Source organism: Phoenix dactylifera, chromosome 5 (genome assembly GCF_051530095.1).
Source record: "Phoenix dactylifera cultivar Ajwa chromosome 5, Ajwa_hap1_PhDact_Kaust_v1.1, whole genome shotgun sequence".
Taxonomy (NCBI): domain Eukaryota; kingdom Viridiplantae; phylum Streptophyta; class Magnoliopsida; order Arecales; family Arecaceae; genus Phoenix; species Phoenix dactylifera.
This window is the reverse complement of record NC_143194.1, coordinates 5,389,317-5,460,947: the sequence shown is the minus strand read 5'-3', so window position 1 is coordinate 5,460,947 and position 71,631 is coordinate 5,389,317. Positions and strand designations below refer to the sequence as shown.

The window sequence follows — 71,631 nt, the reverse complement described above, 5'->3', positions numbered from 1 at the left end:
TATACTAAAGTTAAGCATAAAAAATACATCAATTCAAAATCAAATCGATACGCTATTCAGTCACATCAAATTTCAAATTTTGTTTTATAAATCAATTATCTTTCAAATCATCGAATTCATCTCGACGGCCATGAACTACAACCATATCTATACCCTATGGCTGGGCCAGAAATATGAGCGCATCAAAGTGCCAACATATAACCCCCACTAGCAGGGTATCAATATGCCAACGTATAACCCCCACTGACAAGATGTCAATATGCCAACGTATAACTGCCATTGAGAGAGTGTCGATATGCCAACAATAACTTCTACTGGTGAGTGAATCCAAAATGTCAGTCCAATCAATTTCAAAAGTCCTAATATTCTAGTATTTAAAAATTATCAGAATTTATCATGATCATTACAAAAATAAAAATTCTAATTTTAATACCCTCGTAGAGTTGACTAAGCGGGAGTGCCCAACACTCCGGTTGGTCTAATTAAGGCAAAACTCATCTCAACATATTCAAACTAGGATACAAATGGTTCGGAGGTAACCAAATCTAATAGTGTCTAGGTAGGGTCAAGATGCGGTTGGCGTGTTGCTTGTCAAACATAGATCATGGCCCCGAATCACAAAGAGATCTTACTAGGTCTATCATCTCTAAAGAGAATAGAGAGAGAAAGTCCAGTATAGAGAGAATCAAGAAAGAGAAAAGATGGAGAAGAGAGAAGAAAGAGAGAGGAAAGAGAAATAACAAGCTTCTCTCTCTAACCAAGAAAGAGGAAGGAAAAGAGGTGGCTGCAAGTGGAGCCTGGGTCAGGGCCCAAGGCCAGTCATCAAGTGGTCGACGGTGCCTAAACCATCAGAAATAGGGGTTTCAACTCCTTAAATCATGGAATCGAAGTGTCTCAACGGCCAGAAATCCAGCCAAGGCTACAGGCCACTACGGAGGAATGGAGGAAAGCCTCAATGATAAGAATTGGGGGTGGAACCTACCGAAATTGGAAGAAAAAAGGGCTTGCTTTTTAAAAATGGGGACACTAGGGCTTTGCCCCTTCTCCACCGAATTCCAGCGACCACCGGCCGGAATTGGACTTTCAAGGGTCATAGAAAAGGAAGAAAAAGGTCGATCTAAAGATGTTGAGTACTTACTTAGCTTCCAGCGACGGTGGCCCACGGCTGCGGCGCTGACACGGTCGATGATTGTTAAAGATTCAAAGAGAAATCTTGTGACTAAGCTCCGATTGAGGCTGGCTTTCTGGTGGGGAAAGGATTAGGAAGATGGGGAGGAGCTTATATGAAACGAAGACTAAGGTTTTCTAGTCAGAGTCCGAGCCATGCTCAACCAAGACTCTGCCCTGGTTTTGGTTCGGACAGCCCTTCGGGCTATGTTTGGATGCTAGGTTAGGCCAACAGGCCGGCCCAATGAGGCTAGGCGTCACACATCAAATGGAAAAATTAAAAGACATTCCAATTGGCTGCTGATCAAGAGAAAAATTTAAACAAAAAGTATTGCACTCGATAATATATGTCTATAAGTGTTCTGCATCAAATAGAAAAGCTAAAAAGTTCGATGATCATGGGGATATGTTCCATAAGTGCAAAGTGGCAAAATTCTGTATTGGTCAAGCGTGGAAAAATGTGCGCCCTCTGATTGGTGTTAAAGGGACAAGTTTGAAGGGAACCCTGATTGTGCCTCGACATCAAAAGAAAGGGAGTTGGGGTGCTTTGGATGTGGGGTGAGGGAGACTTCTCTGAAAGTTAGAGACAATGCAACCAATGGCCACCATTGTATCTTCACAAGAATATATGATGCCAGATTCTGATAAAATTTTGGCCATCCAAACAGCAGTCCTGCATGGTTAGTGTACCATCATATAGAACAATATTCTAGGATCAAGACACCATTACTTCAAGAACAGGAACTTAAGGGGGAAAATAAAAGAAGTAATTGAAGCAAAATGAGTATCAATATAAATGCCATCCAAGCCTTTTTGTTTATTTGTTCCAAATCCTAAGAAAAAATGATTTGCCTCCCACCTAGTACATCTTTTGTTCCACAAATCAATCTGGTTGATTTTGCAACCGTTCGATGAGAAAATGGGTCAGATTCTACAGGATCAAATGTGAACTCACAACCATTCATGCATTGGAGAAATGGAGCATCTTTCTAGAGGCATTCAGGCTAAAATTTTCCTTTCCAAGTGCGCTCTGAAATCTGAATCCAGCTTATCCATCAGTTTAATAAAATTGAGAACCAACGTTTTGCCTTCAGATGTAATGATGCTTTCAGGATGGAACTGAACTCCCTGCAGCTCGAAAAGTAAATAAAAATTAACAAAGATCACAACAGTCATTTGTAGGAAACACCAAGGAAAAAAAGCATGGAAAGATACAGGAACAGATAATGCCGCATGACTAGCAACTGTTTGTAAGGGCAAACTGATCAAAACAAGGACGGAACAATGAGAATATCAGGTCAGGTTTCACTAGTCTGGAAAACTGAATGGCACCCACACTGTAAGAACAAAAGAAATCTTGATTGAATGGTGTGTATATACAGCTTTAGCATACCTAAATAATGCGAGACTTGACTACATTTGTTTCTGTTAACTAGTCACAAACTGGCAGTGCACTGGCCATGATAACTTTCCCAGCACAAATCACCTACGCCATGATTACAAAATGAATTTTTTTCTTTTTAAAACAAAAAAATATGGAAGATGCACTCCATAGTCCCTGATCCTAACTCACACAGGTGCAGTATTAGATATATCCTCAAGATTAAAGCACCATAGGTAATGGTTCATTCAGTCAAGCTACACTGAAAACTTGACACTCCTCACTGAGACATAAATAAAGATGCTATTGGCCCAATGCAAAAGAATGTGTGTTCTTAGAAATGACCCTCAAACCACCAGAACAGAAAGCAGAAGGGAGATAAACATCAAGAAAACAAAAGGGGGTACAAAATAAGGCTTCCAGTGCATTATTTGGGCTTTTTTGGAAGCCAGAAGACCTTATCCATGCGACAATGTACAGTCAGCCAGAGTTTACATTAAAAAGAGGTGTTTCAAAGGAGTGAGAGAGAATTCAGGCAGAACTTGGATTCAAGATCCCCATTTTTTTGGGGGACAATGCTCATCACCTTGGAGGAGGAATTCCTAGTCCTGGAAAAATCGGTACAAAAGGGAACAAATGAGTGGGATGCATATCTCTGACTCCTAATTTCTTTATCTTCTTTGAACTGCAGCCCTCCCTCATCCAAATAGGGCCACCAATGCAAAGACGGAATGAAATTCAATCATGTCTGTCTGCACTTAAATAGACACATGGATACTTACGCCAATGCAATTTTTGGCTTATTTTTGGGTCTCATATTCTTGTTTATTTTGCTTAAAAACAAGAATACAACTAACTGGGGAAAATATAATTTAACTTTATTACCATTTTCACATAAAGTATTAGAGAGCTTTTTGCCTTAGTTTTGAATTTGAAATCCTTACTTGTGTAGCTTAAGTATATAAATGTCCAATTTTAGATATTGGTTGGCATATGAAAAGTACAATTTCAAGTGAGTTTAAGTTTAAAGATTTTAGGTGCCTTTATAAACAGGGACCCTCAATTTCTGATTGTGTGACAGCTTTATACATTGGTTACCATGTGGATCATAGTTTTCTGAGTTCTTTCCTTTTTTTATATTTGTGATTTACTTTTCTCTAATAGTGAAAACATATTTTATTTAACAGAAAGCACTAGTAGGCCATGTTTTAAGCCACGAAAGGTCCTTCGACTCCTAAGAAGAAGCAGGTTTCTTTTTTTCATTTTGATGTCTTCATACTCATAAAGCAACAGAAACACCAAAGGGTCAAAAAAAGGGTACTGATCAACAATAACTTGAATTGTTATTTTTTTTAAGGCAATAAAGCAAGAGCTGATAAAGCATACTTTCGTAAATATACCTCCTATACAAAAGACTGATAATGCATACGTTTGTAAATGCTGAAACCTTAATGTTATACTATGTACATTGTAGTATTTTTTGCTTCTTTCAGTCTTTAACTACATTCTTTTATACTGCATAGCTGATACCTTGCATCTTCTACATTCGAGTACAGGTTAAATCTGAAAAATGTCATTTCACACAATCAACTTTTCTCAAAACTATGAAAAAAAAGCCTACCATACTGCATATCAAATGCATTCTTCTCAACCATTGGTGAACATATAGTCATTAAAAAATCGATATTCAGTACTATATCCAAACAAAACAAGCCGATTTGTTTTAGGGGAGTTGGAAGCTAATGATAATAATGGGGTTGCAAGATTAAATATGGAAAGAATAATTTAGAAAGAAATGGAGAAGGATTACCATATGAATGATAATGAATGGTTGCCAGATGGTCTAGCTGAATCAAAATGGTTACCACACAATCCATAAGAAGAAAGGTAGCCAAATAAAAATAATTAAGACTATGATTTACAACCAATGTCAAGGAACCAGAATGAACAATGGTCAAAAGTGCTGGGATAGTGCTGCAACAATGTTAGTTACAAAGAAGATTTAGAGGGCTGCAACTGACAATGAATGAATGCAATGATAATAAAATCAATTAATGTGTATGACTAAATAGAACACCACAAATAGAAAACATTAAAAGGAGAAGAAGCCTCACGTTGAGAAATGTTTGTCTCATATTTTCAAATGCTTCTTTACCTTCCTCTTTATTCACCAATCATACAAAAGATATTATTTAACAAGCAATCAGACTCAAATAGCCCAGAAGCACGTGAAGCATGCACATTGGCAGCAAAACTCATAATGTATGCTTCTCGACAAATCTGGTCCTGCCTATTTTCAAGTGGTCCATATCTCAGTCAAAGTGAAGAAGTGAAAGTCAAGTTAAATAGTACTTATTAGGTATTTGGCAGTCGATGGTTGATCTTTATAAAACATGTTTTCCTACAATCTGAAATCAGATTATGAGATGTGTTCTTGGCAACACTTTAGTTAGTAGTGTGGTATTGGGACTAATGATGGCCACCCATGTAAGTAGCATATGACTACAGTTCTTGACAATAAGACGAAAAATAAACATGAAATTCATGTTTATGTTAAAGTTTGACAAGTGGTGGATTACACTCAAACTCACCTCCTTCACTTTCTCCTATTCTCCTTCATATTCCATCTATTATAGCCTTCATCATCTTCCTCTTGTGGTGGCACTCTTAAAGTCTAATGGTGGATGTGGATTTAAGATACAAAGTTATACTTAATTGTGATTATATGGAATTAGAGGAGGAAGAAAGAGATTGGGAGAGGGAAACAGATGAGCAGTCCTTTTCTTTGCAATCTGTTCTCTCATTTGCAATATTTTTTCCATGTTCTCCCACTTAACAAATACAAATCATGAGTGTAAAAGAAATGGAAAGTAAATCCTAGCACCTTTTTTTGGCAATTATTTTCATATATTCACTTCACTTACAACCAGAGACAAAGGGGAAAAAAGAAGAAGATAAAAACAATAGTTTCCTAAGTTGATTACTATTCAATGAAACAACACTGAAGATTCCATTCCTACTTATTTTTGCAGTAGAACATGAAAATAGAACACCCCCAAAAAAACAAAACTAGAACTAGCCAACGCACCTGGATATGTCTATACTTTTTGTGTCGAGCCGCCATTATCAGTCCATCTTTTGTCCATGCTGTAATCTCAAGTGCATCGCTAGGGAAACTATCATTATCAATCACAAGGCTATGGTATCTACCAGCAGTGAAAGGGCTGCATTGCAATGGTAAGAAAGTCAAATATATGAATGATATCATCTAAATTGTTGATACAACTAACATGAAGTACAAATGGATTTGCATGAGATAATAGGCTCTAAGATCTTGCGGCCTTTATCATCAACGCTTCTAACATGTTATAGGTAATGACAGATGTTTTATCACTTTAACAGGCAGGGAAGAACGATGGTCCCTTGCTAGGACAACACCCACTTAATACCCATGAAACATGTTCTGTAATCTGTAATGTTGTTGAAGACCCAAGACTCACAATTCAACTTTGCCTCTCCCTCCTCCAGAAAAAGAACACATGAACTAAGCACACATAAAACCATGTGCTTCACTCAACATGGAGACAATAGTAAAAGTCGTCAAGATAGCAATGCCAGGAATACTGGACTCAAATTTGCCTTAGATCAGACTCTGATTCCTAAAAGTGTTCAGCAAAAAAATTCAAAGAGGACAATCAATTTTGAAATAACTCACTAAATTCAAGAGAAAAGAAGAGTAGAATCCAGCAAATATAAAAGATTATGACAAGTTCTCAAACTGAGGAAATAAAATTCAACAGTAATGCTCCCACATATCATTTGTTGTTAGAAATTTGTCCAGAAAAAGTGTTAAACTACCACTTAGAAGGAAAAAAAGGGAGGCCCTTGTGAAAGTAATTTTTTTTAAAAAAAATCCTACTTTTCAATAACTAATAATATATATAAGCTATTACTTTACAAAAGATTTGAAGGCCCTTCCTGATAAGTTACTCTTCTAATCTTGCATTTAAGGCTTTCAGCTTCCTAAAGCATCAAAGGCTCCATGCCCCATTAAACATGCTGATGGTCGGTCCAAATTGAAGAAACACAGACACTAGAAAAGTAAGAGTATCTAACAGAGTTCGATTTAGATAGTAAAATTGATTGTTTCAAATTTTAAAATCTAAATCTTGACAGATAATTATATTCCAGAACAAAGCTACCAACAATTTGCAATATAGATCAACAGTTCAATCAAAAAAGTGTTCGGGATTGCTCGATGAAGTGCAGTGTGGAACCCTAATAAAATAAGATGGAAAAAATTCTTGAGGTAAAGAGAGCAAAAGATATTGTTCTTAAAAACAGATAATTGAAATTTTTGACCCGCCCTATAAATCCCACATGGATTGATTCCAATAGAAAAGTTCTACTACAGCATGAAGCAACCATATGTTTTAGAATATATATATATATAACCGGTTTGATATGGAAGGATTTTGGAATTGGCAACCGTAGAAGTGTTCCATCTCTGCAAGGTATAACCGAAACCAGTAAATAAGCTTGTGTGTATGTTCAGAGACTGGAAGCTTGAAGAATATAATAATCTCTGGGATATGTTATTGATGTCTCATTGCCTAATTCAACTTACATATTCAGATAACTAGACATTTGAGCAATAAGCAAGGTACAAGCAACCAAGTGTTCCGGAAGATGTTTATTGAGTATGTGCCTTACCATAATCAACTTATTACTGCAACTTAAATGGTACTATGACAAGCTTCACAGTAAACATCAACAAACCTTAATTATTAACTTTGCTGGATCATGTTTGTAAGCTGTTTAAGCAAAAGAGTTGATTGATTTTTGTGCACCTCAAAGCTATAAATCATGGACTTGCTAAATTCACTGATTTTCTATTATCATGTGTTTCAACAATTAAGTAATCAGGTTGTGTGCTTCCATGCAGGAATGACAAGTGCATGTACATATGCACCCACAAGTGTGTAGGAGTATAATAGTTTCAATTTATGTTATTTGATTGATAATCAGAAAGAAGCTAACTTTTGTGAGCTTCTATGCCAGAACCGACCCAGTCATAGACCGGACCGGTTCGGTATAGGCTGAACCGGCTGGTACCAGCCGGTTCAGCATTCCTTGGTCTTATCCTTGTTTATTCTAAGATTCTACATAAAAGGATAAATAAACTTAGATTGTATATAAGCATCTGGAATAACCAAACATAACATTTGTTTCATTAGAAATATTATATATGGGCCATATTGGTGAAAACTATACTTGTTGTATGGATACATTTTATTTTATATTCATCCACTTTATAGTTGACTCATGTTCAATTTTCATATTTCTTTTATGTTTAGAAATTTCTGAAAGAAATTGGAAAACAATCTTATGTTCTAGGATCCAATTCACGATCCGATCTGATCTAGCCCCCTCTACAATTTACGACTCGCTCCCAATCTTAACAACATTGGTTGTGAACCTGTTGGTCCTTACTATTTCAATCTAAAACTGTTGGGAAAGTGGCAGAAGAATGAAAATTCTTTTGATTTGTGCTGAACATAGTGGGCATCAGAGGGGGTTGCTCAGTTAGTAGCCAGAAGATGGTTGCACATGTCGTGTACCTCAGGATGGACACAAACATGGTTGGTATGGGATGCTACTAACATGATTTCTCATGCCAATGACCTAAAAATCAATTGAAAAGAATTCCAGCCAATATGGACAGAACACCATGATGACAAGTCAACATCAGTGGCATCCTTAGGGGTTGTATGCTATAAACCAAGCATGCAAGGGACTGAGAAAACTGACGTACAGAATATTCAAATGTCAAACATGTGACATGCCATTTAAGTGCAGAAACATCAGCGCGCTATAAGAACATACAGTGGGAGAAGAAGGATCAGACGAGTATTTTAAAGCTTCCACAAAACAATATAGGAGTGAAATGACAGAGAGACGGAAAAGGACACTTAAGAATTATCTGCAATTAAACTTAATGTTGCTTTGAAACTTCAAAACATAATGCTTAGAAGTTCAAAACAACCTGGAAAAATGCAAAGCTCAACAAAAAAATAGTTTTTGAGAGCAAGGATTTTAGTTCTAATCATGGATAGTCAAGGTAGAAATAAAATCCTAAATTAATATAATGTCCACTAAATATTAACTACAATAAGGTGTCAATTGTAAGGATACTTGTAGATTTGTCTTAAAAAGCTTCACACCACAATCTTTATTTATCCTAGCTGATTGCATGTCTTATTTATATGTAGGATCCTATTAGAAATTTTGCTTTTAGTCCTCTGCTTTTCTATAATTTCCAATGTCAAGGTTTGAAATATCGGTACCAAGACTTGTAACAGTATTTTATTAGGTCCCAATACTGTCCCGACTCTTTAAATATGAAAACTTTGAAATAGAAAAGAAAGAAAGAAACATTATTTATAAACATGTAAGCTACACTAAAACTCAGCAAATAGCATAAAAAAGAAAGCAGAACTTATGTCCGGAAGAAAAAAAAAACAATACAAGTCTTACTTTGGCAAACCATAAAATAAATTATCTTCTTGTTTTTCATCGTAATACACAAGAGAACTCTTCCCATGCCTTACACCAGAAGGAGATCGCACAATTTTTCCTGAAATAAATAGGAAGGAATTAAACTCGGCAATATATGTTACAGATTAAATATTTCTGCTGGCATGCAATTATAATGATCCAAACCTCCAAACGCCTCTCCTATGCACTGTAAGCCCATACAAACTCCAAATAAAGGTATTGAAGGCCCAAGTTCTAAAACAGTTTGCAATGATATCCCTGAATCTTGAGGGGACCCTATACATGGAAGACACAGAATGTTTACTCTTCAATTGACAACATGATGACAACTTTTAGCAAAAAATACTTACCAGGCCCTGGAGAAATAAGTACCCCCTTTGGATTTTTCCTAAAAGAAAAAAATTAGATTTGAATTATCAGCAAAACATAGAAACTTCAGTTCAGTGCTACTCAGGCCTCTAGAACATGTAATTTCAATATATAAACAAAAATAACCAACTGAATTAAATGTTATGATCTCAGAAATAAACAGTACCTTTTTAGATCATCCACAGTGAGCTCGTCATTACGATAGACCTCAAAATTAGCTCCCAGCTCTCCCATATACTTCAGCACAAAATGGATAAGTCATATTTTTCTCTTTTTTCTTTTTTCAAATGAACCACAATATTGACTATATTTATATCTCAACAAAAACAAAGACGTGATTTCCATAGTTTCCATCATGCTTGTCATGCTCTAAAATGTTGAAGACAACCCTTCTTTTTTTTTCCCATTTAGAACAATCATAAGCTCTCTTCTATTTCTTCCAGAGATTTCCAAATAGATGTGGCAAAGCATTTAGTTTATGTTATATATTTCCTTTTCTAATTATGGCTGCAAACAATTTTGATATTTTCTTGGTGACATTACTTCTCCACTCACCATTCAAGACTTAAGTGCATCTCCTTATAGAAAACTACATTTCTTATGGTTTTAGAGCAAAGGCAATGCATCAGTCTTATCAATATTATGTTGCCTGGAAGCAGAATTGGTACATCCGGAAGCATAAAATCTTCAAACTTGTGAATTTGATTCAATGAACTAGAAATACATGCATGAAATTGAAAGTAAAGAATGAAATGAAGAATGAAAAACCTTTCCCAGAAACATGTACAGTACAACAATGCAGAAGTGAAACTCATGGATATAAGTTGCAGCAAAATCAAATAAAAGATGCACGTAAATCTCAAAGTAACCCTGAAATTATCTAAGATACTTCTTTTAATATAACAGAAGTTACTGTAGACACTACAATCTATGCTCTAATTAGCACAGTCTAATTTTTGCATATAATAAAAATCACATCAATGATCCTAACAAGTATGTCCTTTCATCAATGGTCACATGTATTTAAATCTATCTTAATCTGTCAAGCCTCTTACAATGACATCTTAGCCACCTCTTATGTAGACATTCTTAGACCAGATACCATTCTCATGCTTCTCCTACAAAGTCAGCATATCTGCTGTGTTCTGTATCGTAAGTATGGTGATTAAAACAATATATTGCTCTATGTAAGGATCACATAACACAGGTCTAATGTGTTGTCTATAACTATTTCATTTGCTTTTTAAGAGTACACAAGGACTTCATACTATAAAACTTATAATGATTTTATCCCTTAGTATTGGTCTTGCTCATAGATTAAGCCCATTGCACTCGTATGCATATGGCTTCTTACATTGGATATAAAATAGTAGATATTCCATTTCATGATCCATTTGGTTACTGGAAGGGCAAATTATGATATTCTGCTAGTTTTGCTGTTCACTGAAACATTATTAGAAGAAAGACTAGCAAAAGAATTATTGTATAACATTCAAATTATAACTCACCTACTTTCAGAAAACTTTAGGTTTGCTCCTTTCCTTTTCCATTAATGTGATATCATCATCAAATGGCAAAAAGTTCCTTCTTTTACAAGCTTAAGAATTAAAAATGCATGCTTTAGCACTCAGCTTTAACTATATTTTTATTAAAACCTGCAGTCCCAATTGCAACAGAAAGTCCCCTTTTCAAATTAAATTAAGAAACAGAGTACAGAGAGACTGTCACTATATCTAGACCCCATATTGGGAGCAAAACAAATTCCTTCCTCTTCTCCCGTTTGTTCCAAATAACTCATATCATCCTCCATTCTCCAACACATTAAAAATTTCTACGGCACATTCACCCATTCAATTAACAAAAACAGTATGAGTTTCACATACGGCACCCGATTACAATAAAAAACGATGATTAAAAATTGAATCTTGGTAAGAAAAAAAGACAAGAATAAGCAAGCAATCCTCGTTGAACAAATACCTGGCATATATTGTAAGTAAAGCTGTCGTAGTTATCAATAACAATGATCGGCTTCTCTTCTCTCCTATTCACAGCCAAAACCCTATCATTCTCAATTCCAGACACAGCCGTGGCTCCTGGAACAATCGATGGGCACCTCCCGAGAGCCAGACCACCACGGCCGACTGCTGAAACACCAGAGACGAGATCAACAAACCAGAAAAGAGGAACCAAGTCAAGTAGTTCCACCGAATGTGAGAGAGAGAGAGAGAGAGAGAGATCATACTCGGTGGACGGAAGAGAGGAGTGGCAGCAGTCGGGATTAGAGGAAGGGGGCGAGGCCTGGCTAGGGTTTGTGGGGCGAGAAAGTGTTTTGGAGAAAGGGAGAGCAGAGCGGGCGACGCCATGAGAGGAGGTGGGTGAGGAGGAGAGAGGATGGATGGAATGAGAGGGAGGTGAGGGGGAGATAATGTATACAAACGACGGCTTCAGGGGGGCTTTCCGCATTCATTGCTTTCTTCTTCCTCCCAACCGTCTCGCCCGCTAGAATCTAGACTGGATACGGTGCTTGTTTTGGAGGGTTCGGCTTGTACCTTTCGCGCGAAACGGGACATAACCGTTGGATCGCCCCTCGCACAGCTCTCAAAGCACTCCGAACCATCTCATTCATCTGCTGCACAGATCTCATGGCGGCTATTTCGCTATCCAACGGTGCAAATCGTGAAAAAAAAGTGAATCATTCTTTCGCGCGAAAGACACAACCCGACCCTTTTTTTGGAAAACAAGGTCAGGTGCCTCGCCCCGTCGAATTGGCAATCTCCGAGTAATTTTTTTCCCAAAGTGGGCGGGGAGTGTATGTAACCGGGGGCTATCTCTATGTTTGCATGGTAAATCCTGATGGGAGTATAACAAAGGCAGCTAGAATACTGGCCAATGCTGTGTAGCAAATGCATGTATTCAAAGAAGCTAATGGAGCTACAAATTGGGTAGCTTCTTATATGGCCTGTCACTTCGAGGACACCTTACGGATTATCTTTTGATTTTGTTGGATGTATCCATACTCAAACTATACGAAACATCCATTTTTAGCCAAAAAAGAAAAAGCTATATAGCAAATTAGCAGTGTATCGGTATGTTAATGCAAAGCATAGCCTATCAACTCATATGCTTTTGACTGGATAACAATGCAATTAATCTTACTATTATTATAGATTTGCCACTATTAGTAAACACTATATAGAAGTAACCTTGCCTCATAATTTCATAGCAAACGTGACCCCTCATAATCAGCCCACACACTCAAGCATGTGTCTCACTCATGATGCCTTTTGCTTCCTCATGGATGATGCATCTGAGGAGCATCCTATTAAAGATCCTTTTATATAAATGTCAACAGGATGCAAGGTAGGTTGTTGCTATTATATGGATGGCATGACGACCATTGATATTGTTTCAGGTGGATATATTTGATCTTCTAAGTATCTCTTTTCATACCAAGAAGTTTCAACTCTAGGCAGAGGAAGGATTTGAGGTTCTATATTGCAGCATTGAACTAGCTCATCCTAATCGGCAGTATATAGTTCAACTATAATTCTTTCTAGAATTTTTACCTATGTGATCAATGTGGCTAAAGCATTTACATGCTGATTCCTCTTTCCGTGCATTTAGTAGAACTTGACTTCTTAAATTTCTTAAAATCAATCTATGCAACTGTTCTTGATAAAGAACAAACTTTTTATCTTCAATCTTCCATTGCATATTAGTTTGTGAAACCACAATTACCTAGTCCTCGTACATATTGACCTTTTCTTTTTTTGATTAGGCAGACAAATCATACACGTATGGTATGAATATATTCAAAAAAATCAGAAAATAAAATATCAGAAAGAGCAACCGGAACAATTGACAATCGGTCCACCGTACTTTTTCAAAGTGCTCCGCCATATAAGAGGCAACTAAATCTACAGCTTTATTCATCTTCTAATAGACATGCCTAGCATGCAAGAATACACACTCTCTCAAAATCCTTCGAACATCATGCAGGATGGGATGTGCATCAGCCGTCCCTGCCAACCCTAAATCCATCCGACCACAGTAGCTGAATCACCCTCAATGACTGTGAGGTCGACCTTCAAGACATGCCTCGCATAGGTAATGCCTGTCGAGGCCATCCTCTGAAATCTGACTCTCGCCAACAACCACAAACCTGAAATCGAAAATCTGGGTCTCGGATCATAAACCTTGCTTTGTCTCTACTGTCGTCACCCGTCACACTATCATCGAAGTTGGCCTTGAAAAAGCTCGAGAGTGGGGGCTCCGAGGTAATGAAAACCAACTGAATCGTTGTAAAAGTAGAAGAGAAATCCCAAGTATCCTGAGCTATCATAGTCTCTCCAGTAGAATATAGGTGAGTGATCTTAACAGCCTAAATCGGAGCCCTCTCCAGAATGAACCTTGCCAACTGACTGCTCTCCTCAAAAATGTAACCATTCCTAGCTAGTCAGATGTGATAGGTAATGTAAGCAGCCTTGATGCCCAAAGTCTAGAAGACTCACTATCAATACTCTCTCGCAGGGACTCAAGGAAGGTCTGAACTGGCGTCACCGACTGAAGAATCGCCCGGGAGAAACTGGTGAGCCGTCACACCTACACATTGACCTTAGTGATGTCAAAATCTAAAGCTATTTTTCAAACCCAAGATGCATGCTTCATATTCAGCTATATTATGTTAGCATTCAAAGTTTAATTTGACTATAAATATTCTGGCACTATCAAAATAGATCTTCCACCTCCAATCTGGTTCTGAAGAGGAACAAGCTTTTTTTAACATAGCAAATAAAATATTTTCATTTGATCCTATTCCCAGAAGCTCATAATTAGGAAGCAAGTGGTCTACCCAATAATCTATAATTGCCTATCCCTTAATAGACTTCCATGTTATATGTATGGTGTCAATTTTGATTTTATATAAGCTTTTGCTATCCTTCCGATTAGATTAATTATCTCTATTAAGTATTACAATGGGTTAACCTAGAAATTAGTAAGATAGGATGGGCTAGTTAAGGATGTTGGAGCTGCTGAGTTGTCTAAACTAATATTAAACAAGTAAACTCAATTTTAGTATACCCAGCCCTATAGTTGCTTATATTCTTGTTCACATAATAGATGGCTCTTTCTTTGCTACCAATCTTACCATTCTATCCCAAAATTGCACCTAAGAAGATGTCTATTGTTATAGGAGGGATGAGATCGAATGGGTGAATTGTGCAGGTAGGTTTTAAGCTTATTAAAGGCTTCTTACACACTCAATGGTCGAAAATGAACCCAAGTAGCTTCTAAACTCATGCCAAACACATATTTAGCTAGTTTGAGGTGCAATTTGTATTTGCCAAGCTACTTAAAGAGCATATCAAGGTGCATCAGCTATTCTTTAGCCATCTTGGCCTCGGAGATTATATCATCTACATGGACCTCAATTTTCTTGTATCGTATCATGGAAGAGTATGGTCATTGCCCTCTAGTAAATGGCTCCAACATTTTTCAATTCGAAAGGCATGGATCTATGATAAAAGATGCCCCAAAGTGTGGAGAATGAGGTTTTCTTCATATCTTCTTTCACCAGTCTGATGTGATTACAGATAGAAAATTCATCCATGAAAGACTATGATGTGACTAGTCATATTATCAACAAGAATGTTTATTATATGAAGGGGAAGTCGTCTTTGGGCTAAGCACATTCTAACTTATTCATTCTTTTGAGGCATAAGGGCGATAGCTAGCCATTCTGGATAATCAGTGACTTTCAAGAATCCAACGTTGTATTGTTTAATCACCTCCTCTTTTATCCACAAGGCAATCTCTAGTCTCATCCTCTTTAATTTCTGCTTTATTGGCCTAGCTCGTAGTTTGATGGCCAATCCATAAACTACAATATTCAGATCCAATCTTTGCATGATGCATAATACCAAGCAAAGATATCAATGTTGGCTTGCAGGAATTTAACCAGGTCTTATCATAATACCATCCTCAGTCGAGATCCTCCTTCTCCGGTGGCCGATGTGACACCCGACTGAGCACCACCGCTTGAAGTCTCTTCCTTTCTCTGATTTTTTGGTTGTTCTGTTTCACTGTTGTGAGCTTCATCACCCTTCTTGCGCCCGAATCCATCACCGTTGGCCAAGGTCCGCCGGCAAACTGGTACCGGTAGGCGTACTGGGGGCCTATTGGACCGGTTCGGTACCAGTTTGTACCAATGCCGAACCGGTCTGGGACGTGAGCACGCACCTGCGCATTTCCCAGTACGCACGGGTGCTCTGCCCAACGTAGGGAACCGTGAACGTGCATGTGTACTCGTGTGAACCAATCTAGTTCACTCCAGTACAAGGCAGTAACAAGTTTGCATCGAATGGTTCACACTGATATGCCTCCGTACTGAACGGTTCCGGTCCTACAAGGGTTGGAACCATTTTTCACCCCCGAACCATACCGGTTAGGGGCCGGACCGGTATAGTACGCGTTGAACCAGTCGGTACGGGCTGGTTCAGCATACCTTGCCGTCGACAGACATCCTTCACCGCCATTGCTCATTGGTGAGTCCCTCACCCCCTCTTGATTTCTCCTTGGCCGAGGGAGCTGCCACTTAAGGCCGCTAGGGGCTCTACCCTATTTTTCCCTTCCTTTGTTTTCTCTTGCGCAGTCGAACCACCGTGGCAACCTTGCCGCAGGCCATGCCACTGCTCCGCAGGCCATCGACCACCCCCCAGCTTTTTCTCTCCTCTTTCCTCTCTTCCTTCTCCTCTTCAATTCATCGTTTTCTTCTTCTAAATTCTCCCCATTTCTCCTTGATGTTTTCCCTAATGGTCGACCCAGGCTACTCGAATTAGACCCATGATCAAGATTAGACCGAGAATTAGACTAAGATCCTCTCTCTTCTCTCTCTTTCTCTCTTTAGGCAGCCCTAGAGATCTTAGCTCAAAGCCCTGACTCCCTTGGCTCAGATCCAAGTTGACCCCTAAGTGGAGTCCCCGAATCGTTTTGGTACCTGGATGGTAGATCGGCCCATTACTTTAGCCCCAACTAGATTTTTTAAAATTTGTCCACCATTGACCTTTACTTGACTAATTGAATTCTCTTTGCTTGGACCCACCTGGGCAGTCAAACACTACCACCTAGCCGACCTAATTTGGGAGCATGAAATCGTTTTCCAGTAATATTTAATTTTTGACTTCACTTGGCTTTTAAAATGATGATGAAATTAATAATATTTTAATAATATTAAAATAGGTGCACCTGATCCATCTAACTGAAGTGCAATTTTGAAGTGAGAATAAGTAAATAACCTAATGCTTTAAAGTCTGTTTTCTGAATCTTTAGTAAAATAATAATTAGTTGATTAAATTTGATTATGATATCTATTTTATACTTAGTTAAACGGGTCAAGCATGTTAATGTTATGATAGTAATAATTTTAAATTATGTTATGTGTTATGAAATTTGAAAAATACGACTAGGCAAATTATTAAATTTATTTTTTATATATGTATTCTTAACATGACTATGATCTGGCCTTACCAATGGAGATTATTCATTGGCTCTATTAACTTATAATTTGAGAGACTGGTTTCGACACCGCAACACCGATGATTAGAATGGTGGTATTTGGATACTATGCCACCGGTGGTTAATAATAGTGGTGTTTAACATTTTGTACATTCTGACCTATGCTATTTGGTTACGTGGCTATAGCCTATTGATGTCGGATTTTTGGTATTCTTTTAGAAAAAACAATAGTATACTTCAAAAAGAAATATGCATTATTCGAGAAATAATTTATTTCTCAGTCAATATTTTGTGCTTTTAACTAATTATTTGGTATGATTTGGCCTCACTTTGAGCTGTTAAGTTGCTTACTGAGCTAGTGTAGCTCATTATAATGTTTTTTTCATTTTTCAGATCTAAATGTATGATTGTTCGGGACTTGGAGAGTGCACTATATCTTTTGAAGATACTTTCAATTATTAGAGTTTTAGTTAGACTAATTAGAATATTTTATTTAATTTATGTTAATTGTTAGTGAATATTGACTTATGTCACTTTGGAACTATTGTAAAAATTATTTGGATAAATTCTTAATTAAATAAATTTTCAGAAATTATTATTGTTATGATATGATCAACAACTTTGCATGCTTGTTTAGTCCACTATACAGGTATGTGGCGTCTGTTGTACACTGAGTTTGAGGCGTGAGAATATCGGTAGGAAAATGCTAGATATCTATGACTAATATCTGGTTATAGGCTGGCTAAGTAAGTGGAGTTATCTCTTGCTCTACTTGTAGGGCTATAACCTTGTCATTGTTCCTGAAAACGATATAAGGAAGAGAGTACCTGAAGAGAGTGCCTCTTTGGCAGAGTGGATGTCAACAGCAATCCAGCTCTCGTTTATTTATCTCCATTTCACCTTTAGTGCTAGTGCCAATACCGACATTAGTGGTGAGAGAGGAACAAGAAAAGGAGAAAAATTCTCCTCTTTATTCACCACCCACATCCCATTGCTATCTGGAAGAATGCAATAAATTTCTCACTCTCCTGCTACCCAAATAAGTTTATTCCTTTCTCTTGCTATCAATTCGAAGACAATCAAGACTCCGTAACTACTGTAGCTTTACACAATGTGCTCACATTTAACCTTGAATTCAGAAGAGCCGCCATACCAAATTCCATTATGCCTCCTATTGTGGTACTTTTAAGTAATTCTTCATATTATGGGTTACTTAATATGCCACATTGATGGGTGAAATATTGTACATGTTTTGTAACTTACTTTCATAGCCAATATGATTAGTAGATTTTTTGTATATGTATTGGTAACGTTAGATTTATTTATTGTTAATTTATATAATATGCTTCCTCAAGTTTTGAACTTTTTGGCTATGGTGGTATGTTAAATAATATATTCTATTATTAATTATTAAATATGAGACTTTGATGTCTAGAATATTAGATATGTAACTTATTCTTATAGCCAATAAAATTAATTAGTAGATGATGTGTCTTAGAATTGACCACAGCTCACACAAAGGGCAGTCAACCATAACCCATCACGAATCACAACCAAATCCCGCCATGTGGCAACCCAAAGAATGCACGATTGACTTCGAATTTCAAAAAACTCCTACAGCTGATGACAGCTTGGCTATAATTTCAGGCGACTTTTGAAATCACACCAGCTAAATGGACAGGATGCAATCTGCATGCCAAATGCATGTATATGATTTTTGGAATGTATGGAGGCTTGCCAAACTCAGCTAACCCATGTGCCCAATTTCTTAGGCAACAGACGTTCACTTTCGCTAATACAATTCACTCTCTGGGGACCTTTCAAATAAGTACTCGCATACCTGACAGACCATTAGGAACCTCCTCCATTTTTTGAGCATCTTTTTGACTTAGGCATAGAAGGATCCCTATAGGTTGCACTTTGATATGAGGACTTCTTTTATTTTTACTGTTTTAGGTCAGAACTCGATCGCAGACTAGGACCTCGGCTGCAACCTTCCACTTTGAATCGCAACCTTGCACGACTTGAGCAGCTCGTCGCCGAGCACTTCAGTATCTCTGCTGTTCGGCACCTAGGACAGGCCGGTCTTCAACGGCAATAGTAGATATTATATTGATGTCTAGAATATTATATATGCATTATAACTTTCCAAGGAGATGGGTAGATTTTATGCATGTATATTGGTAAAATTATGGTTCATTAACCTATAAAGAATATGCTTCCTTGATTTTGAACTATATGACCATGTCAAGATGTTCAGTAATACACCATATTATGAGTTTATAATCTACATTCATATTTGCACTTTCAGAGGATAATATACAATAAGCCATAATTCTCTTATTTGTTTAACAAATAACTTGAAATTAGATTTTAGTTTTCGGTCCATTTATGTATTTATTTATTTCCTTAACTTTTATTTATTTTTTGATCCATTTACTAGGTGGGATAGATTTAGGTTTGACAATTTTCATAAACCGCCTAACCATCAACCCAACACAAACCTTGTATGACATCGTGGTGTAGAAACTAATAGTCAAAAATCAAAAAAAATTTAATTTCATTGACTAGCAGAACTAATTTTTGACATTTAAAAGTAAGAGAAAAAAATTAAATTAAAAGAAAAAAACAAGAGGGGCATGTGAACTTGTTGAACTACATGAAAACATTGTACCTGAACGACCGTTGCGGTCGCTGGTCGAGCAGGAAGAATCAAAATATGGCACAAACTACGAAATATACTGATGCTGCTGTCTACCCATCCATCTGCTAATCGCCTCCTCCTCACTGCGCATTCAAACCGCTTGGACTCAGGACGGACCAATGCAACGGTCGGAGCCTAACCACACAAAATACAAAGGGGGAGAATATCTACCGTGGATGTTCAGATAAACTACCTGAAGTACCGGATAATAAAAGAAGCGATCCAGTTTACGACACTGTTCGTCTTTCAAAATACATGTAATGCCTGAAAAAAATTTTACTCCTGAACTAGTCTGCAAGTATTACGGATAAGAGGGTGACCATTATCATATCTATCTGCTTTTCACACCCCAATCAATCACTATTAAAAAGTTCTTTTTGAGGCATATGCACTTAGCACCAAGTACTGTTCTCGCAAAGAAAATACCCTTTCAAACGGTCTAATAGCTTTACCCAACTGCAGTAAGAGCAGGCATGCAATGACCATTCACTGCTACCATCTCACCAAGGTGGTTTTTGATCAAATCCGGCCCCTCCCAACATACTACCGTGGAGGTGGCATCCGCTCTTCATCTCTCACGTGAAAAATGCATACCGTGACATGACACATCGTGGAGTGTCCGCGTCCACGTGCGGAAAAGCTGACCGTTGGGCCGCGGATGACCGGCCGCAGCCGGTCGCTGCACCCGATCCTTCAAAGCCAGCATAAATGCCCGCATAACGCTTCATATGCAAACTCATGCTTGCTCGTCCATTTTGAGAATTTACGGTGGATCATGCGGCATATAACTTTTGTGAATTTTGGATCCCCTCCTCACAAAAGCACCGTACGAGCACGACGAGATCTGATAATGTTCCCAGATTGCCCCTATGATTTCCCAAATTCTGAAATTACTTTCCGTAAATGCCCCTATGCAACGGAGAATCTTGCTTCTACAGTCAGCCTCAGGTTTTGATAACGCCGTTGATCTGTCGTAACGGCACCTCAAGTTTGCCTTTTTTGGCGTTACAAGGGGAATAAAAACCAGTATGTATCCAATCTTACTTGTAGGGATTGAAAACACTTTTAGATGGAGACTCTTCTATGATGATTGATTGAATTCAGGATGTCAAGCGATAAGGCGATGATCACTTACTGATTTGGAATATTCAAAGATTGGTGAGAGACTGCGACTTATTTTAGACTGCTCATGTATATAAGGAGGCGAACAGAATGGTAGACTGGATTGCTTCCTTCGCTACTTATCATTCTGAAAATATCCTTTAGATTTGATACCGCCCTCACACCTTTACGCCATTTCATTTTTTTGACTCTGTTGCATTCATGCTGGACTAATATAAGCAATTTTTATACCAAAAAAAAAAATTTCTTGCTATTTTAACCTGATTGAAATAAGACTTTTTTATTTTTTGGTAAAAATTAAAAAAAAGCCTTCGGCACTAATGAAAAGACAAAGGATAGTTTTTGTGGAAAAACAGGTGTTCTTCGAATGCCTCAAACAAAATATTCCTATAATAAATTATTTTGTGGTCTAATAATATCTATATATTTTTATATTAAATAAAAAAAGAGATGTTACCAAGAAGGATTCCATGGTAATAGAAAAACATATATAATAACTTGTTTCTATCACGCGCATTTCACGTGCAAAGGATTAGAGCGAATGTAACGGCACCCCCAATGCCGTTACTTTAGACCGTAGTCCGGGCTGCGATTACGAATCCACCACCCCTCCCCTCCCCCTTCTCTCTCTTTCATCAGAACAGCAGCTGGAGGAGCTGCAGCAGCGAAGGGAGATGCGTGCTCCCGAAGCCATCTCCCCTTCCTCCCCTCCTCCCTAAAACCCTAGATCTCCTCCCCTTCCCCTTCTATCCCATTCCGATCTCCCTAAGCTCTCCCCCTCGATCCCCCCCTCCTCCGATCGATCCAGATCGGCCCCGTTCCCCTCCGGATCGATCAAATTCCCCTCTCTCATCGTAGATTTCGCCCACTTTTCTCGAAGAATATCGCGTTCAATCGTTTCAATCCGATTCGATCATTGCTGGTTCTCAAGGTTTGATTCTACGTTTCTTTTCATATTTGTTTTATAGATCGAGGTGGTTGGATGGGGTTCAAGGGGCCTCAATTTTAGCTGCATTGCCACTGGTTCGTATTTTTGATTACGAATTCCGATTCGGAGGATCGTTCTATCATTGCTTGAGAGTTTTGTGTTTTCTTGATTATTTTGTGGTTTTTGACGTATTTTAAGCTGAATTTTTGGTATCGAAGAGCACGGATCTGGGAATGGAATTCGAGTAGTTGGGGTGGTCATGGCAGCGCAATCTGGGAATGCTGTGATTTCCGAGAAGATGCAGTTTCCGGTCGTTGGCGGCGGTGGCGGCAGCGAGTTGCAGCCGCACCAGCGGCTGTGGTTTCCGGACGAGCGGGATGGATTCATCTCATGGATCCGGGCGGAGTTCGCGGCGGCCAATGCCATCATCGACTCGCTGGTCCACCACCTTCGGGCCATCGGCGAGCCTGAGGAGTACGATGCGGTGGTTGGGTTCATCCACCAGCGGCGCTGCAGCTGGAACCCGATCCTCCACCTGCAGCACTACTACTCTGTTGCCGAGGTTGCATACGCGCTGCAGCAGGTCACCTGGAGGAAGCAGCAGAGGCATTTTGATCAGACGAAGATGGTGGGGAAGGAATTCAAGAAGCCTGCTTTTGGTTACAAGCACAAGTTTGAGACCACGAGGGGGGAGAACTGCAGCTCCTCAACTTCTTCTGCAGAGGGGAAGGGGGAAGATAAGTTAAGAAAAGAAGAAGATGATGAGCGGAAGGATGAAGCCCAAATTCCAGAAGGAAGGAATTCAATAGTTGCAGCAGAGGAGGGTAAGCATAGCTCTTCCACAAACATTTATGCATCAAAGAATCTTATACTTTTCGTGTCGTATGGTTGAATTTCTAGTCTTGTATCTATTCATTTTGTGTATGAAAGCAAATGCTGTAAAAAAAGTATTAGCATCAATAATGATTCTGTGTTGTTTAATTAATATAACTATATTGAAGGAAAATATTAGAGTAGAGACACTGCATCGATGTATTGGAGTTCGTAATCTATATTGTCAATAAATAAGTAAAGAGTACATGGAGAGTTTTAGTTCATTAATTATGCTGCAATCCATGGTATCCTAGAAGATGATGATGTTAATTGGCTTCAAGCGTTTGAAAATAAAGTGGCTATAGAATGAACTCAATTACATGGAAGTATTCTTCTGATAATGTTGGTTTTTTCTGTCCCCATTATAGGTTTCTGTATATGTATATGCTAAACAATCGATTTCTTTCTTTCTTTTTCTATATTTCATTATCTTTACAATCAGTTTTGTTATATATAGATGGAGCGAACTTAGGGACGGGAATTATAGAGACTGATTTGTTTCCTTGTTATTACATTGCATGCAGGGGTGGAAAAGAATTGTAGTTCCATGACAGATTGCAGAAAGAAAAATGGAGAAAATTCTCTTGGAGATGAGTGTGTTAAGTTGGAGCCTGCACTCTTAAATTATTGCAACACTTTGCAGTCAGAAGGTATCCAGTTCACACCTTCCTAGCAGTAAAATTTTACCTAGGGTACCACATCTGGTTTGGAAACTCCTTGGAAACTCAAAATTGCACTTGCTTCCTATGTGTTTCCTTACTTCAAGAGTTCTACTCTGTCCGCTTCTTGCACCCAATACCCACTTCGGCACTATCTCTTAATTCTAGTTAATTCAAAATAAATGCATCCAAGGTCATGATATTTCTTTTTCCTTGGAAACACAAATGACTGGTGGATAATTTATTTTAGATTGAGTTCATCTAGTTAACCTGGTTGAACTTGGCGATAAAGCAGTGAGGACTTAAAACTTCGTGAAAGCAAAGGTAAGAAACAAACAAAACAAAGCATCAATAAACACTGCATTGTGATTGAAATCTCCGAAGGAATACAAAGTTATTTGATTACACTAGTTGAGACAAATGATTGAATACATACTGTTACATATACAATATTCCAGGCAGGTCGCATCATTAACCTCTGCACATGAAACAATCACCTACTCCTAGAATGCTTGGACCCTGTCCAAGAAGATGTTCAGCTTCAGCTGTTCTGTGGCTGTTGTCCATATCCACACACATACACACAGAGATGGGAGAAGCTTTCTTTGAAATCTCCTTGCATATATATTTAATTTTAGAAACTCCCTTTTAAAACTGCTCCAATGATATATTCCTGCAACATTATTATGGTTTCAAATAGCCATTTGTTCTTGCTCTGTCGTATGTGCTTTATATTGCACACGTTCATGTTCACCAGCACATGCATTTCACATATCTGATCATAAAACTCTGCATGAGCAGGCACGTGGCCATTGTTTATTATATCAGAAATATTTATGTATACAGATTAGGCTTTGATATAATTGTTTCCTTCTACATCTTGTGGTTGCATGTGAAGTGATGACCTGTGCTCCTTATTCATTTCTTCCTGTATCATCTTTGTTATCTGAAGGTTTTTTGGACCTGAAATGTCTTGTGGAGCATTCCGTTTTGAACTTGTAATATTAGAGCTTGATGAAGAAAGTCTTTAATAGTGCCTTCCCCCCCCTTTTTCCAGAGAATTGCAATAATGTGCTTCTCCAAAGCAGTGAAGGTACAATACCAAATCAAGATGAGAAACACCAACCTATTGCAATCCCCAAAGTTTTTGTTAGGAATGATATGTATGATGGAAAAACGGTAAGCTAATAGGAGGAAATATCTTGAATAGCTTCTTAGATTGTTATCGGTGTTATTTTTTCACTGTTGTCTAACTATTTAAGAGAATTATTTTACTTTCATAGGTCAATGTTGTTGAAGGACTTAAGTTGTATGAAGGGTTATTTAATACCATGGATATTACAAAACTTGGTTCATTGGCAAATGACTTGAGAGCTGCTGGTCGTCGGGGAGAGTTTCAAGGCAAGTTGAATCATGTCAACTTCCTCTTGCTTGAGTGAAACAATTGTAACTGTTTTGGTTGTAAACATGAATGTAAAATTTGATTAATGTTAGTCTTCATGATACATGACATCTAACCTTGAGCATCAGCTTAGTTTTTAAAAGGAACATATATCAATTCTATGTATACCCACTTATTGTCTATTGATGGGGGAAATATATTAATCAAGGGCAGTGTTTTAAAATGTGGTGTCTGCAGCTGCATGTGTGCATGGATATGCCGATGCAATCCACTGACTGCCCCACATGTATATCTACACTACTATTATTTTTTACTATATAAGTATTATCTTTTTCAACTTTAAGAAATTTTAACTGCATATGCGGCTGCATTCCATGGATGTGTTATTTGATTTCTTACCTGCCCAAATACCGCAGCAGCCTTTTGAAACAATGACCAGGGGCCAGAGAGATAAATATGCTTCTTCATTTTATACTGATTATTGACATGCATTGGCATGGAAAGTTAGCTAAAGCATTTGACATGGACTACACATAATTTCTTTATGTAGAAAAGTAGACATGTTCTATGCATTCCAAAAATATATGGCATTTTATGTAAATCAAAACATTTAATATTCCTAATTATGCAGCTTAAACATGTTAGTTAAACCATATCACAAAATCTCATAGACTAGGACAAATTATTATTATGCTAAATTAGACAAGCGAATGCAGAATTAATCAACTTGATATTTGTTGTGAAAAATTTTCAGTTTAGTTTATCCATTTGCAATCAGATAATGCAATTACTAAAATATCAATTTGAAGGTCAGAATGGCTTCAGGGATTTGCTAATAATATGCTAAAGCAGCTAAACAATATCTGGATAAGAAAAAACACTGGTTTTGTTATCTTGGTTTATTATTTAATCTGTTTTATTTGCAAAGCAGAAAATTGATAGGAAATCATCCAAAATATCTTTAGTCCATTTCTTATTCAAGCATGGTTTCTTGTATTTATGTTTGTCCATCGTTTCTTTTGCATGCATGGATTTACCTAACATTGCCTTATTACAATAAGAAAGAGACTAGAATAGCATAAAACATATGCTCAACTCTTTAAATGTTGGATGGATCATTGCTTTGATCTTTTTTTTCTTAACTGTGCCTTTTCTTGCAAAATGACTTGGGAGAGGAATAGAGAGTTAACCTCTAGTTTTGCCTGGCTAGAGTTAAGCTTTAAGCTTTCAGAACTGCACTTCTATAAGGTAGCAAGACATATTGAAACTCATGGTTGAGGTTTACATTACTGTGATATGGTTTAATGTGCATTTTACATAGGTTGTCTATTGAGTAAGCTATTTATGGTTAATTTCTGTTTCGTAACTTGATAGGCATTAGTTTGGTTAGAACCGAGCCAAGCTTGAGATTAAACTCAAAAAAGGGCAAGTACTGTTATATCCTGAAGAGGAAAAAAATCTTAGCAATTAGACATTGATTTAAGGTTGAAATATTTGTCTTGAGAATTTGTCTTGACGATCATGTCTAAGGGTCAGAACTGATCTGTAATAACAGATTTAAAAGGTAGGCAGGGATTACAGTGATGTCTAGGATTGAAGATGAGGGTGGTTCTTCAATTTTAAGAATGTTATTGATAGAATAACATGTAGAATCACCATGTTTGTGGAGAGAAGAAGATAGAGTAAGTGGCTTAGTTTGTTATTGAAATTTACACAGGCTTTATATACTTAAGGCAATTGTAGCTCTTTCCTAAAGGGCATAGGACTTTGAACCTTCTAAAATTTGTCCAATTACCTAAAATTAATGACTGGGGCCAAGATATAAGGAGAAAGAAAAGAAAAAAAAATCCCTAAAGTAGGCCTTATCTTGCTTGGTTAAGTGGTCCTTATTGGTCACTTTAATCTTTTCATTGCTTTTGTTGTTTGTTTTTCTTAATTTGATTCATGCCTTCTTTCCTTTCCTCTTATAAAATTGCCAACCGATAACGGCGCTGACATGCACGCCTTCAAATTCTGGCCTCGTCAAGCTTGACGATCCGGTTCCCCAAATCTCTTTTTCCTGAATAAGCGCTGCTAGACTAGAATAGGCTCCCCATGGATCGAGCAAAGTCACTTTTTTTCTATCATAGGGATTGTCGTCTTTTCTCTCCTTTTTCTCTTCCTTTCCTATTTTCCCCCTCTTTTTCCTTGGTTGAACTGCTCTCCTATTTTCGTTTTCCTTCTTTTCCTCACTCCCACATGCCTCCCTTTCCTCCTCACATCAAGTCAACAAGTCATCTTTTTGTTTTTCCCCCGTCTCTTTACTTTGTGCCGTTTGTTTTCCCTCATATAGAGTTTCCATAAACATAGAAAATTTATCAGGACAAGGTAAGGATATTCAATGCTTCTTATAGTTAGGGAGTTCATTCATTTTGATAACAATAGAGGAACTATCCTGTAGATAAAGACTGAGAATGGAGCAATTAATATTTGATATGGTGATATTTGTATTGCTACAAGGAACAACTATGCATGAAGTGTCACTTGTTTCAGTCTTATGCTGAATCATCAACTCTAGCAACCAAGGTGATGAATGCTAAATGTAGTTGTGGTCATGCAGACATAACAAAGAGGGTTTTTGGTTGAAAACAAATGCCTATCCAACATCTTTTGAGGCTGTTTTGGGCTCTGGTTATTTTGAATCTTAACCAGATATGTGATTTATAAGATTACTAATATTATTTACTATTGGAAGTTCGTGACTTCTAATATTGTTAAGACAATATGTGTCGAGTTGTTAGAAGACACCTAACCTAGTAAAGAGTGCAACTAGGCCTATAAACTTTATGCAGTACTTTTAGTAGAAAGATAAAAGTTTCATTTTTATTAGCGATAGTGCATTTTCTTGTGCAGTTGTAGTTCTTAAAATCTTCGACTACCTCCCCCATATTCCTTTCTCCGATGAATTAATTTTCATCCTATTGTAAGATTTGCATTGTCAAGTACTATTTTAAGGTTTGGTAAAATGAATGACTGCTGAATATGTTAGGAAGATAAGAACTTTAATGTTTGATAAATGGTGAATTGCAGATTCACACATGCTTGCCTTTTTTGGTCAGTTAGATGTGATTCTTAAAAGGTTGAAGCTTTTGTTGATTAAGTGTTCTTATATGCAAAAGTTGTTTTCCGTTAACATTTAAGAGCACTGGATTTTAAATATTGAAGACTAGGCTTATTTACCATTCATAGTTTAAGAAATTATTATGGAGAAGACTTATTAAAATGTATTTCTTTCTGAGAGATTTTAGTTATAAAAGGTTAAAGACTGATATCTGAGAGTTCATTTGTAGATTTAAACACATTTGGCAGTTAGTATGATATAATTCACATGCAAAGGTAGAAAATATATACTTGTTCAGGGGAACCTTGGGCTGCAGTTGCTCTGGTACGACCCATTTGGCTCATGTAACATATTAGAGTATGGATCGATGATGTGTCTGCAGTTTATACAGATAAATGCAAACAGAGATGGATGAACATCATAGCTTGATGCAACCATGTAAATGATCAAGCAGTTGGTGATAAGATGTATAAAAAGTCAATATGATGATCATGATGATAGAGTTCTATTCTTTTCCCTGTTTAGTTCAAATGTTTAATCATATTGCTCTTGTTGAAGTTGGAATTGCTCAACTAAAATGGTGGTTCACTAGAACTTACTTCAAAATGCATGGAAGAAAGTTATTAGCTTCTTTGCATTAGGGTAACAAATTCTTTGAAATCATGTTGAAAATAGAGTTTGTCAAGAAGAAAGATAAAGGTCTAGCTTCCAACGCAGTCATTGCTGTGCCTTTCAAGTTCTCTTTAATGCCATTTGATCTTCTGTCAAATCAAGTGATTATCCTTTGATCACTTAAGTTTTTACAGCAGAGTCCTGCTTGGTTGCCCTTTACCTTCATTTTTCTCATCCTTTGCATTTTGTTTACCTCCATTGTCACTCATCCTTCACCTTTTGTTCTCTAGTTTTCTTGATCACTTATTACCGTTGCAGTTGTTTTATTGATTTAGATATTTTTTTTCTGTAAATAGTAAAAGGGCTATTGAGTTGTTATTATCCTGTAAGGCATGTGAACAGATTTTGAAGTTTAATATAAGCTGGCTCAAGGCTTTTTTTTCCAAGTTGACCATGACACATTATCAAGCAAATTATAGCGTCTTGACAAAATGATGTTTTCCTTATTAGGCCATATATTTAGTTATAGGTGTGGATGTCTTAGGAGTTGGTTATTTTAGCCTATTGGGCCAAAGCAGCCAGATGAGCTGCCATTTGGAGTTAGGTTTCCTTTTTGTTGATCTTTATGTACCATTTTGATTTGTTAGACTCATAGTGAGAACTAACTAGTGTAGGAGAATTCTAGGTCTCACATATAGGTATTTATGGTTTTACGAGTTTCGAGGTTGGTTACATATCATGTACTTAGTTTTATAATTATTGCGAATTATGTTTAGGTTGTTCAGTGTATGTCTTTATATATGGGTATTACTGTACTTATGAATTTGTTGTGACAGCTATTAATGAACTCGCAATTATAGTTTTCTTTCTTGTGATGTATTATTCTCATTGGCACCACTTAGATGCTTCGAAAGTAGGAGAATGAAAGTGATAAGCAGGGGCATGACTACACCAAGATTGAGAAATGATTAAATCATTAAACCAAAGTTGCCCTGATTTTAACACTTATGTTCATTTCATTTCCTTCAATTTCCCAACATCTAGAAAGAGTTTTAAGATGGATACCCTAGAGAACTTTTTGTCCTTTCCTTTAAGATTCGTAATTATCCTGAAAACTAATGATGACTATATGGTCGTTGGGTAGGTTGAAGAGGACAGTCAAATGGTATGGGGTCCTTTAATATTTTAAAAAACTTAAAACCTTTTTAGAACTCAAAATCAATGATTAAAAAAATTTGAGAGGCTTCAATATGTACTTTTTTACTAAGATAAGGAGGTGAAAACAAACTTCAACTTTGCTTATGTGGGACAGGAAAGCACGGCCTGAGGGAATGAATAATATTTTTTTAACCTTAAAGGACTCCAATCTGACCCTTTTGAAGATGTACTTTTGGGGCTACTTAAGGAAATACTGGTTGGAAATTTATAGTTTCATACTAGTTTGACCTTAAAGTTGGTGGGTGAGGGTCTCACTTAGAAAGGTTGCATTGTATGGTTTCGGTTTACCAACATCTGATGCATCAAGCTTCTATTGCTGGAATCTACTCTATGAAGATTCCTTGGATTTTTGGGTTATAACGTTGGCAAAGTTATATGTAGTCTGACCTATACTTCGATGTTGGATTTTGATTTATAGGACAGGTGATTGCTTTATGATCCAAATAGAGAGAACCTCTGATGATACTCTCTAATTTACTTATGTTTGTAAGGGGATCACCTTTTTTCCATTAAAGAAGTCAGATTGGAGGCTTGATGTTCTAGTTTCTTTTTTCTGGTTGTAATCATGTGGCTGGTGTTACTAGGACACTTCAACATCTGGGTCTTTGCTATGCCCAGACCATGGTTGCCTAAATCGCCAGTTATGATTTTGTTTCAAACGGGTTTGTAATACGATTTGGTATAACTTGGGAGATAAAAAATGATGATAAAGTTATACTTTCTTCTTCTGATAGATATAATAAGATAAAGTACAGGAAAGCTAGTGGGAATGGGATTGTAAGGTAGCAAAGAAGGCTGCTGAGTGCTAATAATAGGATTCCATGGAAGTAGGAGATTTTGTGCTGCTGGGAGAAGAGGAATCGAGGGTTCAAACTAAAGAACATGGGAAAGTGAAGATAGTGCTTCCTAAAATCTTTTAGAAGAGAAGTCATTAGGAAACTAAACGTGTAAGTCTTGTAAAAATGTCAATTGGTGTATAAAGATTTTCTGACTGTTGTCAATGGTTCTAATTTTTCTCGCTCAAATTTTATAATAATTTTATAATAATGTTAGATTCCAACAACCAACTATTCTAATCAAAATTAAAATATATTTTAATATTTATAAACTATATATTCTAATCTTAATTAATTGGCAGCGGATTTTGAATTATGAATCTGAGCCTATATCAAGTATACCAGTATATCAGGTAACGTAAGTCTAGACACTTGGACACCTAGATATTTCATGACACTCCTGCACTTCAAATCCAAAAAAAATTAAGTCATCATGGTTACATATCAAATTTTGGCGCCTCTAGCATTTTATGTCCAATATTACATTTAGCAAAGATTTTATGGATTTTATATAATCACAAAGCCATTGATGTAGCAAGTTATCCTTTACATACATACACTTTTACTTATTTACATATACATCTATTTAATGGATGTTCCCCATCTCTGATTTTCTGAAAAATCCTATGTCCGACACTTCTTGACACTTGGATACTTGACACCCTTGTCACGTCCATGTAACATTGCATGTGGCCTTTAACCTTTGTTGCGTTAAAGCTTATATATGAAGATCAACGATTGCGGTTTCCACTCTGATTCTAAAGCATTGATTCTCTCTCTCTCTACTAGCAACCACACGTGCAATGCATGTTAAAAAAAAATAAATCATAAAAATTAAGGGATTGGAGGATAAGAGAGATAAAAGCAGATCATTGGATAGAGATTTTTTTTTAAATAGAATCCAATTGGTTTGGGATATGTAGAGAAACTGCGTAAATGAGAGATGGAGGTGCATGTGAATTTTACACCTTCTTAATCATATTTTTTTGTAGAATTTGAGCAGAGCAACTAAGGATATTATGGTCATAAAATTTGATAGACAAATCTCAAATGGGTTATTCCTCTCTTATTTAGTAATATGGGGGTGTGTATTCATGATCCTGGTCTTTTGTGAGAGCTTCCAAGATATTACAATGAGATGATTGTTTATAGTTTTTGTGATGTGTGGTGAAGCCCACATTACAAGTACATTCTTATGATCCATTTCGCTGGTAGCTCTTGGGTTATCTTGGTCTAGTTGGTGTTAGGGTGTATCCATGATCCTCAACTATGTTTGTAATGACATAATCTGAACCTAAGCAACATTTCATGATGCAAAGGTGGATAATCCTTGATTAGATCTTGAGTTGCTTGGGAAGCAGAGGCTCGATAAATGACATAGAAAATATCTTAAATTTTGTGAATTAGGTAGACAGGTGCTTAGGGATAGTATATCAAGTATACTGCTGTTTATAAATAGTATATCAAGTAGACTGGTGTTTAGAGAGAGATACTATATAAGAGGCGTGTCAAACTTGCAAAGAATTGAAGATATAATTAGCAGTTAAGCAAATGTGCTGGTAAGAGATCAACAGCAATATCAAGATGGCCAGCGAAACTCTGAATAGTTTGATTACTTGTGCTTTGAGGAGGTGCCATTCACACTGATGACAATCCTTCTGTTATTCTTTCTCTTACCACATGCAAATGAATTGATTTTTAAAAAAATGTTGGCTTCATAGGTCACATTAATTCAACTTTACTTATTGCTTCTTGTTTTATTATGACATATGATGATTATAGTGACTTCAAAATAAAATTATCCCTTGTTGCTGTCAATTTTTAATAGCCTTGGACTGATGAAAGCAGGGCAGACATTTGTGGTCTCAAAGAGACCTGTGAAAGGGCATGGAAGGGAAATGATTCAACTGGGCTTACCCATTGCTGAAGGACCTCCAGAGGATGAAAACACAGCTGGGATGTCTAGAGGCAAGTTCTGCCCGGCACAGCAGAACTTTATGTGCTGAAGTTTTTATGACATTTTTTTCAGTTGTTTGGTCATAAAGATTAGTGGATCTTTATTTACAGACCGGAAGGTGGAGGCAGTTCCTAGCTCGCTGCAAGATATTCTTGATCGTGTTGTGCAACTGCAAGTTTTGACTGTCAAACCTGATTATTGCATTATTGACTTCTTTAATGAGGTGAGCATCTGTTGAAGCACTACAAATACGACTTGTCATGCAATGAATGAGCCTGATTTGTGAACTTTTTGTCAGGGTGATCATTCACAGCCTCACATGAGGCCACCTTGGTATGGTAGGCCTGTTTGTACTTTATTCTTGACAGAATGTGACATTGTTTTTGGCCGAGTAGTGGGAGGAGATCGTGGAGATTACAGAGGTTCTCTTAAGCTTTCTCTTGCAGCAGGGTATGTTGCTTTCTCTGGTTCCTATGTTATATTTGCTGTTTTTTTGGGTAATTTTTTTGTGGACCTGTTTTCAGTAGACAACTTTAATGAATATCAGAATTATAATAGTTCTGTTTGCTTTAGGAATTTCAAGTGTATGATGTCTGTATATGCTACTAATTTGATTTGATGTCTAACTGCCGCTTTTGTCTTATTACCAGTGCCCAAAGCCTTAATATTCACACAAAATTCATCTCCATACCAATTAAATTGTGTAAAAACCTAGGACATAATAGGAAATCTGTCAAAAATCAATTAGCAGTGCCCAAAGCCTAAACTTCAGCTTGTGTCGTATTACCAGTGCCCAAAGCCTTAATAGACTCAGGCTTGCTTGGCAAAAATCAACAACATTGCCACTTGAGGACCTTTCAAAGCCTCGGACAATAGAAGTCCATGTATAAGTTACTTTTAGCCAATGACCATTTGCCTTAATTTGTAATCCCAATCTCTGTATTTTCTGTGTATCATAGTTTGCAATGGTCCAGCCAGAAAATATCATATTAAATTGGTTTTGCTGTTTGATTGGATGTTGCACCAATTAGCCTCTTCAGCTTATGATCTGTCCCAGATGGATAAATGCAGCTCCCTTGAGTAAAGCTTGCCTTTTAATATATGTTTAGATTCTTTCTGATGTAGAGAAATCTTGGATGTAACCAATGTGGTTGGCCTCCTTACCAACCATGTAATTTTTAGCTTTAATGGCAAGACACTCTTGTCTGAAGTTACCTTAGGAACTCATCACTAATTATGTAGAGAATTAGTGCCAAGTTGAGAGCTGATAATAGAATATTAATATACTCGATCATTCTAATGTACAAAGTTTGATATGAGAGAGAAGGCATAAGTTTAACTTTGATGGTTATTGTGTCAATTGTGACCCAAATTTGGCTTGGTTTTGCTTTCAGTTACCCACAGGAAAGGAAGATACTGAAGATGGCATACTGTCCTAAATCACATGCTGCTGCAATATGTTAAGATTCTAAGGATAAACTTGAAGACATATGATTTCATTTTTTCAATGAAATGGTGGTCATTTTTCATTCTTCTCTTCAAAAATGCTTGTAAACTAATATAAGCTGACGAATTCTTGATGACATTCTGAGGATGTTAACAGAACTTGGCTTTTTATTATCCTAAATGCATGTTTAGGCTGTTTAGGCCTCAATGGAAACTATTACCAATATACAAGATGGTTAATTTTGTATGAACAATTAGCTTGTTATTGGATTACCTTCATCTCTCAATCTATCACACTGTTAATCATCTAGGTATCTATAACCTATAGCTTTCCCCTTGAAATCTTTAATAGCATTTATGTTAATAGCATTTATGTGTAGTCTGCAATCACTTAGGGTATCGGCGATGAGTGTGTAGTTTGCAATCTTGAACACGTATCCGATTTGGATGCATATCCAACAGGTATTCTTGAAGCCAGACACAAGTTCCATATAATACAGAACTTATGTAATAATCTTGCTAAATTATTCATATATTCAATACAAATTGATGTAAACCATTACCAGGTATTATATGTTCATGAGGAGAATGAATCTTAATTTATTATGCAATGAATCATTTAATTGTAGATTTATTATGCACTGCAGATTATAAAAAGGAAAAAGGGAATTCATTTCCTTGCAGTTACTTGAATAGACATACAACAATTTCAATTTTGTCCTGTCATGCATGTATTCTCGCTTCTGGATGCACTAAAGTAATCATCTTTCCAGTATGTTTAACTGATTTTTTCCCTCTTTCTTCAACTGTAGATCTCTCCTGGTGATGCAAGGCAAAAGCGCAGATCTAGCCAAGCATGCTATCCCCTCCCTTCGCAAGCAGTGTGTCCTTCTTTCCTTTGGAAAGTCACAGCCAAAGAAGGCCTTCACATCTGAAGGTATGCGCTTCCCTTCCTCCAGTGCACCTCCACCTTCACATTGGGTCACATCATCAGGTAGGCCCCCGAGCCTTATCCGTCACCAGACGGGCCCTAAGCATTACGGAGTGACCCTCGCTAGTAGCGTGCGGCCGGCCCCAGCCATCCATCCTCAACACTTGCCTCCCAATGGAATGCAGCCACTCTTTGTTGCCCCTGCTCCAGTTGCTCCTGCAGCTGTCCCCTACCCTGCACCTGTCCCACTGCCACCTGCATCTGCTGGGTGGACGGTGGCTGCACCTCCAAGGCACCCTTCCCCTGGACTCCTTGCTCCTGGTACTGGAGTCTTTCTTCCCCCACCTGGGTCAGGCCAACCTCCACCATCACAACAGCTGCCAGTAGTGCCAATTCACGCAGAAACTAGTCATCCTCTGGCGACTTGTTTGCAACCTGAGAATGAGAATGAGGTGGAGAAACCAAACTGTAATAGCGGTGCTTCTCCAAAGAATACAGATGGAGCTGGACCAAGAATGAAGTGCAATGGTAGCTTGAGTATTAGCGCAGTTGTTGGTGGAAGGGTAAGTAGGGAAGAACTTCAGGCTGTTAGTGCCAAGAAGGTAGGGAACAAGCATACTGCAAGCTAGAGAAAGGAGGGTTAGGGAGATTGAAGCGGGAAAAGACTGGTGCCAAATTCTTTTCATGAGTACTAGCATGAAGGGATAATCTGAGAAACTGCACTGAGAAACTTCATGAGTTTGGGAGAAAATGTAAAAAGCGGAACACAAGTTGCTGAACTACTATTATTTTAATATTTTTATAATTAGTAAGGGCTCTTGTTATTTTTTGTAGCATCTCAGGTGACCGAAATATCAGGAATGATTTTCTTTTTTTTTGTGCCATTTCATTTTTGCTGCAATTGCTGTCAAACTTGCCCTGTCTATTTTCAGGAACTTCACTCGAGTTAGAACAGACTTGATCAATATTTTCTGCGCTTTACCTTTCCAGCTTCCCAGATTTGATATCTGTGTTGGAGGAGGTGTATATTGGTAATGTCAATGCATGCTATGTCGCAGTTTGTGATCCAAATTGGAAACTGGCTATGGTAGAAGATCTATTAAAATTGGCATCTACTTGATTTGTCTTTTTGGACAAATAGTTGGTGGTTGCAAGTGGGTATACAAAACCAAGACAAGGTCAAATGGATCTATTGAATGATACAAAGTCCTTTTAGTTGCTAAAAGCTTTTCTTAGGAATATGGGGTCATGCAGCTCATATGACTACTACTCTTGTTTTTTCATTACAATAGCTCTAGTATAAGTGGCCTTTACACCAAATGGATTTCAAAAATGCATTCTTGAATGACGAACTCCAAGAAACAGTCTAGTTGTTGCAAATTGGCTTTTCTCTAAGCTCGTATGACTCTTTATCTTTTTATTCATAATATAGCCAAAGGAGAGATTTTTCTTTTACTTATGTTGATGATATGATCCTTACATGAAGTGATTTTGATGGTATACATGTTCCACAATACCAACTAAGAAAATGATTTCAAATGAATGACTTAGGTCCTTTAAAATATTTTCTTGGGATTGAGCTTAAGAATATGTCTTAAGGATATTTTCTCTCTCATATGAAATATGCTTCATATATTATCAATAGAGATGGCCTGACTGATAACAAAGTTTTTGATACATCACTTTAGCTTAATGTTAAATATCAATCCTTGAGGGAGTTCTTTCAAATCCCACAATATATCGACAACTTGTTGAGAACCATATTTTACTCACTATTATAAGTCTCGATTTAAGTTATGCTATCCACATAATTGGTCAGTTCATGGTAACCTCTTGTTCTGTTCATTATGCTATTGTCCTTCAAATCTTACATTATATTGGGCATACTTACTTATGGTGTCTTCTATTCTTCAAATTTCTATCTTAATCTTTGGGTATACTCTCACATAGACTGGGCTGGTGATGTTCAAAATTGCCAATACACTACTAGATTTTGCATCTTTTTAGGTGATTCCTTGATTTGGTGAGAAAGCAAAAAGTAACTAGTTGTTGCTCGTTCTTCAACAGACGCAGAGTATAGAGCCTTGACTGACACTACTTCTAAGATTATTTAGTAATGGTGGCTTCTAGAAAATATAAGAGTTACTTCTACTTCACCTGCCCCTTCATATTGTGACAATAAGAGTGCCATTTAAATTGGACACAATGATGTCTTTTATAAGCATACAAAGTACATTGAAATAGACTACCATTTTGCGCGACATCATGTTCTAAAAGGAACAACTATATTACCTCTTTCCATCTGACTTTTAGCATGTAGACCTTTGGATAAAAATTCATATAAACATCAATTTAGATTCATGTTCTCCAAACTTCAGCTATTCACACAGCAATGTTAAGCAACTTCATTTTGATGGGGGTGTTAAGGAAAGCCACCAGGTACCTGTTAAGGAATGCAACTTAAGAGCCAGCCTCAAGGTTATCTTTCTTGTTAGCTGCATGGTTGTCTTTCATATTTGCCCTCTTACCTTGTTTAGCTAGAAATACCATCTCTTGTGTGAAGGCCATGTTAGGGGAATTGTTTCAACTCTCAAGGTCGATAGCATTTGAGCTCAATTATTGTTAAAAGGTACCGCATGCTATAACTCCAAGTATAAACTAGTGTTTGGCCTAAGCCCTATGCTTTGAGTTTGCTCGCTAATATCAAGTTACAAAGTTGTAACAAATATGAAGACCATTGTAAGTGGACGTGTAAATGGGTTAGATCAAGCAAAATCCAAATTCAAAATTACTAAAATGAGTTTGAATTTGGTTCCAGGCTTTTCTCTAAACCATATTTGATTTTAGATTTTCCTTATTGGATTTGGTTTGGATCCAAACGCTTAATAGAATATGCAGTAACTCTATAGTAAATTATAATTTTACATTTTCGATATTTTGTCTAACACTTCTTTAAGTTTTTTCCAAACTACTTTATAACTTTGGTTTTACTATTTTAGTAACTACCAATATGTTCCTATTTGCAACATCAATTAGTTTTTGTTTCCAAGTAATTTCCCACCAGCAATTCATGCAAGTATAAAGTGCACATAGTAACATACATGACATTTTTTATTAATATATTATACATAATTACATATTTATGTGGGAAAATTATTATGACTTTCAATTAGGTTTGTGGTTTGAATATGTCACATACGATTCTAGCGCAGAATATTAATTTTCCTTCTGTTATGATGATTTTATGCCATTTACTATCATTGTTGCTGATAAAAACTTTTAGTATATTATTAGCATAAAGATTAGCTAGACGTGCACATGAATATATCGAGAGCTACGGGTGGCCTGGATAGGCATGTGTTACGCGCGGCGGGTGCTTCAGGCGAGTTTAACCCTATTGAAGAATGACTCAGCTACAGTTGGGCCCGAAAAGGTCCGAACAACGATGGCGGAGTTCATCTCTTGTTTCACGATATTTGAATGATGGTGAGTGAGGACGTTACATTTCAGGCCATGCATGTATATCGTGAAGCTAACAAGACGTCCAACTGTGTAGCGGCATATGTAGCGAGCTACTCAGGAGGTACTCTATGGACTGGAGAGAGATATGTTTGGAGCACTTTGAAACTTTTTGTTTTTTTGATTCGATTGCGTATATTCATACATGTGATATATGAAATACCTGCTCTACCACCAGCAGCAGCAGCAACAACAACAAAGGAAAAAAAAAAAAAGAAAAAGAAAAACGGTCGGGTCCGGATAAGGAAAGGAAAGCAAAAGCAAAGGCTTTGATCTTGGCCGGGCAAATAATACCAGGTCTCGTGGGCGAGGGGGGTTCGGGAGCGGTGGGGAGGGAGAAGCGGGCGCCAGTTCCTATTTCTTGGGGCGGGAAAAACGAACCCTCGTTACCTCTCCCCCTCTTAAACGCCATAATCCCCTGGAAACGTTAAACTTAGTCCGGCGACAAAGATTTGAACAAGAGAAGAAAAGAAAAGAGGGATCTAGGGCTTCGCTCCGTCCCAGAACGATTGCCCTCGCTTGTTCTTGTTTTCGTCTTCTCACCGGTCTTTGGGTAAACTCGATCCCCTTGCATTGCGTTTTTCTGATCTTACTTCGTGATTCAGACTGCATTTCTCGACCGGGATTCTGCAGCTACGATCGCTTTCTTTGATTGAAAGAACATCTTTTTCCCTCCTTCCGCCCTTTTTTCTGGATCTTTTGGTCTCCTTTGTGGATTTTTTCTTTCTGGAGTGATTGGAGCACGTGCTCATTTCTCTTTTGATTCAGTGTAGAATATTTTTTCATCGTTGCGATCTTTAATGTATTTCATGCATATTATGATGGGGCTGGTTTGATCAGAGTTGTAGGGCAGCTTGATCTAGGTCAATTTTACTTTTCCCTTGGACTGCTTAGAAAGCTTGGGAATTTTTTAATGCATTACCCTTTTTTTAAAAAAAAAAAGAAGAAAAGGAGATTGGTATATGTAAAGTTGGTAGGATGATAACCAAGATAGTGAAACTGATCATGGAAAGCCAAATGGATGGCCTCCCACATGATTCATAGAAAAGAAAAATTTGTCACGTTGACTATTTTTGGTATTTGGAGGTTTAGTAGTAATGTTTACCGTGCTGGGTTGATGACATGCTGTCATATGATTCCATTGACAAATAAATTCTTTTACATCATTCAATAATTCTTTGTTTGTATTACTCTTTCACACTCTTCATGCATATGGAAGCGAAGTTTCTGTGAGGGAAGGTGATCGTGCATTATGCAATCACATTATGATTAATTGCAATCTTAATTGATGATATGTTGGCATCAAAAAAAAAAAATGTAATCAACTCGCATCCAATATTTCTTTTTTTTTTTAATGTGTTTCATGGCTTTAGGGCTTCACTATCATTTCTTTTCTGTTTAATGGTGAGATGATATGTTGAATTTGATTTCGAATGATGTTATATCCATTTATATGAAAGAGAAATCATATCAGCATACAAATGTGGAACATGTGGAAAGTCAATGAAGGCAGATTGAGGTGTGCAGTGTGCTATTTATTCGATATTTTTTGGCACACGTTCATGCAAATATCAAAATTCATGCACTTTGGATGACCTTGATTTTTAAGCATAGTACCAACAGGGTTTTCTAGTTGCTTGCTGTATTATAGCATTGCAGTCCAGTTATCCAGGTGAACTGGTGTACAGTTGCTGCCATACAAGTAAAAGAATCAAAATCAGAATTGCAATAAAATTTGATACTTTGACATATATTAACTTATAGTTGATTAGCAGATTTGTGGTAACCGAGTATCGAGTTTGGGAATATGTTTTAATTAAATTTGTTTTAATCTTCCAATTAATCTTCCTTCTATCATTTGCATTTATTTAGAAGATGAAGAGAGAAAGAGGAAAACTTTGTATAAGGGACATATCAGGTAGTTTTCCTTTTTTTGAATGATCATCACAAAATTAAGAAAAGAATGATAAGCTATATTAGGACCAGTCTGCCTTAAACTATCGACAATAGTGATTGTGTCTTATCATCTGCTTGTGATTTCAAGAAATCTATTTTGCATTTTACATATGCTATGTTTACTTCTACAATACTGACTCGAATGTGGCATGTGCTTTGCATGAAGCCATGGAAATGCAGAGATGCAGAACTTCAGAATGCACTCCACTAGAGTTTCGGTTATATAGTAGAATATGATTCATATGATAATGCTCATTTGGTTTTATATCTGTATATATTTGTCCAACTGTCAGGGACACCCATATCAGTTGGAATATTGATCCTGAAATTAGTTTAAGTTTGGCACTTCGATGTGCTTCACTAGAGGCTAGTTAAGCACTGAGACTTAATATGTTCAGTAACAAATAGATGATCAGTAGTTAGAAGGCCTCTTAAGGGATACATTTGAATCTCATCCTGTTTGAGTGACATATGAGCAAGGCTTTGGACACCTCATGGGATAGTGGTGACAAAGTTGATTTTCATCAAGAAAAACTTGCATGCTGTTTGATAGGTGAAGTGCCAAGATTGCAGATATAATGATGAAATGGATATTTTTGTTATGATTGAGCAAGATATCAAATGGAAGGGAGCTAGCTAAGGATGTAACCATTGACTACGACATTTTATTATGTGGGGAAGACAATGACAGGAGAATGGTAAACATAATTGGATAATTATAAAGTAAAATTTATAACCAGAAAATGACTCATCATGTAATTATGAATTAATTAGAGTTTAGGCAAGAGATGACAAACTACTTAACTCAAATGCTCTTGCTGCACTTCATGCTAAGTTGGGCAAGTTTTGACTAAAATGAACCCCAAAAAATGGATTAAATGTAAAAGGATCTGAGGAGACTTGAGAGGGCAACTATGGTGCAGGGATTTCTTCATGAGTGTTGGTGCAGGTGTATATTGTCTTTCTAGTCCCTCAAAAGTTCTCCTTTTTGAACCAAGCATGAGTCGTGCATGTTGTGTCAAGTCATGTTGACTTTGGTGTGTTTGCATAAACTGGATAGTCTACTAGTATAAACGGGCTTGTGGTGTAAATTAACAAAGAATATCATAGATTGCTAGAGATAACATATTCCATAGTTGATCAAAACATGCAACCACCTGGGTTTTTACCTGAATACTGATGCATCTTATGTATTTGATTATTGTAGTCCCTTACATCCATTATCGTAGTAGTCGGTGAAAAGTAAAATTTGTATCTTCTTTTGGAAATTTTTCTCCTTCAGCTGACTTTGATCAATCAACATTTTAATAAAACATTATCTTGCAAAAGAATTTCTCTGACTGGTTATAGATTTGGATAAAATCAATATCTGATGTTTTTGTACCATTTGATATCTAGCTGCACCTGTAGTTTCTTTTATCTTGCACAACTTAAATTTTCTCTTTTCATTTTATGTTTCTCTGAATCTTAAACTGGTACCTTTCTTTTTCAGAGATAAAAGATGGCAGATGCTGAGGATATTCAGCCTCTTGTGTGTGATAATGGCACTGGAATGGTTAAGGTATACATTCTGGATTCATTTGTTTCTTAAAGCTTTTGATGTTTATTCTTCCTGAGCTATTCCAATCATTGTTACTGTCTATCTAATACTATGTAGGGAAGTATCCTTCATGATATTGTACCATGTGTAATATGAATTGCCAAATATTTAATACTAACATCGAAGCTTGACTTTTTACATTTTGTAATTATGTTACTAGTTCTGTTTTTAGGACTCCGTCGCACTTATTTTTTTTTTTTTAAATATGTAGTTTGGGTGCATGAAAGTATTATAGATTTTTATCTTATTGCTATTATTCTGACTATTTTGAAGGCTGGATTTGCTGGAGATGATGCTCCAAGAGCTGTTTTCCCTAGCATTGTGGGCCGCCCGCGTCACACTGGTGTGATGGTTGGTATGGGCCAAAAAGATGCATACGTTGGGGATGAGGCTCAATCCAAGCGTGGTATTTTAACTCTGAAATACCCTATTGAGCATGGTATTGTCAGTAACTGGGATGACATGGAGAAGATCTGGCATCATACTTTCTACAACGAGCTTCGTGTGGCCCCAGAGGAACACCCTGTTCTTCTTACTGAGGCACCTCTCAACCCCAAGGCCAATCGTGAGAAGATGACTCAAATCATGTTTGAAACCTTCAACACTCCAGCTATGTATGTGGCTATCCAGGCCGTTCTGTCTCTTTATGCTAGTGGTCGCACAACAGGTGAGCAAGTCCAGTACCTCTCTGTATCAATATCTGATGGTTCAATTTCTTGATTTCTGCATAATATTTTCATCTATATACCATAGAAAAAAACATATTAAATACAAGATTGTACATATGCCATGAAAACTTCAGTTTAATGAAGAATTCTGATTAACAAATTGGAGGATTTAGATGAGCTATGAAATGCTTCACAGATTATTGACAGTTTCAGAGAAAGTGGCAGTGAGCGAATACAACTTTCGGAAGTTGTGAAATCAGTCATTGCCTCATTGTAGCCATTTCATTATTAGCATATTCTTTTGTTTACTTAATGCAAAATGTGTATCTTTTGTTGCTTTTTATTTTTTCATGTTAGGGTTCTTTCAGTATTTTAATTTCCCTAAACCTTTTTAACCGTCCCACACACTGACCTATTTTCTGGAAAATATGTGGGTTCTGTTCTAGATGAATATTTTTTTTTAGATCTATTTTGATAGATGAGTCTTGATTGTCTTATGACACAGTTACAATGGCTATAAACTTGAATTTCCGAATTTAGAAGTTATTTATTTTGACTTTGTTCATGTGGTAATGAGCATCGATTGGCTTATCTTGTAGTTCAACAGCTACTATTTCTGATATCTCTGTTGTAGAAGTTATTTGAAAAGGTAATAACTTTGCATTTTGCATGTCAGAATGTGATCTTACAATTCCTGCTCAAAAAAAATGATCTTATAATTCAAATCTTTGCTTATTGTAGAATTGCTAACTTTTTTCAGCTATAATATTATAAACTGCATGCATCATCCTTGTGCTTCTCTGGATGGTCTTCTATAGGTATTGTGCTGGACTCTGGTGATGGTGTCAGTCACACTGTCCCTATCTATGAAGGATATGCACTACCGCATGCAATCCTTCGTCTAGATCTGGCAGGTCGTGACCTGACTGATGCCCTCATGAAAATTCTGACTGAGCGTGGCTACTCCTTTACTACCACGGCTGAGCGTGAAATTGTACGGGACATGAAGGAGAAGCTAGCATACATTGCTCTCGATTATGAGCAGGAGCTAGAGATGGCAAAGACCAGCTCATCCGTGGAGAAGAGCTATGAGCTGCCTGATGGGCAGGTGATCACCATTGGTGCTGAACGGTTCCGTTGCCCGGAGGTTCTTTTCCAGCCATCAATGATTGGGATGGAAGCTGCAGGCATACATGAGACCACCTACAATTCCATCATGAAGTGTGATGTAGATATAAGGAAGGATTTGTACGGCAACATTGTTTTGAGTGGTGGGTCCACCATGTTCCCAGGTATTGCTGACAGGATGAGCAAGGAGATCACTGCACTAGCACCTAGCAGCATGAAGATTAAAGTGGTGGCTCCCCCAGAAAGGAAGTACAGTGTTTGGATCGGAGGCTCCATCTTGGCATCCCTTAGTACTTTCCAACAGGTGAATACTAACTGAAACTAATAATCTTAGCTTCTGTGCCAGCATACACTAAACACAGACATGAATTCTAGTTCATTGTCTCAATAACGTGAACACAATTATTTGACTGAAGATACTATATTTGTGGGGCTGTCATATGATCCGAGAAACATGAATGTTTCATAAATTTCTGATTTCTTATATCTTGTTTTGGTGGGTGATGGCTTCTTGTCTGTGGCAGATGTGGATTGCAAAGGCAGAGTATGATGAGTCTGGCCCATCAATCGTGCACAGGAAATGCTTCTAATTGTGCTATGCTGGGAGGTGAGATGAAGATAACAGACGTCCCATGCATGGAGATGGTGCTAGCTCTTTTTTCTTTCTTTTGCAGTTTTATCTTACAGTGGTGTTAACGATGCCACTATTGGTGCTGTTCCCCGAAAAAACATCCAAGTGGCCCTTTCTTTTGGCATTGTTGTCCAGACGATGGTGAACCTTGTAATTTGAGGGGTGGCTAATAATGCTGCTTCAGATTGGGTTTGATAAGGCTTTAACCTTTTATACGTTTTCTCCAATAAGTATACCTTTTCTACCAGATGGTTGTTCGACATGATTTTATCTGCACTGTGGAGGCAGTTTACTTGTCTTGGATAGCCTGCTTACATCTCCAGGGAAACCACACTTTTGGCTGTCAGTGTTTATTCTGACACTAATCTTGCTTTTGTTCAATGATGCTGCTTTAAATTGGGTCTGGTGAAGCTTTTACTTGTACATCATTCGCTTCAGAAATTGTTTGCCCTGCAGGTATTTGTTCAATTTATTTTGATTTTACCTATCCTATTAACTGTTTCAATGGCTTGTTTTGGGTGGCCTGCTAACTATGGGATGATGACATGGATGATGCTGTTTATCCTAACACTAGTCATATCTTGTGCTTGAAATGATATGTATCATTTTGTTTAAATTTCTTTTCATCCTTTTTGATGTCACTGCTTTCCAGTTCGCGGCCATTTTAACTTTGTTTCTCATCATTGATTCCTTTTAGATCTTTTTTGGAGTTCTTGATCTTTCTGCTGATCGCTGGAGAAAAATTCCTTTTCAATTTTAAGTTCTCAGCTTCCAAAATAGCTTGTTGGAGACGATCTTTTTTCTCATCATTTCTTTAGGCATCTCCCAATCATTGGATCCATGCCTGCAAGCTATATTGATAAGTTGTTCGAATTTTGACTTGACAAGCTAATCTATCTATTTTCCCCGAAATAAGATTTAGGTACATAAAAGAATATTCAGAATGCCGGACATATTGAAGAATTTCACGGAAGCTGGTAGTAGTGTCTGCATGAATCCTCTGCATTCACCTATCTTCTTAACCATTAAAATCCAAGCTACTAGAGCTAATTTACCATCCATTTTGGAAAATGAAATAACTTAGTTTACGTCCTTCTTAGTGGCACTCTCCATCATATTATATTGGTTATTTTGCATCAAACACCAAACAGTTGTATTAAGGCTTGATGGTTATGGCTACATTCTTTTGCATCAAGAACGAAGCCATCAACTAATTATTTCTAATCCTTGAACTGAAATAGGAATGATCTCTCTTTCTGCTAGCTTAGATATATCCATTTATGAGCTTATTCTTTGTTTCGAAGCATGCTTTTTTTTGGGAAATATAAGTTAAAATATATTATATGGTTTCGTAACATCTAACAGACACTTTAGTGCAAGATGTTAAGCCCATGATATGGGCCAGACTGGTTGTGCTCCAGTTGGTAATAGAATCTGAATTCAATTGTTGGGAGGTGTTTTCTCAAAGTGATTTTAAATATATTATATGGTGAATGATATTGGGTTCTCATGGAATACCAAATTGGTTAGCCTAGAAAGCTTTAATCACTGAAACATAGCATACTAAAAACAGTGATTTTAAATTATTGGGGATCAGATCATCCCGAAATAAGGATCACCAGTGATCTAAAAATATCTTGGTGATTCCATTTAGGTCACCAAATCTTACCTTAAGAAATTTCTCATGAAATCGGGTGGACGGTAGTTTGGAAGAAATCCCTCACCTACCAGAAAAAAGAAAAAGAAAAAGAAAACAGAAAGAAAGAGAGAGAAGTATCCATTTGTTTGGAGATGATTGGAGAGGATCACCAATGAGGATCCTCATGCGCTGGCCTTAATGAATGGATCCCACATCCTTAGCTAATGTCAGTTGGGAGGATTATTAAAGTACTTCACAGTGATATTGGATGTGGGTATCTGTTGTTGGAATCTTTCTATTCCATTTAAAACATTATTTCCAGCCTAGTGCTGATGCCACAGAATATATGTTCAAGGATTTTGTGGTTGGTTTGTCTTTGCTAAACAGTGTATTTGATAAACCAGCTCAGAAAGTAGATGGAGATCTTGCCAACTCCATTATTTGAATTGAAAATGTTAGGGACTACTAACAACCCACGCACATAAAGAACCCAAGTATAATTGTCAGAGTCATGCAGTAGTTTATCTTTTTTCTTTTAAACTGATCAATAAAACAATGTTTGTTTGAGGGGGAAAAGAAAAACACGGATCAATAGAATAATGTAGATTTTCTTCTATTCTAGCGAAAGACAGCACATCATATTACAAGAGAATGACAGGAAAAACTACTGTCACCGTTACCTGCTAAATCTTGAGCTTAGATTGGCGTTTAGTTTAAAATGGCTCTTTTCTACCAGTCCTTATCCTATGCTTTTCTTTTCTGCCGGCTTCTGATTCCAAGTTTGCTATAAACCTTTCAGATGACAAGCGTTTTCACTGAGCTCTTTGATCCTCCTGCACTAGGATTTTAGATCTTTGTTTGATAAATTGGTGGATCATACGTGGGTTTACAGAACTAAAAGTTACTACGATGGATTTATCAAGTATTACAAGGCTTGAATTGTTGAATGGGTTTTCCTAGTTCGATAGACACTGTGATATGAGTCTTGTCCTCGTAATTACTCTATCAAAGTGATGATACCCCATTCACTACGGTTAGTAGTACAATTTCATATATTTACGGAGGAACCGATTAAATTTTATTCAAGTGAAGTGGATATAGATTTTCTCCATGATTTCATTGTTTTTTTTAGTATTATTTCATACATTTATGGAGGAACCGATCATACTTTATTCGATTGAAGTGGATCTAGATTTGCTCCATGATTTATTTATTTTTTTATTGCTGATGGAGGAAAAGTAGCACCCTGCTTCCAATGGAATTATGGAATTATGAATATATTGAGTTTTATCATGTAATCTTGGTTAGTGGGAATAGTTAGTGGTTCATATAGAATTAGAGCCCTCACCCCCTCCCCTTTCTTCCCCAACAAAGCATTCTCAGCAGTGCACCAGAACATACGACCAAGTCTTTATTTCATTTTTCATTGGGAATTATGCACTCCAAAATAGATGCCTGTAGTATCATATTGCAAGAATGGGAAAAAGTCAGCTTATTAACAGTATTGTGAGTACTGTTCTCTTCTCCAAAAATCAACTTTGCAGTGCCAAGCTAGGACATTTTATTTTTTTCCTAATATATACATAAATTCGACTATGTCATGGCTTCTGCTATACCCTCATCATGAGTAGCAATCAAAAATGTCCTCCACTTGCATGATGAAAGCAAAGGCACTTATTTTTGGGGCATTTTTGCACTAGAAGCAGCAAAAGACTACTCATGTTGATGACTAAATCAGAGGACTATGGCAATATTAATACATAGGCACTGACTGATCCTTAGGTGCTGCTGTTTTGCCCATTCCAAATCAACTCTGCCCTCAGAACTAGATTTTGCAATTCAATCTCAATGCAGCGTCCATTACACACCACATCAAAATGGGCTCCCAAATTTCACAAGCCAATGTCCCTAATGTCTGTCTTAACTAGTAGCTGTAATTCTGTTCTTCCCTACATGAAAGTGTGTAGCAGTTTGTTCATGTTCCATCTCTGCAAAAGTCTACCAAACACATCATAGAAGACAATCTCGGCGTCGGTTTTTGTTAAACGCAAAGAAATGAACCCCTGCCCATCATGGAAGAATTGCAGTTTTTCAGTGGTTGGAGTGAAGATTCCTCGCCATGCCTTCGAACCTCCTCCACTTGTTAGAAATTGGATTGGACTGCAAGAAGAATCCAATAATATCTCAATTAAACTCAAGAGACATGTTTTCCTATATTAATCTTGAGGAGCCATTTAGTGTTTACCTGTCGGTGCTACTAATGTGCTCAAGGCAATGGTCATGCCCATTGATATAGAGATCAACACCATAAGCCTGCAAAATCTAAAATCAGAAGCTACTTGACAACACTATAAACCATGACAAGGATACTACCCATAATTATAGTCGCACAAGGTTAGAAAATAACAATTCAATTACCTTAAGCATTGGGAGGAGCAACTTCACAAGCTCAATGGTATCTCCATGCTCGCTTACACTTCGAATGGTATGGTGACCAATGACAATCTTCCAAGTTGCCAGAGATTCTCTCAATGCAGAATTCAAATCCTATTAACAGAATGAATTAAATGTTCGTTAAGCAACTTGTGGAGTTCAATTAAATCATAGAAAGCACTCATGTTACAACCTTTAAGACACCTTTGATGTATTCTTCCCGAGGAGCAACTTCCCTCCAATCATAGTGATTGTCTTTTGGGTGTGTCCAGTACTTCTCGACAAAAGGAGTAGTATCCACAAAGAAAAACTGTGCAAATTCTAGAAGTAAAGGGGGAAAGACATGTTTGTGTATTTGTTATAGTGTCTCACATAAATGAGAATCTCTGTTTAGGAAGCCTAATAAAGAAATTCTTTACCTGCATCAACCATGAAGGATCTCATGCAAAGCCATCGGCTATCCAATATTTGAAGTACGGGGTCCAATTGTGCCACTGCGTTACCCCTATAGTCATGATTTCCCAAAACTAGAGAATCATAGTTAAAGAAAGCATTAATCATAGTTAGGAAAAATTACATCTTTCTATTGGAAATCATCTTTTAATAAACTTACCACTATACCATTGCTTCTGTAAGCTCTTGGCAGTGTATATATTGGTAAATGATTCAATGAATGCTATGTCATTGACACCTGTCAACCCGCTCTCGTAAAAATTATCGCCAACAGAAATCACAAAGTCTATATCAAGCTCCTCCCCAATCCTTCCCATCTGTTTACATCAAACCAAATTGCTCAAGTTTGCTCCTATGATTATTTAGGATAGCCGATTTATAAAAGAAATAAAATTGAAAATATTGTACATAAACAACTAAGGAGAAATTCCTGAAAAGTCTGTTATCTACAAAGAAAATTACAATTTTCATTTGTTTCTTGAGCAACTGATAGTCATATTGACAAACAAAAAAAAAAAGTCCAGAATCCTGCCCTAGTTAATTTGTGAAGTGATGATTATATAAAACATAATAATATTTAAAAGAAACCATTCCACCTTTAAGTAATTGAAAAATCTAGAATTCAATAAAACAGGATAAACAAACATGGGAATACATTTAACATGAGTCAGCTAATCTCAGACATAGATAGACTCACACTTTTTGTGCATATATACTAGAGCAATTAATTATAAATCAAAGAAGCAGCAAAATACTGACAAGGTGTGAGAAATTCTCCTAAAAAAAATCCATTATAAGATTAATTTTGACAAGACATTGAAAAAAATATATCAGGAAATAATATTGCAAGGAAAAAGGACATTATCCCCCAAAAGGCCATTTGTGCTGCACAAGACAAGAAGCGAGGTTGGCGGCTCATAAAGTTGGCGACTGAATGAAAGCCCGACTTCCTCAAAACTACCATCAGAAGCCACTGCCTCGCCTCCCTAGAAACAAACATCCATCCCTCACCCTCTAAAGTTCACTTGAAAGACGACTCCAAATCATAGAACTCGTCAAAAAGCTAAAATCAACAAGAGGAGAACAAGGAGGATAGAAGGAGAGATGAATCATATATGGAAGGAAATATCTCAACCTGGTATGCTACTTGGGTTTGGTTATAAGTCCCTCTTCTTCCCCAGTCTCCGACAGCCAAGATGCTCAGCGAGCCATCGCTCTTCGCCGGGTGCGGGAACCGTTGGAGCTCCGCTGACGACGAGAGGAAGAGGATGGTGGAGCCCCAAAAGAGGATGAGGAACAGGGAGATGGGCCTGCATGGAGAGGTAGCCATGGCTCTGGTCACTTGGAGTCAAAGGGAGGGAAACGATCATGGAGGAATGATACAAGTACTAACCAGGGAGAGGCCATTTCCTGGAAGCATCCAAGGTGATGCAATTACCTTACAAGCGAGTTTGGCGGGGGGGGATGGCATTTTATAAATTTAGACGAGGATACTATAAATGTACTCCAAAATCTTTATATTTTGCTTCTAGCCATCTATTTGGCTTTTTTTTAGACATCGTTTTCGGAGAAAAGGGAAATGATGGGCTGCAGTTCCTCTGGAGCCCTTATCACCCAGCCAATAAAAGACCACCACGTGTTTTGCATGAGGTGGAGCTCACATGGCAGGTTCCTTTGATGCCACGCTAATTGCTCGCAGCTCATCTTCCTCTCGTGGGAGCAATGGCGTAGCATCTTCCCTGAAATCTTCGCCTATTACTTGAATTATCTCTGTTTTTAAATTTGTTTCCATTTTGGATTCGGACACGCTACCATGAACTATAAAGATGGAAGTGTTGGAGTTTTAATTTGAAATTATTTAAATTTTAAAAATAAAACCAACCTTATCTCTGAAATTTTAATTAGTTTAAAAGTTTTATAACATATTTCTTTTTTAGTCCCACATCGGATATATGAAAGAAAAATCCTGTTGCTTAAATCCATAGAGTCCAAATCAGGGTTTGAGAAAAGTGGGTTGGTGGTATGCATGTATGCACTCAGCTTGATTAGTTTTTTCAAAACCTAGAGTTTAGAGTTGACCGGCATACTTAAAGAGTCCTCTCAAAAGGAAGAGCTGCAGAACAAAAGTTGTCTCCCATGCTGAAAAGTTGACCTACAAAGGACACGAGTCATTTCCAAAATATTGAGAGCTGTCTCCAGTTTGATTAGCCAATTGACAATACTTGAAGAGTCATCCCAGAGGATTAGGAGTCGACACCTAAGAACTGAGCAAATTTCTAAACGACCAGGAGTTGTCTCAAGCAAATCAGGAGTCGTCTTAAGCAAAGATGAGTCATTTAAGCAAAGAATCAAACGTCATCTCTAGATTACTAGGAGTCGTTTACTTGGGATTGAGCAACTTGACCAACCTAAAGAGTCAACACCACAGATTCTCAAGAGTCATTCCCAGTTTTTCAAAATTCAAACATAAAAAAAAACTCCTGATAGCTAGGAGCCATCCCATCATGGGAAGGAATAGGAAGAGCCCTCTCTAGCGAGCCCAATGGCAGAAATGGTCACATGGTGATGGCTGTATTAATGAGTGGTCAGAGACCTCCAATGGCTACAAGCGGTGATCCCGAGCTCTCCAGTTTAAATATGAATCTTCCTCAACTTTAAGAGAAAAGACAAATAAGAGAAGAAAACAAGAAAATAAGTAAAAGTTAAGAGAGCATAAAAATACTTTCAGTGCTAAAAGTCAATAAGAGGGGCAAGCATTAACTACAGGTCACTGCTCTCTTCCACAAGAGAAACAATTATTTAGAACTTCATTGGCTATAACTAACCTCTAAGAGGTTTCTAGTGTCGTAAAAAGTGTTTAACTATGATGTATCTTGCGAGATCCAGAGAGGGATCTCGTGGGTAAGGCTTGGCTAATGCCTATCAAATTAGCTAGTGTTGTTCGGAAAATTCAGAGAGGAAACTTTTGTGAAAAGGTTGGACCATACTGGAAGTTGGCTGACTATGTAATCTTGAGGATTACATAGTGAAATTTCCAAGAGAAGTATTAGAGAATGGACGTAGGAGCGGATTTCTCTGAACCACTGTAAAATTTCTGTATTCTCAATATGCTCTTTTCTCATACATATATATATATATATATATATATATATATATATATATATATATTCTCAGTATGACTATGATCTAGTCTCGTTAATAGGGATTGTTCATTGACCCTATTGTCTTATAATTTGAAAAACTAGTTTTGATACTAAGCTTCTGGAGATTGAAATAGTGATATTTGTTATATAATATCGAGCACCTAGTGTACCCTATATCTGTTACATCTGTTATCTGATCTGCGCCACCGGCTTACGTGGCCATAGTTTGATATTGTGTTTGGTATCAGTTTATAAAAAATAATTTTTTGAATATATATATATATATATATATATATATATATATATATTCTTTGAGATTTGATGAAAAATAAAGTTTCTTGCAAGATCAATATTATGTTTGTAGAGTGTTATTTTAATTTAGCATTCCCTTGGTACGCTTAAATCCTACTTTAAAATATTATGTTACTGAGTTGTTAGCTCATATCATCTTGTCTTTATTTTTTTTTCCAAAATCAGAAGATGTATAGTAAGGGATAAATGGAGAAGATTGTTGAGCGATGGAATAATTAGTTATCTTATCGCTGATACTAGATGAACAATTGATTTATGTTGTTAAACATGTTTTACTATTTGATAAAAGTAAATTATTTAATTGGATTATTATGGTTATTATATTTTTGATTGAAAATTCTGGTGTTATTTGAATTTTGTTCATCTTGTAGGTCATGCATGTTCTCTAAGGCCAAGCGCTAGTGGCCATATGGTCATGTCACATAGCTGACTCAAGTGATAGGTTGAGGGTGGGACAATACTTGAGGACAGAGATTATAGAGAATTAAGTGTTACTCCTTATAAACATAATGAGACACCGGAGAAATGAAATTGGCGAGTGGATAAGAAAATTGCCTCAATGCAGCAATCTTGGTTGGTCAAGAGAGGAATCTGATGGGTTCCGGGAATCGGCTTGGTGCTGACCACTTGGTACTTCCCGCTTGTTCAATATTGATGAATAGATAGACTATGAATCTGCTATTTGTTTTATCAATTTCAGAAAGCATGTTGCATGGTGTGTATTGAAATACCAGTAGCACAGAGGTCTGCCAAAAGGACCCCAAAAAAATGATTAAATCAATATCTTACCAATACTATTTCAAACCTTAGAGAAACATAGGATTTTCTTTCGATTACAGAGCATATACCGAAAAATGAGAAGTGATAGAGTGGATCTTAACGATATGGATAAAGCTGATTAGTTTAGAAAGATTTTTGAGTTGTGCTCCTTCCAATAGGTCCAGAAAAGTGCAGCAGCTAGAATATCAAAAGATGGTCATATTCTTGTTTTCTCTCTTTTGTAGTGCTTTAAGAAAATTTGTCTCTGTAAATATTCATAGATTAGCCTTTTTTTGGGGAATATAAATGGCAAATGCACACAAACAAATTCGTAATACGCTAAAAGTATGTCTAATAAAATAGTGAGTTTTCAACATTTTACTTTTTTTTTCTTTTTTTTTGGCGGCCTTCTGTAGATTTGGGCTGTTGTGATGATTAGGTTAGGCTGAGCTCTACTCAGTTAAGCTTGTCAAGGGCCCTTGGGCTTAAATCCAGCTTCTGGATTTGGGCTGTCCATTGCAGTCTTTGGCGCAGCCCGTTGAACCCACAAAACAAGAGCTTACGAGCAGTATACCACCAATATTTCGGCCACCTCGTAGAGATGTTACATGAATAACTGCTATGTATAATTATTTGTTTTTCCTGTCAAGCTTCACACCAGCTACACCAATATGTTCATCTGAGGTGGACACTGGACAAGAGGAGAATTTTAACAGACTTCACAAATCTAGAAAAAGGTCGAAAAAGGTTGTAATATTAAATGTGCCAAGTTTTGCTGATGCCTTTGTGGTATTAGTGTATCTGAAAATGAAAACTCAAAACACTCTAGAAGGGAACAATGATGTAAACTAAGGAGAAAAAATGTAATAAAAGGTTAACTAAATTAAGTGGAGCAAGACGAAGAAGCATTAGTTAATTAATGAAGAAGCTCAACAACGGATAAACTGGCTCTTAGCACAGAAAAGAGCATTAGAGATCTCAGAAAAACATTAAAAAAAAAAATCCAAGGATGAGTACTCCATGGTGAACTAAGCTGCAGTTGCAAGCCATTAAAATGTTTGTTTGGATTTTCAGCAAAGTGGAGTTTAACTAATTCATTTTTTGGATGTGGGCAACTTCACTGAAGGGAAGAAAACAAGGGCTTTGCCATGAAAGATGCTACACTGTAAAACAATGGCAACTTAAAATGGCCTTAGTCAACATAGCAGTTCAATTCAGTATTTTCAAGAAAAATGTTTCAATTCAATCAAATATATACTCTTTAAAAGTCTTGGTAGAATGATTAAAAAAAATGAAAGAAGACTACTCGATAGTGAATGAATTTCAGCAAAGTGGAGGTTAGCTAATTCTCTTTTTGATGTTGGTAACTTCATTGAAGAGAAGAAAACAAGGGTTTTGCCTTGAAAGAGCTGCAATACAAAACCATGGCAACATAAAATGGCCCAACTCATCATTGCAGTTCAATTAAGTATTTTCATAAAAAATGTTTCAAATCAATCAAGTATATACTCTTTAGAAGTATTGGAAGTAAGATTTACCGTCTCGATACTGGACTCTGTACCGGTGCCACACTAGCACAATATTAGTACAGTACGGTATGAAGTTTTTTTGGCGTATTGAGTGTTGGTACGCCACTCGTATCGGTATGGTACGGAATGCTTTATACCATCCGATTCGAGCCAGTATGGCATGCCATGATTGGAAAAGTGAAAAAAAGAGAAAAGTGTTTAATTGATCAGTTAGCATCAAAATAGTTAAGTTGATAAGAATAGGATCAAACTAAGTGGATACTAGATTTATAGCAAAGTGGGAGCGAGATAAGTTAATTAAATAAGTACCATAGAGGTGATCTAAACTTGTGACCTCTAGCAAACTAAGTTTCCTATGTTAGCTAATCAACAACCCTGCACGTAAGACAAGCATTAAGGAATAGTCCTACATCGGATATTCTAGGGTTCCAAGGTAGTGATCTCATATACATGAGCCTATACACCTACTATATTAAACTTTTGGTTGGACTTTCACCAAAGGGTTTAACTATCTAACATTTAATTGATGATATAATCCTAGAGTAAATTCTTCATTTAACTTAGACTCCAAACAAAATTATATCCAAGAAATGATAGATGCTTAACAAAGACAGACTACGTAGGTCATATGACATTTTCACTTGAATATGAATAAATTGCTTATCCGGAAAAGCATTGACGATGGTTGTTAGATGGTTCCTTTCATGTAACATATTCTTCTTTTGCATATTTGTTTGTTTTCCAGTACATTACTTCCCTAAAATGGAGCTGCAAGATTAAGTGGGATTTCTTAGTGCTTTTGACGGAGAGCTTTTCCCTCTCGCCTTCAACCTCATCTTTATAGAAGAACGTAAATATGACCTCTTAACTAGGAACTACTAGAATTTCTTGGTTGGATATGTAGAACTTAATTCCAGATCCACAGAGAGCTCCAACACGGTTCCGGAGAGAAGCAACGACTTCGACAATATATCTTTTATAGGGCAGCAAATGCCTTCTAGTACTCGTGAATGGGTAAATTCTAGGAATAGAGATTGGAATATTCACATGATATGTTCATAAAAGGTTAGAGTATTATGATCAGGCAAATTACAGTAATCTTTTGAAGGGAAAACTAGACAGGAAAAGGTGGTGAAATTTGTAGTTTTCACAAATTTTGTTAAGCAGAACAGAATATATAAAGCTAATTTTGCTATTGTTGCAAGACCTGGATTCCAACTATAGGAATGTGATCCAAAGCAACGAAGACTTGATGTAGGCAGCTGTTCATTAGAGCTGGAGCACAATAATTTCAGAGAACAAGTACGTGCTGTGGATCATGACAATGCTTTGAACACTGAAAGCCTGTCTCTTCAGGGAAGGCCCATCAGTCAGCATGAATGCGGCCAGATGGAATACAACCACAAAAGAGACATATCAATCAAAGAACAAGGGGGCTGAATTGAAATATCTCCCTCTCTCATGTGATCAGTTTGAGGAAAGATGTGAACGTTTCATCTTTTCGCTGCATACTTTGAAGGGACTCGTGATGCTTCTTGTTGCTTTGCGACCACAAGGATGCCTTCATTTTGACGCAGCCTACTAAACGGAACAAAAAGGGTCCTGCTTTTCTAGTGGATATAATTTTACGCAGGGTAATCGAACCACCCTCAATTAGAGTGCAGGTATCCATATATGAGCGATATTTTGAGTTAAAAGAAAGAGAATACAAAAGAGAGGAGTTGGTAGAAGGGGTATTTTATCTTTTAGATCGAATCAAAGTCTCTAAAGGCTTTCCAACCAATTTTATTAAACCAATTGCTTGCATGGACTCGAGCATTTTATCAATGTTATTTTGAGTAAAATTAAGGGCATAAAATAGATGAAAAATATGGAGAAGGATTGTTGGGTCGGGTCGGGTCTAACATAGCAAGAAAAGAGAAAGGGGCAAGGGTTTCAGGCATTCCTATCTGTCCTTGTTGGATGGCTCACTTGCAGTAGCTGACTTAAGATCCTCCTAGAGGTCATGCCTTGCCATTACAAGCATGTGCATTGTTCTCCCGAGTTTGGTAAGGCATAAATTGTGCTGCTTGGCTGGACAATTGAAATCCCTAACCGACGTGTTGCTGCTAGATCGACTCAATCGAGTTAAGCTGAGTCGAGAGTTAGGGATCAAGTACAACATTCTCTAAGTTGTGTCATACAACTTGTAATAACCTATCTTTAACACTCTAAATCAAGCTTTATACCAAATGTTAACGAGCGATTGATCCTAAAAGTCAAATGCATCTCCTATGGTACTTTATCTAGTTAGTTATAAGATCTTGATTGTAGAGTAGATTAGAAGTTTAGGAGTGTCGATGTGGATCCTAAAATGAGAATTTAAAGTGGGTATTGCAATGGTACTGAAAAACCTTAGTTGCTATAGTTTGGGTTATGATCTAAAATCATAATCTAAATAAAAACCTAGTTAGATACGGACATTCATGACCTGTTCCAAATTTCTAATTCTAGAAGGAGGTTTAGCTTAACCACAAGAGGTGTCTCTCAGGTGCTTAACCTAAATAACCGTTCTATCATTCACTAGAATGTTTCATGGCACTTACGTATTCCAGTAAAAAAGTTAAAATCGTTTTTATCTGGTTTAAGTAGTTGTATTTCGGAGGAGAGGTCAGTTCTTAGATCCCCCATAACTTGTACAACTCGTATAAAGAGATATAGCTTTCAAATGTGGTCCTCCCATTTAGTTTTCCTATTCACCCATGCAAAGAACCATACAGAAAGCCAGTCAGACATTTAAGTTGTCACTCGTGTTCCAACAGTTCTGCATACTTTGATAAAGGGAAATATGTCCCCTTTTCATACGTGGAGTCGCTTTCATTCTAGAGTCCTTGGTCTGCCCTTTCTTTGTACATTCCCCTCTCATATATATATATATATATTATAATGGACAATGACAGGTGAAAGGTGACGGAGAGGGAGAGAGAGAGAGAGTAATAAAGAACGAGAGACATTAAGAGCCAAAGCCAAAAATCACATAGCCCCTCCCATAAGACTGTTGGTGAATAGTCCTCAACAGTATCGTGGCCCCTTCGATCTCCTATTCACAAGCAACTCATTAAGTATGTAAGTCTGCATGTCCACAAACTAATTAATTCTTTTGCTCAGCTGGGAGCGACCACCACATACCCGGTTGATTGAATCTTGAACAACTTGAGGATATCAGAGAGAGCGGACAAACTAATTCTTGTCCTCTCCTTATCTAATATCCTCTCTCTCTCTCTCTCTCTCTCTCTCTCGGATTCAACTTGATGGTAACTTGTTGCTGCATGCTCACGGCAATATGCACCGGCACTTACAATAGGACAGATGTTTAACACGTATATTTTACTCTGGCAATTAAGAGAAGTAGCTACATGCTCATGGTCTTGTTGTTAGGTTTTCTTTTTCTTCTTCTTGTAAGCAAATAGTTTTGTTGTTAGTTATATCTCATATTCATTAGAACACATGCTGGAACAGGCAAAAACCTGAAACCCCACTATAGGCTTTTCCTGCAGACCAACTTCGGCCACATTAGTCAATTCAACATATCTTAGGCCCTAATGGATAGTGTCATTGAAAAAGAGCTTGAATTGAACCAAGCAAAAATTTGGGTGCATTAGGTTTAACTTTAGTATAAAATTATGGCAAGTTGGTTGAATTGTTTGATTGTTAAAATCATCTTCTGCAAAAAAAAAAATCAAACATCCCATGACTTGTAGTCTACTAGCTCACCCCTGGCCCAATTTCAAATTGGTCCATTTTCCAAACTAAAGCTATGCCTTAACCAATAAGAACCTGGTATAGAAGTTAATTAAATTCACATCATCGTCATTGTTGTCGTCATCATTGTTGTCATCACTGTTGTTGTTAATGATGATTATGATAGTAAGTAGGATGAATATTATTATAAAATTTATAATAATAACCTGATATATTCTCAAAAATGGACCTAGGTATAACATCTGTATATATGATCCCATGCTCCTATTGGTAGCTGTTTGTACAATTTGAAATATGCACCTCTCTATTTCACAATAGTGCATCTGATGGAAGTTGAGGTCAAGCTAGACCTAAAAATAAATCATCAACGCCTAAGAATCTATTGATTGTAAATAGTGCACCATCAAAATTCAACAAAAAGTGTGCTAGCCACCATTAGAAGGCTTTCGACAATAGTTGCGCACCATCAAAAGGTTTCATCCCTTATTCGTAGATGACTATAAGTTTTAGAGAAATGATGGTAGCCCTAATCATTGTTGGATCATCAGACTGACATCAGAAGGCAAACGACTGTAGATAGGTCATCATTAGAACCAGATTTTCTTCTCGAAGGCTAAGAGTGGAAAGATAACTTAGGCCCCATTTGGCAAAGTTTTTGAATATATAGAAAAAACTTTTTGTCCCTTTAAAAGCAGTTTTAGACGGTGCAATGGACTTTATTAAAAAATCTGAAAGCTATTTTGTCTTTGCCGAAAAAACTAAAAAGATCTACCCCATTTTGAAGCTTCTCCTTAAAAGTATTTTATGGTATATATCAGAAAGCTATTTTGGCTTTAGGATAATTTTTGTAGAGAACAAAATACCCACAAGTAAATCTCATAATTATATCTTATATTATATCATATCATATCATTGTACTATAACTATAATATAATATAATATTACTATATTATATTATATTATATTATTATGATATTATATGACGATACTTTAGGAATATAGTTACCAAATAACAAACAGTTTTTTGTAAAAGTTTTACTTTCTACAAGCTTTACTTCCAAAAGCTTCAAATGCTCTACTACCACCAACAATCCCAAACAAAACCTTAGTTTAGTTAGTTTAGGAGTTTTTTTTTCTTATTCTTTTCAAACTCTAAGATACCTAAACATCCCTACCTTCATAAGTGTCTCCAAATTCTATAAATACTCCCTCTAGTGTTTAGTTTCCATCATCAAAAAATTAATAAAGCTTCTCTTTTATGGGATATACTCTGGTGTTCGCTTTTATATGGTGGCTTCTACATGACCCTAGTAGATTTTGAGGAACAACGACATGGCTAGTTGGCAGAGTTTTTAATCGTGGAGCATCTTCAGTGCACCAGTTGGTGGAACCTTGAAAACAGCAACACTCTTTTAGTATAGAGGAGATACCAAATATTTCTCTTCTAGTTTCTTTCTTAACATCCAGATCCATAGCCTTTAGATTTAAAATTCAATTTTTGCTTTCAAAATTCTAGGCTCAAGTTTTATTAATATTGTACATGTTTACTTAATCTTCGGGTAGGTAGCTCTAAAGCTTGCACTACTTGGAAAATATATCACCACCTTTAAGGTGTAATACATGAAGATGCTTTCATTCTAGACTACTACAGTAAACCTCCTAGCCTCCCCTTCTCGTTACCCCAAAATCTATCTTGCACTTGGAACATACCAGCCAGCTCCATTGGACTTGATTAGTGCAATAGAAAGACAATAATCTCACATAAAAAACTCTAATGACCGCAGCGGGACTTCCTTGCTGGAGTTCCCCCTATTGTGCCACACGATACAAGCAAGCAGCTAATAAGAAGCTCAATGAGTAAGCGCCTAAACATCAGCTATGTTATCTTTTTTAGTGTGAGATTCAAATGTTACAACACCAATTTTAATTGAACTTTAATTAGAGGTAATAATCTTAAAAAGTGAATGATATTTTTTTTTGTTGTTGCTGAAAACAGGAGTATCGTACAAATCGTGTACGGATACAACCAAGAAAATCAAAAAGTCACACATCTCAAAGAGCACTGGGCAACTCCGCCTCGTCCACCCAAAGGTGTACCCCTAAGTGGCGAGCTACAAATGAAGCCACCCAATTAGCAGCAGCGTTAGCTTCCCGAAATACATGCTTAGCCTGAATGGCCAGCCCATCACGAACCATGATCCGAATATCTCTCAGCAGCGGGTGGTAGTCGCCGACCCCCCCTTCCTGAAATCCACAGAATCCATTCGATGATCGTTGCAGAGTCGCCCTCCAAAAGGACATCCTAGCCTGCAGAGCATGCCGCACATAACACAGTCTAGCCCAGGCCCCTCTTAGCTCTGCCCCGGGCACCGAGGTATCAAACAACTGGCAGCCTCCAGCAGCAATCATCCTGGAGTCTGAGCTTCTAACCACAAAGCCCACACCTCTCCTCACACCGCCCTGCAGAACGCAACCGTCGAAATTGATCTTGAGGAAACTGGGAGTGGGGACTTCCAGGTGAAAAACAATGATTCTTTGTTAGTTGTTATGACTTTATAGTAACTTGGAATCCTAGGTTAGGAGATTGAACTTTTATAAAGGGGAGTAATATAATAAATTTGTACTAATAACAACAAATATTGATTAAAATGGCATAATGTTCAACCTAATTTGAGCCATAATATGCCCATAGACTTTCAGGTGTGTGGTCTTCACTTTCTAAGCAATAATAACAAGAAGAAGCTGGTAAGCAAGCATGCGTCACATTAAAGAGCTTCTCATTCCTCCCTCCCACTGTCAATGCCGGGCTGGCCAGGTCCGGCCTGGCCAATAACACTCTGGTTCCGGGCAGCTGCATGTGGCAGGAGAATTTATATAAAACACGAGGCCCAACATATTAGTTCATGGACTTGGTCATTTCGTGGGTGACCACAGCACTGTTTCTCTATTGAACACAAAGGGTCAGTAAGCAAAAATGGTACCCTAGGATGTGAAAACACAGAACTAAGAATTCTTGTGCCCGTGGGCCCACTTCGTCACCTCTTCAGAAAAGAAATAGATTACAAAATTGAACAAGGAGAAAAAATGATTTTTTTTAGTAAAAAAATGAGATCTCTCTCAAAAAAAAAAAGGAAAAAAAACAAAAGAAAAGGGGATTCGAGGTTCTGCCCATCATATGGCCATCATGACTTCCTTCATGTCAGTAGAAGAAACGAAAAAGGAAGGAGAACACAGCAAATCAATCATAAAGCAATGGATTACAAAATCATTTCAACTCACTCTTTTTCTCTCACTACATCGGTATTGATGTCTGTCTAGTTTTTCTTGTTCTCTGTGACAGAGTAATAATAATGGAAGAAATGGGGGAAAAAGAAAAATTCCCTGTTGAAATCTGACAAGCCTTCAATGCCCGTCCTCCTTTTAAGCCTTTCTTGGTAGGAGGTCCATCTTGGGCTACGTTATATTACTGTAAGAATTGCCAAGTTTCTCCTCTAAGAGGAAAAGTTCGGTTAAAGCCAACCTACTTCTAAAGCTAAAAAAAAAGCCAACTTACTTTGGTACTGCTGTTTCTAATGTTTGCTTCTTTATTTTCTTTTACAAATTGTATTAAAATATGTGTACGATAAAATGGTTGGATTTGGATCTAATTTTAAATATGTTTTACTAAGAGTTCAGTTTGATAAATTTTTGATCTATCTTGTATCAAACTTGATTCATATCTGATTCCACTTGATATGACTGCCATCCCTAGTGTGAGGCAAGGTCTAGTCACTTAGCAAACATGTGATTTGGTAATTGGTTGAAAGGATGGGAGGTTGTGGAGATGATATTCCTTACTTCTTTTTCCCACCTCCCTTGGTCCCATTTGGAAGGTTTGATAAGACAAATGCTCGTCCTTTATAAATTATTCTCATCTTCCATCCTTCAAGTATTTCATCACCATGACAAAAGGGTTGCCTCATTAAACACCGGAAATAAGAAAAGAAATATGAGAAAAGAAATATGAAAAATAAGAGGTGCAAAAACTTATGGACTATGGCCATTCCTTGTAAACCCTTATCGTTAGGTATCAATTTTATTTTTCTATATCTAAAGATTAAAAAAATTAAAATTTTATTTTTAGTTTATTTTTGAAAGTTTATAAAAATATAAGCACAATTAGTATATCTAATGATTTTAAAAAACATAAACATGATAATAGGATCTGAGGTGATGTTACTGGTGGCTGATATAATGGAGATGATAGTATTAGTGGTGGCAGCAACTACGATGGAGATACTAGTAATATAGTGACATGGTGTATTAGCAATGAAGGTAGAAGTAGAAGCATTGACAATGTGGTAGTGGTGACAATAATGGTGGTAGTGTGATAGGATGCTAGCAGAGATCATGGTCATGGTGGCAGTAGTAATTGTGGCAAAGATGGTAGAGGTGGCGATGGTAGTTACAGAGGTGGTGGTGATGGTAACAATAGTACGAGGTGGTCAAAATAATATTGGTGACATTGATGACGATAGTGGTGATTGAGATGAAGGCGGTGAGAACAATGGTGGAGACAATAATGGCAACAACGGTAGAATGGAGGTGGTGGTGATAGTGGAAATAGTAAGCAGTAACGGTGGTAAAAGATATAAGTTTCTTATTTTTGAAAATAGTGAATGTAAAAGTCTCTTATTTTCAATTTTTAAAAATAATAAAAATTATTTTTGAAAAATAAAAAATAAAAACCAATAGCACCAATTATGTTTCTGGTCTCAATTTCTATGATTCTCTTTTTAAAACTAAAAAATAAGATATAAAAGTAATGCCGAACAAGCTCTACTATATAGAATTTTTTCTTGCATTTCCATATCAACCAAGCGGATTTTGTCTTAACCTTTGTTTGAGATGCACATCTATACTACATCCTGACATGCATGCATGTGTAGAGAGAGAGAGAGAAAGACGATCTTTGCTGAAAGTGAAGTTTAAGAAAGGCATTGTATGGAGAAAATGGGAGCATTGTAGGCATTTCGAAGGTCCAGCTATGTATGTCAATTTCAAGGATGAAATTCTTCTATAGAGAGGATGATGTGAGGACGGACCTAGTTATGTTAGACTGAACAAGCCTAGGGGGCTGGGCATGTGTAAGCTAGGGCTCGACAGCCTAAGCCCTAATCCTGCTCTCCTCATCTATTCTTCCTCCTCGATTCCCTTCAACTACTATATCCTCTTTTTCGAACCTCTTTGGCTTCCCCACTCTCAATTGCCCCTATCTTTTGACTCATTTCCTCCAATCTCCTTGTTTAACCTTGTTGCTCAGCAAAATGCTAAAACACTAGTTTCCGACCTATCTTTTCCCTTATCATCCTTATTTCTCTCTTCTTCCTCCATCACCACCCTGTTGCTGGCTTGGTTCTTGCGAGTCCCCTCCATCTCTTTGTTGGACCTTGTCGCTAGTTATCTCGTCGAACCTCACCATCCCCTCTTTCTCTTTTCTATTAGTCCCTATGTGCTACCCTAGTGGAACGAGTACCACCTCTAACTAACCTGACTTGTTTTGGCTACCATGCAACACTCGGTGAGCCGAAACCCCTATCTCCTTCTTTCTTTCTTTGGTGATTCCCTCTTCCTTTTTCCTTGTGTTTCCCTATTGTTGCCTTCCTTGCGCAATAGCTTGCAGGCCTCTTCTCGAGTGCCACCACCATCTTGGCACTAGACACTCCTACTTAGACACTAGCCACACACACACACTCTCTCTCTCCCTCTCTTTTCCTCTAAGAACTCTAGATTCCTAATAGTCGTCCCCTTTCCTCTTCTTCTCCTAAACTGTCTTCCTCTAGGATAATCTTTCACACTTAATCCCTCCACATTCTTTAATTATTTATTTGTCTCTATTTTTGATTAGCTTAATTTTGTGTAGGGGAAAGACCATCCAAGCAAGAAGATTAGCAAAAGGTTTCACACCCTAATCCTCTAATAGAGGTAAAAATCTCAGCATTTTACTCCTTTAGTTAAGCATATAACATGGATTAGGGTTAGGACCGGGAACCCTAGGGTTAGGATTGTTTTGGAACACCAAATTTTGAGATTAAAGAGTTGCAAAAATTAGTAAAAGGGTTTATTAAATTGTTTACACTTGTGGTGTGGTTTATTATGTTAATCTTTAGTCAAGTTGGTCCTCCAATTTTTATGAGAATAACTAATTTCTATAATTACGTTAAATATTAATATTAACTGAAGTGGATGTGTTAGGTTATACATTTGGATTGATTGACACACTTTGAAAGGGTACTACTATCTATGAGAGGTAAGAACCTCTGTTGTTTATTTCTTGTATAAATACTCAAACATGTGATATGTGTATGTATATTATAATTAATATTGAATGGCCTTGTTTGTCAATAGCTTATGAATTGGTCTTGGTTGTGAATGTTTCTAATGTGGTTTGGATTGTGAATGTTTATCATTTGGTCTTAGTTGTGAATTCTTATGAATAGTCCTAAATTAAGGTGTTGCGGTGGGATGATAATTCTAGGTATGAAATTATATTTTGGGAACTTTGAATATTATTATGCTCTTCTTAAAATTATAGTGTTCTTATATTGATAATGCCATGAATGATAGTTTTTTCCCCCAACTAGTATAAGCAAGAATGGTTGATGACATGACTAAATGGTGGATATGAGCTCTAAATTAGCCATGTTATTATGGATTTTCTTATCACGACCAGAAATTTGACACTATGGTTCGCCTCATGATAGACAAGAATGGGGCACTATAGTTTGCCTCATGATGGCGGGAATGGGACATTATAGTTCGCTACATCATGGGCAGCAAAATAACATTATGATGCACCATATTGCAGGCAGAAACATGGTGAGAGGTAGAGTAGTTAAAATATCTCTAATACTAATTTGAATTTCTATAATATGCAATTGGATGACTCATGTTATCTAGATCTATTATTGTTAAAATTTATTTATCTTATTTATGGAATAACATTTACATATCATATCTCTTCCTTGTATTGTTGAGATTTTTTATAAGTTTTGAAGCCTTTTGCCACATGCCTAGCTCGAGTAGCGGGTTTGGAGCATGACAGTGTGGCACTATTAAAACCCTTGATATTTGTTCCCACTTGATGTTTGAATAGGAGGATTTCAAAATACATGATTTTAATTTTTTGTTAGATTTTAGGAGCATGATCAATCAAGTTGATCCTCACTTTATAACATTCATCTTTGATTTTTGAATTAGCAGGATTGGCATGTCAATCATTCTCGAAGGAGAGTAGAAGAATTGTATATGCACTCACTCTTGTAGTTAAAGTCTAGCCTAATGATATAGGAAAGTACTATTTAACATAAAATTTTTAAAGTTCACTCTCACACTAATACCCTTCAAAGTTTTAAAATGATCTAACATGTACTATACAAAGATATCTTTAAAAAAATACACAAGCAATTTTTTTTAATTACTAGATGGCTTTAGAGGGCTTTTTGTGCCCCAATACCACTTGAATTAATATAATACTGGTATTTAGCACGTCGGATGCATGTGAGTGAAAGTGGGAAGCATGGATGGCAATGATACATCCACCTCATTATAATTTTCCTTAAAAAGTAGTGGATATATTTTTTTTATTGTTAAAGAATAGTGAATAGATACTCTTGCAAAGAAAGAGATCAAGGGAAAGAACTTGTGATAAGTCTATATATTTTTCTTAATATTTTCTCATTTATTTGGGTTCTAAAATTCCTATGTTTGTTTGGATTTTAGAAACTTTTTTCTATATCTTTAGATTCTTTCGGTTTTACCTCCACTTGGACTCATCAGGATCCTATTTCTTTTGATTATATGACATTGGTTTGTTATTTCATCAAAGTTTTGCTTACTATTTAGTATTTGGCTTTTAAGAAATTATAAGAATGGTCGGAAATTGTATATCAACTAGATTTGGTTGAAATTCAACTTTATAGTTTATTTTCTTTGGTTGATTATTTCCTCTTACATGATCACAGATTTAGTTTCAATTTTAATTGAAATTAAAAATCGATTAAAATAATAATATGAATGGTTATGAAATTTTTTATCATTTTTTAGAGTCAAAACAAAATGAAAAAGAAGGATAGTAAGTAATTGAGTGTCTAACACCTTAAAGAGCCCCAATCAATGAACGTTTTTTTTTCTCCTCTTGTTTCCTTTGCACATGAAACACTTGAACATCCATGAACATTGGATAGTAATCAATCACCTAGAGTTCTTTTTATATATTGTATTTGGTTAGATAAATAACCTGTCAGATATGATGAACTAAATATATGTCATTATATTATTATAATTATCTGAGATTTTTGCATATACCCTTACAAATATGATTCATTATATATTTAATTTTGAAAATTACTATTTGTATATATGTACCACTTAAATCATCATCTTATTGCAATGGTGCCTCTCTTCCAATATTTTTGTTGGCATCTTTAAAAAGTTAAACACAAATGTAACTCTTTATAGTACAAACCGAATATTGAATTCGTCAAGAACATTGACACAAAATGATACTAGTGTGATTTTATGCTCAAAATGGTTGCTTACTAATGCCATCAATCCAAAAATCTAATGGGATGGCATCGTTGCTAATACTGGATGGTTTGAGAAGTATATATGTAAATAGTGCTGTTCAGAGAGAAAATATATAATAAACCATATTTACAAGGATATATATATATAAATATATTTATATATATACAAAAACTATCAAATTATATTTATTCATTATACGATAATATATTATTAATTAGATGGGTATTATTGCATGGAAGAAACTTTAAAGCCATCCTATTTGTGTTTGGTCCATATTTTTTAGATAAAACCATATGTATTGTGCTTGTAGTAGTCTTTCAAAACTTTTGTTTGGATATTGTTGTGAAGGCATATTTAGATCATTCTCTAAGGTAAATAGATAAATTTGGATATTATGGAACTAGATTTAATCGCATGGGTGCACATGCGAATAAATTCTAATGTTAAGGGTATCTACACAATATATATTTTCTAAGTAAAGATGGAAAAGATAATTCCACAAGGGCATATATCCAAAAAATCCAGTCTCAATTAAGTGCTTCGTATCAACACATGCAATTGTCACAAAGAAATGAAAACACAAATTATTATTAGCCAACTAGGTCCCTTTTTCGTTAGAAGCAACTCTTCAAAGATCCACATACGAAGTAACATTCTTATTTTTCATCAAGGAAAAAAAATTATTACAGTGACTTAAACAATCCAAATTAGGTCCCCACCAGATTGTTACTTAAACAAGCAATCCAAATGCTACTGAGGTGGTAGCCTAGTGGGAGCGTGGCCTTACTTCCAACCAAGTGGTTCCGAGTTTGAAACGCACGGGCATCGATTAAATTATGGAGACCGGATGCTCCTTGCTCGGACACGGAGTCTGAAAAGGCGTATCGCTCTGCTAGTAGCCTCGGTGGTGTCAGGTGTGACGTACTCATACGTGGTATTCGTGCCGGAGCCTAGAAGGATAACCGAACCGGGCCCATGGGTGGGAAGAGTATGAGTAAAACTGGCCGGGGTGCCCAACACACGGTCATTTTTACTCGAATCGAACATTCTCCTGGCGGGGTGGGGGCCCAGTAGGGGCTGCTACGCACGGGTGGGCTTGTCCTCCCCCCAATTTCTCTAGAAAAAAAAAAAAACAAAAACAAGCAATCCAAATCAAATTGCACCAGTGCTAGATACAATTAAGTGAAGCGACAACACGTATGTCTGTGGGCCTGTCATGGTCCGTACCTGTGGTCAGCCACCATCAGCCACAGTGAAGTGAATGTAGAATATTTGTAGTCTCCTTTTGTTTGGTCTCTAAGAATCAATGTTTTCATATTTATTGGCTTTGTCCCTTAATCTTCAGATGGTCGCAATGTAGCAAATTTTCTTGTATCTTGATCCACTAAATCGAATCGGACCATGACCAATAAGTGTTTGGGACCCACAAGCTTATGTTCACCTTAAGGTGCGAGAACGCCATGGTTCTTCTAGCTAGAGGTCACTTACTTGTATCCATTAACAAAGTCCATGGACAACCTAGAATTATCCTTGATTCCTCGCAACATCATGCTCGTTTTCTTCTTGTAGGTTTTGGAATGCTGGATTCATGGACACGGCATTCTGCTTGAATTCTTTTGCTTTTGTGGCTTCCTCTCAATGGTTGGACATTTTGGGGCGAAGGACAGTAAGGAAAGGTGACAATACGGTGTAAATTTTGTTCAGGCATGGCCACACTTACATGCAAGGAACAGTAAAATTTGCGAGAAAAGGAGCAAGGAAAAGAGCCTCTCTTCACCACCTTTGTACTGAGTACCTCTGCTTGCTTAGAATCCTAGATTTCGTAGTAATAAAATCATGATAATACCATACCACTTCCCAAGAAAATTAGGATTGTATCTGTTGTTTTTGGAGAAAACAAGAAATCTATGAAGCGAGTTGAGGCTTGGCTTATAAATTCTTTTTTCTCTGCAATGACAAAAAAGGGGTATAATAATCAAATGAAAATTTTAGACTTCGGGCCCTTTCAATCTTGACATGGTTATGGAATCTATCATTCAAAAGGAAAATCTCCTTACCTTGTTTCTAAAAGAACATAGTACAATATGATGCACTAGAATTAAGCCAACTAACATCCATGAGGCCCTAGACTTCACTACAAAATGAAAGAAGAGAACTTTCAAATTAAGAACTGTTTGAATAATAGTTGATGTGCAACAATATATCAGTGAATTATTAGCGAGGAATACGAAGATCGCGTGGTAGCTATATACCTTTTCGGTGGCGCTCAATGCTACACTGTACATTGATAGAACATAGGCATGTATAAATGCAAATACAGCTAGAGCCCAATGGTTCCTTCTTGATATGAAAGCGACTCTAGGATCAAACTTTAGAAAATATTTCCCAAGCTGTTTCACAGTGGTATATTTTAGGTTGTGTTTTTGTAAATGATGAGACATGATAATATGTAGAAATGACATCTTGGGTTTAATTTATTGCAAGGGGTAGCCTAGCGAATACAAGTTTCTTCTACTTCCCCTATTCACCTTTTTATCCATTATATGATTTTTCTCTATCATTATTGGGGAAATCATTATGGCTGTTTTTCTTCTTTTGAGTGAAATCATTATGATATAAATACCAAAACCCATAATCTCCGGAATTCAGAAAATTTAACTATGAATTTATAGTCAATTAAAATACTAAATTTTTTCTACAAAATCTCCAAGCTTGCTAGTGCAAACTCTAAGCCTGGACCATCCTTCATTCCCACTGACTCTATTCATTTAGAGATAGAAAAATAAAAAAAAAGATATGTGAGCGACACATTTCAGTAAGTAAATCTTACGCTATCTCACCAGATCAAGCATAAGCTTTTTCATATTGATACAGCATTTAAAAAAAATAATAGTTATTTCAAAAATAAGGCATTTCATAGCACAATATATTAAAGAAAGTTATAAAGCAAATCATAATGAACAAATCATTCATCTTTCATAAACACAGTTCCAAGTTTATATTGCAAAAACAATTGTAAATCATTATTTTTCTATTTAGCCATATTATAGTTCAAAATATTGCTTAGATATTCATGCTACAGTCACTTTATACTTATAATAGGGTCATATTTCTCAATCGACAAAGATGAGAGCTGGAAGTGGGTTGGGTCAGGTTGGGCTGGGCCATGCCCTACCCAAACTCGGCCCGAACTTGATTGCGCCACACAATTACTTATTTGGGCCAAAAATAGGTATGGCTGGAATCTGATTGAAGTTCAATTTTCATAATATTGCTTCATAAGTAAATGAGCTTAATAAAAATTAGGTTCTCTCCATAACACAAGTAAATGATACATAATACATTATTTCTTTACTTCTTTATTATTCTCTCTAAATAACAACATACAAAAATAAATTGATTTGGGTCTAAATTGGGGCTTTGTTTCGGGCCTTGTTCAGGCTCAAGCTCAGGCTCGGGCTCAGGTCAATGATATACTCGAGCCTGCCCAAAAAATAAAGGAGCTCTACACTTAAGCTCAAATTTAGTTTGAATTTTTTTGGGCCAAGCCTGAAGCCCGACCCAAAGTCGGCCCGGCTCGAGCCCATTTCTAGCCCTAATAAATATTCATGTTTCGTTTGCCAACTTTATACCCACCAGCAGAGATATGTTTTATATGAATGCTAGTTTTGGATGTCGATCTTTTTCAATTCTAGGAGCTCATACATAACTATCTGAGAGCCTGTAGAATACGCATATCTTTTTCTTAAAATATACACATAAATAGATAAAAAATACTAAATAGCATGATCATATTCTTATTTCATAGCAAATATATTTTTATTAAAAATATTCATTGAACTATTTTTCATAATAAAGTATTATTTTTATAATACATATGTTGATTCACAATTTTTAAAAAAATATTATATCTTCACTAGCAAACCATAAGCATAGAAAATATGATAATTTTAAAAATAATAAGGAGTGCATGATCTACTTACCTCTTCCACCATAGACCATCAAATGTCACCAGGCAAATTTGCTAATCCTATTTAAAAATATTAAAAATAAAATTAATTTCTATGTGATGACTTTTATAGAATTAAAAATAATAAGAGAAGACTTGACCAGACATACAGTTGTTCCGGGTGGGTCAGGTCTAAATAATTCACTCGATAAATCATGGGGCAAAGACTCAACCAGAGCCAAAATCGTTCCATAAGATTCATCAATGGTGGTTATAGGGATACTCAACAAGGCCGGGATGATCAGTCCGGTAGGCAGCTAGGGCACTAGGGAGGTTTAGAGCCTTTTTTTGAGGATCATCTTCTGTCCATAGAAATAATGGTTGGAACACTACACTATAGTTCATAAATTTGTTTAGAGAGAGAAAATTAAGAAGAGAGAGAAAAAAGAGAAGAGAAATAGGAGAGAGAAACTAGAGAGAATCTAAAGGGAGAAAGAGGAAAGAAAAGTTGGGATCGTTAGAGGTCGTGCTAGGAGACATGGTCGGTGGCCAGTGGTGCTAGTCGCCTAGTCGGCTGGCTGCAGTGGCTGATCGGCAAGAAAGTCCAAGAAAAAAAAAGGCCTCAGAACAGGGGAACTAGAGCCTTTCCTTAAATTTTAGCTGTTGGCCGCTCACCGGCAGCCATGGCTAGCTCTACTGGAAAAGAAGGTAAGGAGGCCAGGCAACTCAACTAAGGCCTCCCCATCAAGAATCGATAGCGTCGGTGGCCGAAAAGAAGGAAAAAGAAGCAAAAGAGGAGATCTTCTTTTTTTCCGGTCGATTTGC

General features: G+C 36.9%; 4 protein-coding genes across 11 annotated transcripts; 2 read left to right on the top strand and 2 right to left on the bottom strand.

Moving 5' to 3' along the window:
- Nucleotides 1–1,937: 1,937 nt before the first annotated feature.
- LOC103711108 (anthranilate synthase beta subunit 2, chloroplastic-like) lies at nt 1,938–11,973 on the bottom strand. 2 transcript variants are annotated; one of them, XM_008797114.4, is made up of 8 exons: nt 11,718–11,973; nt 11,453–11,619; nt 9,642–9,712; nt 9,457–9,494; nt 9,272–9,382; nt 9,086–9,185; nt 5,637–5,772; nt 1,938–2,295 (listed from the first exon to the last, which is right to left on the bottom strand). In XM_008797114.4, the coding sequence occupies exons 1-8, from the start codon at nt 11,836–11,838 to the stop codon at nt 2,167–2,169; spliced, it is 873 nt and encodes a 290-aa protein (XP_008795336.1). In that variant the 5' UTR covers nt 11,839–11,973; the 3' UTR covers nt 1,938–2,166. The 2 variants fall into 2 exon arrangements, with proteins under 2 accessions (XP_008795336.1, XP_008795337.1); XM_008797115.5 differs by having other exon boundaries at nt 11,453–11,616; nt 11,718–11,955.
- Nucleotides 11,974–21,336: 9,363 nt separating this feature from the next.
- On the top strand, nt 21,337–35,743 carry LOC103711107 (RNA demethylase ALKBH10B-like). 5 transcript variants are annotated; one of them, XM_008797113.4, is made up of 10 exons: nt 21,389–21,670; nt 21,785–21,839; nt 21,963–22,568; nt 23,142–23,267; nt 24,334–24,455; nt 24,560–24,677; nt 32,293–32,412; nt 32,512–32,624; nt 32,700–32,851; nt 34,660–35,743. In XM_008797113.4, exons 3-10 carry the CDS (start codon nt 22,004–22,006, stop codon nt 35,405–35,407), a joined length of 2,064 nt encoding a protein of 687 aa, XP_008795335.1. In that variant the 5' UTR covers nt 21,389–21,670; nt 21,785–21,839; nt 21,963–22,003; the 3' UTR covers nt 35,408–35,743. The 5 variants fall into 5 exon arrangements, with proteins under 5 accessions (XP_008795329.1, XP_008795335.1, XP_008795333.1 ...); XM_008797112.4 differs by having other exon boundaries at nt 21,444–21,670; nt 21,943–22,568; XM_008797107.4 differs by lacking the exon at nt 21,785–21,839 and having other exon boundaries at nt 21,337–21,747.
- A 2,719-nt stretch (nt 35,744–38,462) lies between these two features.
- LOC103711106 (actin-1) lies at nt 38,463–44,527 on the top strand. The gene is made up of 5 exons (XM_008797106.5): nt 38,463–38,850; nt 41,746–41,814; nt 42,127–42,520; nt 43,340–43,953; nt 44,174–44,527. The coding sequence occupies exons 2-5, from the start codon at nt 41,755–41,757 to the stop codon at nt 44,237–44,239; spliced, it is 1,134 nt and encodes a 377-aa protein (XP_008795328.1). The 5' UTR covers nt 38,463–38,850; nt 41,746–41,754; the 3' UTR covers nt 44,240–44,527.
- A 2,790-nt stretch (nt 44,528–47,317) lies between these two features.
- Nucleotides 47,318–50,329, bottom strand: LOC103711104 (purple acid phosphatase 17-like). Of its 3 annotated transcripts, none has more exons than XM_039129367.2 (8): nt 50,199–50,329; nt 49,941–50,115; nt 48,966–49,122; nt 48,772–48,879; nt 48,546–48,673; nt 48,338–48,466; nt 48,165–48,232; nt 47,318–48,079 (listed from the first exon to the last, which is right to left on the bottom strand). In XM_039129367.2, exons 1-8 carry the CDS (start codon nt 50,210–50,212, stop codon nt 47,869–47,871), a joined length of 990 nt encoding a protein of 329 aa, XP_038985295.1. In that variant the 5' UTR covers nt 50,213–50,329; the 3' UTR covers nt 47,318–47,868. The 3 variants fall into 3 exon arrangements, with proteins under 3 accessions (XP_038985295.1, XP_088577584.1, XP_008795327.2); XM_088721458.1 differs by having other exon boundaries at nt 47,457–48,079; nt 50,244–50,300; XM_008797105.4 differs by lacking the exon at nt 50,199–50,329 and having other exon boundaries at nt 47,457–48,079; nt 49,941–50,192.
- Between the last annotated feature and the right edge of the window lie 21,302 nt (nt 50,330–71,631).

What these genes read in the sequence shown, in the direction of transcription:
- LOC103711108 (XM_008797114.4), bottom strand. Translation starts at nt 11,838, where the DNA reads ATGGCGTCGCCCGCTCTGCTCTCCCTTTCTCCAAAACACTTTCTCGCC. An exon ending in ACTGTGGATGATCTAAAAAG is followed by an intron (nt 9,495 to 9,641) that starts GTACTGTTTATT and finishes TTTTTCTTTTAG; the next exon opens with GAAAAATCCAAAGGGGGTAC. An exon ending in AAAAGTATAGACATATCCAG is followed by an intron (nt 2,296 to 5,636) that starts GTGCGTTGGCTA and finishes TTCGAGCTGCAG; the next exon opens with GGAGTTCAGTTCCATCCTGA.
- LOC103711107 (XM_008797107.4), top strand. Translation starts at nt 22,004, where the DNA reads ATGGCAGCGCAATCTGGGAATGCTGTGATTTCCGAGAAGATGCAGTTT. An exon ending in CACAGCTGGGATGTCTAGAG is followed by an intron (nt 32,413 to 32,511) that starts GCAAGTTCTGCC and finishes CTTTATTTACAG; the next exon opens with ACCGGAAGGTGGAGGCAGTT. An exon ending in TTATTGACTTCTTTAATGAG is followed by an intron (nt 32,625 to 32,699) that starts GTGAGCATCTGT and finishes ACTTTTTGTCAG; the next exon opens with GGTGATCATTCACAGCCTCA.
- LOC103711106 (XM_008797106.5), top strand. Translation starts at nt 41,755, where the DNA reads ATGGCAGATGCTGAGGATATTCAGCCTCTTGTGTGTGATAATGGCACT. An exon ending in TGCTAGTGGTCGCACAACAG is followed by an intron (nt 42,521 to 43,339) that starts GTGAGCAAGTCC and finishes GGTCTTCTATAG; the next exon opens with GTATTGTGCTGGACTCTGGT. An exon ending in CCCTTAGTACTTTCCAACAG is followed by an intron (nt 43,954 to 44,173) that starts GTGAATACTAAC and finishes TGTCTGTGGCAG; the next exon opens with ATGTGGATTGCAAAGGCAGA.
- LOC103711104 (XM_008797105.4), bottom strand. Translation starts at nt 50,135, where the DNA reads ATGGCTACCTCTCCATGCAGGCCCATCTCCCTGTTCCTCATCCTCTTT. An exon ending in ACAGAAGCAATGGTATAGTG is followed by an intron (nt 48,880 to 48,965) that starts GTAAGTTTATTA and finishes ATGATTCTCTAG; the next exon opens with TTTTGGGAAATCATGACTAT. An exon ending in CACATTAGTAGCACCGACAG is followed by an intron (nt 48,080 to 48,164) that starts GTAAACACTAAA and finishes TTCTTCTTGCAG; the next exon opens with TCCAATCCAATTTCTAACAA.